The following is a 72,089-nucleotide window of genomic DNA, read 5'->3' on the forward strand; positions in this document are numbered from 1 at the left end:
TTTTCCGAATGCCAGGAAGTGCCTCGCTTCTGAAGCAAGTGACTTGGAAGACATGTGCTACCAAGCAAGCGTACTCGACATTGAGAAACACCCAGGAAGTAAACAATTAAGGGAACAGCAGAAGAAGACAGACAGGAAGTAAACACTAAAGGGAACAGCAGAAGACAGACAGGAAGTAAACACTAACAGGATCATATGGGCTCTGGCAGTGTCTAAAGACTGGTTAATGGAAAAGAAAATGTGAACAGACTTGGACAGTTACAGAAAACCTCCAGTGCTGCCGTAACTTTAAGTTACGGTGCTGTCGCCGCAGTTCAAGCCCTTGGCACTCCGTGAAACAGACCATTTGTATCTGAGTGAGAGCAATACAATCAATTTCAAATCAATAACATCTCTCTAATTTTCCCTTACTGACTATAATAATGTCATGCACAGTTAAAAGGACCGCCTATGTTAGTCTGTCAACCATGTATATTGGATGAATATAAATTAAATGCTTTAGTAATTAAGAAATCATGTTATAATAAAGTGAAAAACCCTCTGATTTCTTTAATCCTGCATTTATTGAATCAACACCACACATTATTGGTTTTATTTCCCAAGAAGTAATTAATAGTGTTTTGAATAGATTATTATTTTGATATTTTAATCAATTGACAGCACTTGTACACATATAGTATACCTTATGTGAGGTATATTTGAATAAATAATTTGTTTAGTACAGTATCCGGTATTTGTGGGTTATCTGTCGCCACTTTTTAATAGCGAGTAGCTGGCTCCTCCACATTAACTTTTTCATTTCTGAAAATAACAAACATTAATCCTAGGGGTTAGGGTTATTTAGAGTTTCTGAAAAAAACAAAAAAAGTGCGTATTCAGAGAGTCTGAAACAATAAAAAAAAAGTGGCGACAGATAACCCACAAGTGTCCAGTATCCCGTTCATAAAGTTTGATATCTACAAGCTGCACTTTTGCAGAAGAAGTCTGTCACCGTTCACCATCACCAGCGTCACTTAACTCAGTGTCAAGAATGCCTTTCCACACTTGAGCTTGGTAGAAATCATGTCCTATTCAAGGCTGCCTTGGTTTGAAGCACAATAGCTTTGAGTTTCCTGTGATGCAGAGGTCTGGAGGACTTCTTTTCTGCTCCCACTACTTGTCTTTACTATTTGGCCTCTTTCACGATCTCAGCATCCGCAGTACTGACTCCAACTCTAAAAACTCTGCTTTCATATCATCAATAACTGTGTACAAGTGGAGAATGACGTCAATGATCTTATATTAAACGTTTAAAGATTTCCCCAGCCTATCAGCATCGCCGCAGCATTGTGAGTCACTTTGTATATCTACTCGACGAGGTGACAATAAAGTCTTCCTCCACCAAGAAGGTTTATTTATGGTGGTGATGGCAGTTTTTCTCAACGGCTGCTATGGTTACCTTCACACCAGATAGTGTAGAGCTCAGGTTGGCGGTGTTGTTGTCACTTGTTCGCTCACCTCACTCTGATAGAGGCGTGTGATGATGATGGTGATGATGATGCATGGAAAAGCCTATGGAGGTTTACCAATCATACACTTTGTCAGCATCTCTGTCAAGGTGTGACGTGTGTTTCTAGACATACAGGAGCATGTGCTGATTGAGAGCAGGGAAATGGAAAAACAATGAGGACATTTATTATATCATGGCCATTGAACACAAGACAAACAATATGAGGTTATTATCTGTGTTTCTGAGTAATTGTGCTGTAAATCATCTCAAAAGGTTTATCTGTGTGTGTGTGTGTGTGTGTGTGTGTGTGTGTGTGTGTGTGTGTGTGTGTGTGTGTGTGTGTGTGTGTGTGTGTGTGTGCGTGCGTGCGTGTGTGCGTGCGTGCGTGCGTGCACTTGCGTGCGTGTCCAACAACATCTGGGAGTATTACGCTGGTGTTCTGTTGGAGATGCAGGTGTATCCAGGTTACTGGGGAATGTAAATGCAAACATGGCTACTCAAACAGGAAGGGGGAGCATTTATGAAACCCAGGGCGACACACTTCATTGAGTATTGTTTGAGTGTGTGTGTGTGTGTGTGTGTGTGTGTGTGTGTGTGTGTGTGTGTGTGTGTGTGTGTGTGTGTGTGTGTGTGTGTGTGTGTGTGTGTGTGTGTGTGTGTGTGTGTGTGTGTGTGTGTGGATGATACCTGTTGGAATGCTTTTTGTTCTATGTAAAATAACACCAATCTGCAATAATAGCAAAAAGCTAGCTAATATTATTATTACTACTGGCTGCTACTCTTAGATAGTCAATCCGTGTATGTAACTATGTCCAATAGTAATTATATACCACATTTCATTCTACATTGTAGACAATTTAACTCTCTTTTTTATTATTTATTTCCAAGCAACCAAACACATTTCCGTAATCTTGCACTTTATTCAAAGAGGACCTATTGTGCTTTTTGGGCTCCCCCTCTCCTGTAGTGTGTTCTATAGGTGTCTGTGCATGGATTGCAAAGGTTCAAATCCCTGAGTTCCCTCCAGAGGGAGTTTCTCTCCCACACACTGCCCCATCACAGCATCCAACTGTGGGCCCGGGGAACATTATTTAACCATTACTCCTCAATGATCTATGTAGAAAATATTTCCGGGGACCGATGAGGATGCCAAACTCAAACTATATGCTGCTGTTAATAAACATTATCAATGTGAGTTGTCCATCTGAACTGCAGGTGCCGCTGATCGCTGGGTGAGCGCTCTACCTCCTGAATCACTGCCCACCCTTTCACTTAAAGATGATTGACTCTAATAGACTATGCTTCTTTTTTTCTGGTGTACATCCTGCGATTTCCAACATAACTTTTCTCTTCAAAAATAATCATAACCCTAAAGTCATATTTAAGGCAATTAGCTTGGCTCACTACATCTCTCTTGTAGATGATGCTATGTCAAATTCACGGTATCCACGACACCCAATAATAACTATGTTCCCCTCATCCAGTTTCAATATCATACTATCTCATCATACTGTGTGTGTGTGTGTGTGTGTGTGTGTGTGTGTGTGTGTGTGTGTGTGTGTGTGTGTGTGTGTGTGTGTGTGTGTGTGTGTGTGTGTGTGTGTGTGTGTGTGTGTGTGTGTGTGTGAGACAGTGAGAGACTGAATGAGAGTGAGGGGGTGAGTGTATGTCAAAAGCCTGAGGAGTGGATTAATCATTTATCGGAGAAACAGCAGAAACAAACAGAGCCGTGTCCTTCAGGAGGAGAGCATCACAGTCTTCTTTGGTTTGCACGACCGTGAGCTGCTCAGAGATCCTCCTCTTCACTGACTCATCTGACTGTAACCCTAAAGTTAAACAACAGAGAACCTGAGTCTAAAACAGTATGAAAGGTGAATGTCTAAAAACAAGCCTAATATACGGGTTGGGAGGGTGACTTTAAAAATGTATTCTGTTATATTTACTAGTGACCTGTAAAAAAAAAGTAATCAGTAACCTAATCTGAGTGTCAAAATGTAAAAGTACAAAAGAAAAAACCAAGATATTTAGGATCAGAAATGATTTTATTGATAGGAAGAGCTGCGTTTCATGAAGCATATTCAGGCAGCAGCCGACACACCAACACTGAAACACATGTGCACATTCAACAGTTAGAGACTAACTGTAAGGGATTACTTTTTTTGTATCCAGATTACATGAAACCGTTACTCCCATACCATCTTTAAGGACTTTGATGTCATTTCTTTGACGTGGACTTCAGACGTCAGAGTTAACTGTGTCTCCACAGTTTGATTCATATTTGATGTCTTGCTGTACTTCCTGTGAACCTCACAGGTGTGAGTGTGGTGGATGACTCTTAGTCTTCATGTGATTTCAGGTGGTCTTCTTCACTGAAATGTTGTGTAGTGAGAGCAGTGGTGAAATAAAATGATGTACATTTACCCAATTATCATATTTAAATAAAATGTTGGGGTACTTGCACTTTACTATTTTCATTTAATGCAACTTTATATTTCTACTCCAATACATTTTGGAAGCTAATATTATACTTTTTATTGTACATTGATCTGGCAGCTTTACTTACTTTACAGATTTTGATTATAAGCTAATGGCAAATATATATCAAATAATACATGTAAATCAACTAATAAATAAACCAAAAAGCAGAAGAGGGCCCCTTAAAGTATAAACTCTAAGTACCGCTATCACCACTGAGTAAGAGAGATTACAAAGCCCCAGGTCCTCTGTTTGATCCAAAATCAGGCAAACCAAATCAAATCCATGTTCAATCGTCACACACGTACACAGGACCGCACACAGTCACATTTAGTCTCTGCATTTAACCCATCCTATTATTAGTAGCAGTGGGATGAATACATATATTTACTAAGAAAAGCAACAACACTAAACAACATATTTTGAAAATGTGCCTGTTGTTATTGTACATTTGTTCAGTATTATCCCAACATCCCATATAAAGACCAAAACCAGCAGTGTGCTGGTCTGCCACTCAATGCTCTATGACTCTCTGTCTCTGATTGGTTAGTTGACTGGCTCTGTAATGATTGGTTTACCACTTGGAGATGTCCTGCCCGTTAGCCAATCACGTACAATGTATTGGAGCACTGGCCAAATTAACGTGTTACATAGTGATGTCACTATGTTACAGAAGTAAACAAAGGAGTCCAATGGAGGTGTTTCAGGAAGTTTGTGGGAGAGAAACTCCCTCTGCAGGGAACACAGGGATGTTGTCCTTTGCAGACCATTTACATGCACAGAAACCTATAGAATAGAACACACTACAGGGAAGGGAAAACCCCAAAAAGCAGAATAGGGCAATTTTTAAGTCTTCTCTATCACATTACAGTAATTGATACTGACTGGATCCATGCATGATCAAAGACAGTATTGTCAGACAGAAAGAGCCAATAAATCAATACAGGAGCCACCACCATCTTACACTAAGCATCATATCAGGGCGGCTGAGGCTAAGTGGGTCGAGTGCTGGACTTCGAATCAGGGGGTAGCAAGTTCGAGTTCCACTGCAGTCAGCATGTCGTTGTGTCCCTGAGACACTTCACCCCAAATTGTTCCTGTGGGGATTGTCCACAGTATTGAGTATGTAAGTCGCTTTGGATAAAAGAGTCTAACAAATGACATGTAATGTAATGTAATATCAAAACATAGATGGAAGAAAAGAGGAGGACCACAAAAAGAAATCCCACTCCAGGTTGCTTAGGAACATATGGCGAAGTGACGGAGCCTCATTAGAAAAGGAGATAACGTGATGCTCAAACACTTACCAGTGGAGCCTTGGAGAGACGAGTAAAATAATTAAGTAAATCAGAGCTCCTTCATTATACGGAGCACTTTTTGTCACTGTGTATTCAATACGCTCTAAAGTCAGCAGCACCGATCTGAGGTAGCCTTCTTTCTTTCTTCATTCATTATGCTTTTTGGTTTTCCCTTCCCTGTAGTGTGTTACAGTTTTCATGCATGTAAATGGTCTGCAAAGGCTGAAATCCCTGGTTGCAGTCGAATAGTCCATTTAGCTTAGGAACCTTCCTAACGGAGTGAAATGACCCGGAAGTACCTCAGTGGCAGCCATGATAAGTGCCGTTCGAATTCTCTAGATCACATGTGTCAAACTAAAGGCCCGGGGGCCAAATCAGGCCCGTGGTGGATTTAATTTCGGCCCGCAGGATAATTTCTAATTACTATTAGATCTGGCCCGCCGGTATATTGCACGCACACCTTCACTCAATCCTGAGGGTCTCCTCAGCTCAGAGCCTGAGCCCAAACATTGATGACCTTGCACCCGAGATGAGATGCCAAGTATCTGAACTAGCATCACAGAGCAGCACACTGAGTTTACATGTTTCCTTCTGCACTTTGTTTCTCACGACAACAGGGCATGTTTGGTTTTCTCTTTGAGGGAAATTGTTTTGTTGAAGCTGTTTTGACTCCAGAAAAGCTGCAGATAGAGCCATAAGAAATGAATGCAACTGATTATTTAATGTTTAATGTTGTTTTTATAGGCAATAATTGAAGCTTTGTTAGTTCCAGGTTTAATATGTGCAATAAGTTCATTTCAATACGTTTTGGAATAAACATTGAACCAGTCCGGCCCTCGACTAGTACCGGTTTTTAAATTTTGGCCCACTGTGTATTTGAGTTTGACACCCCTGCTCTGGATGATAGGAAAGGAGGTTTCAAACTTCCTTTATAACCTCCTTTAGCTTAGGAACCACTGGACCTCCCTTTACGAAAGGAGAGGAGAAAATGCTGCCCCACAATGCCTTGCAGCCGCAGCATTTGCCGTCACACAACAGTCGGCCGTTCACGGAAACAACCGATTATGGCAGAGAAATGATATCATGAAAGTTACGGTGCTTATTAAGCATTTTAAAACGTATGTGGTAAGTTGCCAAAGTGCTTTGTTTTGAACATTCATCAGTATTATAATCAAAAAGAGAAATATGAACGTTAGTTTTTACTGAAATGATCAAATAAAGTCAACATTTCACAGTCTTTACTGAGCTGTGTGGGGTTTGTTCAACTTTTAAAAGATGTTTGAATGGTGATATACACAGTGATAGATGTTAAGGACTAACGTTTATAATAAATACATTTGTATTGATTTTAAGATCTTTTCATACAATCATACGTATTGGGATCATTTGTATTAATGTGGACCGGAGGGAGAGGGTGACGAGCATAAGTTTCACTTTCCTTTTTTATTTCAATTCCAACTTTGGTCATGAAGAATATGTTTCTCTGTTGTCCACGTTCATAAAGCATAAAACAACAGCATCAGAGCACAGTGCTGGTGCTTGGTTAGGGTGTCAAGATGACATGCTGGGTAAAATACCTGAATATATATTCCAGCTCTGACACAGCTTTGTTAGATTTTTCTTTTTTTAAAGCATAGAATGAAAATCCCGAAGTAGAACCAGGATTTTCTTTCTGTTAATGTAGGACAAATTAAGCCAAAAAATATATATATCATGGTAACCATAGTAACTACCATGTTCCACACAGTATAGTTCTGATACAGATCCATGAGCATTACTGTGAGATGAGAGTTGACCTTGAGCGCTGCATTCAGTGTGTTCAGGGTCGGCCTCTCACTGAGAAGTGTCACTGACTGGAGAAAAGAAGAGCTTCTCTGTTCAGAACATATATATCCGGCAACAGGAAGTGATGTCACACAACTTTGTCTAAATAGCTTCATCAAAACTTCCTGGCTGTCCATTGAAAAGTGAAGTCTGTATGGATATATAAGCAGTTTGTAAATGACTAAGTCAAAGTATATAAACGTGAATTAATCATGTACTGACAGTATAATCATAAAGTGTCATAGGGATGATGAATATCTTTTTATGGCCTTTTTTGCCAACTATTTTGTCAATTGTAAAAAAAAATTGAAAATACTGTGGAGATTTCCTGCTATTTATTCATAGACCAAACAATCAAATTGAGAAAAAGAATCAGCAAATGAATTAATAATAAGCAGACTATATGATAAGTAGAGTATTTTCTGAAATATGATCACTTTATTCTCATTGAATCACAACTTTATTCTAGGCCTTATATTTTTTGTCAAAAAGATCGCCCTTTGGTCAGTAGTTAATATTATGGTTATAATAATACTAATAATAATAATAGGTTGTGTGATGTGAGGAGACTGTACAGTTCTGGAACAATTTGCACATATTGTACAGAATCACATTTTAATTTAATAAAAACTACTTTTTAGATAGATTTCCACGGTAGAAAACAGTATATATATATATTGAATATTTTTTAATACTTTGAATTCATGTGTAATGACTGTTAACAATGCTGCTGTGACCAAACTATTTTCCAACTAAAGATAAATTAAGTGTATTAATATAAGTGAAGATACTTGTGGACCGTATAGTGTGTTGTGGTTGCTCTCAGTTACATGCCCTAGGTTTCTTTATTCCTCCAAAAACCGAGATGAAAAGCCCCACAGGGTAACCTTGGTCCATCGATGAACCCACTGTAACACACAGCACATCTGGCCTTGCTGCTCCTCTCACACACAAAGCAACCTGAAGGCACTTACTTCAACAGGAACCACATGAATGTAATGATGCTCTCCAGTAGATTTGCAGAGCGATGGGGGGGGTATAGTATAAATAACGGCTGGATGCCTGATACATGTACTGTATTATTGTCGCTGTTGGGTGAAAACCTAGCATTTGTATCAACCTTGAGGACATGTTGCTGTATGTGCAATTCAATTTTCCAAAAGTGGTAGATGACAATCTGTTTGTGCAACACACACACATGAAACTGTCCTTCAATCCTCACTACAATCAATGAGCTATGGAGTTGTCCTTCAGAAAAAAAATTAAGGTAGGGACAGAAGGACAGACATCTTGAGATCCAGGAATCGCCCCTTTGCTTCCATCCATCCATCCATCCATCCATCCATCCATCCATCCATTCATGAGTGTCACTTTGTTAGACGAAGTGGTGAGGACACTATTTTCCGATTTCAAAAAACACTACTGCATTAAAGGTAGGGTAGGTAATTCACTTCAGATACACTTTTTGTTATATCCCGATAGCAATGAATATATTAAATGCTTTGACAATAAATACATAAAAACATTTCATCTGTGGAAGCCGTAGCGCTGTAAAAAGCACGACCAATCATTTTAGCCGGCCCGGCTAAAATAACTGGATGGCCTACCTGCCTGTCAGCCTTCCATCTGTGCACAAACTTATCTCGTGCCCTCATTGGTCATGTGTGCGTTCGTGTGTGTTGGAGGACTGCACCAACTGTTACAGTCCTCGAGATTGAACATGTTCTCTTGTGAAAATAGAAGTCTCTCAAAGTGTACAATTCGAACACATTACTCTAATGCAGTGGTGGGGACAAACTTGATAATTTCCAAAAGTGGTGGGGACATGTGCCCAGAGTTCCCAAAAATGACGCCTTTGCATCCATGCATCCATTTTCAACCATGTATCCAGAGTCGTGCCGCAGAGGAAGCAGTTCCAGCAGAGGGCCCCAAACGTCCCTTTCCCTGTCCACATCGACCAGCTCTGACCAGGGGTTCCAAGGCGCTCCCAGGCCAGCGTGGAAATATGATCCTTCCACCTGGTCCTGGGTCTGCCCCTCTGTCTCCTCCCAGCTGGTCGTGCCTGGAACTCCTCCCAGTGAAGGTGACCAGGTGGAATCTTTACTAGGTTCCCGAACCACCTCAGCTGGCTCCTCTCAACATGAAGGAGCAGCGGTTCTACTCCGAGTCCCTCCCGGATGACTCAACTTCTCAGCCGTTTCTGTAACGAAGATCGGTAGATTGAGAGCTTTGCCTTCTGGCTCTCTTCCTCACAACGGTGCGGTAAAGTCAACCCGGTATCACGGCAAGACGTGAACATGTGACAATTTACCATGCTGGGAGACGTGAAGATGTCACGATTTCGTCCCTTCAAACGTGACAGTTACACGGTATTTTTAACATGGCCCAACCAGTGGAGAAATACCCGGAAGTGCCAAGCAAATGCTACCCCGACGGTCGGTTGTTATTGTCAATATTAATATAATAATGATTTATTTTTTAATAGTCACACTCGATTTCGCCGATTTTCTTGTTGCTCCAGCTGGTCGACACCTCTTTTAGCAGAAACAAAGGCTACATTAATGTATTAAATCGATGTTAATCCATGTGTGTGGATGTGGAATTAACGGATGTGACGTTGTGCGATGGCGTTACCAGGCAACAGCTTCGGTTCATGTTAATTTACAAACTCTTCAACTCGAACCGTAGTTATATTTAAAAACATTTTAGAAGGCCTCACGAAATACTTTAATGTAAATTTAAATTTAAATGTGAAGGAATGTGTGTATAACAAAATACATCCGTCAAAAACAATACTGGAAACAGACGTAGGCAAAATCCTCAGCTCGGTGATTCAATGGTTTAGCCGCAATGCACGTTGGGAAATGGTGTTTATGCGATGTGAAATCCGAAAACATTTTTAAAAAATAAAATAATACTTTATTCCGAGTGTGCTTGCTTTTCTCTTTGAAAGTCAAAGACTTCTAGACAAACAGGAAGAACTGCCGCCAAAACTGAAAACGTGACGTGGATCATAAATATATCAGCAATTAAACAACATCTTACATTTCTTTTCACACAATACGTCTCCTTGCAGTATCAATACTAATTCGGCTGACTTTTATATTTGATCCAATTGGTAGATAGACTGTATTTACACCATAACGGTGCACAGCTAGGGTTAAAAGGGACACCTAGTGGTTAAAGCACGTTATTGAATTTTATTATTATTATTAACTAACAGAATAAGAGACCTGACAGGTGATGGTCAGACCTGGCTGCACAGTCACAGAGGCTGGCAGTGTCAACTGTTCACACTTCACACCTGTACAAATAAAAAAAAAATTATATGACAGATTATCCTGTTAAACAGCAATATAATAAGTGTTGACTCGTGCAGAGAGAGACTCACTTCCAGCTGCCAGCAGCAGCAGCAGAGCTACAGAGAACATGATGATGATGATGATGATGATGATGACTCTGAGAAGACGTGAGCTCCTGATCCCCTTTAATCTCCACTGACAATATCCATTACTAAACAAAACAGCACACCTGAAATGTATATTTAAAGGAAACCTGTCATGCTATATTTAAATGATATATTGTAGGGCCATACCTATATAAGGTATATTTATACGTTTCTGTTTTCAAAATACCAAACAGATCATGCATTTTAGCCATGCCTCATTTCGCTCTATGTGCTGTTTGCTGTCTACGGGTCTGATTCTGCTGACCACGCCCCCCTGCAGGAGAGGGGAGACGTGCTCTGATCAGCTGCTGGGCTGTCAGAAGAGGGGGAGAAAAAGAGATCTCCGTCCTCCGTGTTTTATTATATAGAGTCGTTATTCATTTGTTTTAAAGCTCAATAAATAACAAAGAAGACCTTTGACCGGCACTTTTCTAATTTTGTCCGGAAGATTTAAACTTTAACGGACATCTTGACCGGCGAAACAAACTGAAACTGAAACTCTGCCGCACGGTCCCCTCGTTCCTTGGAAGAGGCGGAGAGGTGGGTGTTTGTCATCTGCTGGTGGACTAACCGGAGAGAATTACAGTGCTTTTTTGTAAGTCGCTTTTATCCAAAGCGACTTACAATTACCAATTACAGGGACATTCTCCCTGGAGTAACTAAGGACTAAGTGCCTTACTCAAGGGCACACTAGTGGTGGTGTTCCTGGCGGGATTTGAACTCACAACCTTGCGATCTTCAGCCCACCTCCACTATAGACAGTGTTACATTGCTATTATTATCCTTAAAATATATGTAAAACAAAACCACTTATGATCTTTTTATTTGAGTGGTTTACTAATGACAGTTAATTCTGTTTTTGCTATTGATGGTTTCATTTTTGTGAAAAATTATAAAATAATAAAATTCAATAACGTGCTTTAACCACTAGGCGTCCCTTTCTATCAGCTGTGCACCGTTATGGTGTAAATACAGCCTATCTACCAATTGGATCAAATATAAAAGTCAGCCGAATTAGTGTTGATACTGCAAGGAGACGTATTGTGTCACTTATTCAGTTTTGGCGGCAGTTCTTCCTGTTTGTCTAGAAGTCTTCTCATCAGGGCTCTATAAATAGAGAACTACGGCAGATATGTAATATTTAATGCAGCCGAACCGTGTATTACAATGCCGTTATGTGATGACTTCCAAAGAGAAAAGCAAGTACACTCGGATTAAAGTATTATTTATTTTTTTTTTTTTTAATTCGGATTTCACATCGCATAAACACCATTTCCCAACGTGCATTAAACCATTGAATCACCGAGCTGAGGATTTTGCCTACGTCTGTTTCCAGTATTGTTTTTGACGGATGTATTTTGTTATACACACATTCCTTCACATTTAAATTTTAATTTACATTAAAGTATTTCGTGAGGCCTTCTAAAATATTTTTAAATATAACTACGGTTCGAGTTGAAGAGTTTGTAAATTAACATGAACCGAAGCTGTTGCCTGGTAACGCAATCGCACAACGTCACATCCGTTAATTCCACATCCACACATATGGATTAACATCGATTTAATACATTAATGTAGCCTTTGTTTCTGCTAAAAGAGGTGTCGACCAGCTGGGGCAACAAGAAAATCGGCGAAATCGAGTGTGACTATTAAAAAATAAATCATTATATTAATAATTAATATTGACAATAACAACCGACCGTCGGCGTAGCATTTGCTTGGCATTTCCGGGTATTTCTCCACTGGTTGGGCCATGTTAACAATACCGTGTAACTGTCACGTTTGAAGGGACGAAATCGTGACATCTTCACGTCTCCCAGCATGGTAGATCGTCACATGTTCACGTCTTGCCGTGATACCGGGTTGGGTAAAGTTCCCGCTTCTCCGACCTATCTCACGCTCCATTGTCCCCGTCATTCGAGAACAACTACTACTTCACTTGGGGTAATTCCCTACTCATTATTATCTATTTAGGCTTATATCTCTTTTGTTTTTTCCCCTAAAGTACCAACTGGAATATACTTACTCTACGCTTTGTAAGAGCTTCAACGCTCAATCCGACAGCACTAGAGCGAGGAGGACCACACTGTGTACCGAGATGAAAGTGACCTGGTCACTGACCATCAACATTCAGTGTCTGCCCATCCGATCTGCTCCCACAAATGGTCTTTTCCATCATCGTTAAGATGACTGCCATATAAAGCTCAGGATATACAGACATGGCCTAAAACAAGCTTTTGCTCTATTTTCTAAAACAACGTCGCTCTGTGTCCTTTGACTGTACCTAAGAACTGTTAAAAATAATCAGATCTTTAGACAATGTAACATCTCTAGTACCTGCAAGTGCCATACGACCTCTGCGGATCCCCCAGAATGCAGCAGACTGACCAGTTTTCAACCTCTCTTAGTTCTCCCACACTACACAGCTCCTCCGCTCCCTTCACTGGCTGCACAAATCCACTTCAAGACCCTGGTACTGACCTACCGAAAATTGTGAAACAAGCTCCACATTGATATCAGGACAGCAGAAATTCTGCTAAACTCTCAGAGTGTACCTGCATTAAACATTACACATTCTTTCTGTGTCCCTGGGTATAAGCCGTCCTATGTGTGCACTGTGAATACTTGTACATGTTGGTTTGTACCTGTTCGTAGGGGGTGCAGGGTAAATAGGGGCCAAAAAGTAAGTCCTTGTAATTAATAAAATCTGCTCTATCACATTACAGTAATTGATACTGACTGGATCCATGCATGATCAAAGACAGTATTGTCAGACAGAAAGAGCCAATAAATCAATACAGGAGCCACCACCATCTTACACTAAGCATCATATCAGGGCGGCTGAGGCTAAGTGGGTCGAGTGCTGGACTTCGAATCAGGGGGTAGCAAGTTCGAGTTCCACTGCAGTCAGCATGTCGTTGTGTCCCTGAGACACTTCACCCCAAATTGTTCCTGTGGGGATTGTCCACAGTATTGAGTATGTAAGTCGCTTTGGATAAAAGAGTCTAACAAATGACATGTAATGTAATGTAATATCAAAACATAGATGGAAGAAAAGAGGAGGACCACAAAAAGAAATCCCACTCCAGGTTGCTTAGGAACATATGGCGAAGTGACGGAGCCTCATTAGAAAAGGAGATAACGTGATGCTCAAACACTTACCAGTGGAGCCTTGGAGAGACGATAGAAAAATGTGAGCTTCTTCATCATACGGAGCACTTCTTGTCATTGTGTATACAATACGCTCTAAAGTCAGCAGCACCGAGCTCTGCCAACATCATTTTCTGCTGCAGCTGCTTCCACTGACACAACTCTCTCCTTACGTGTTGTGTCATTGACTTGAATATTCAATGTTTATGTTATTTAAGGGTGACTCAAAGGAGTGATAAGTTCTCGCAGCAGAATCCTCATTGATGCACGGATTCTCTAAAGGACAGCTCAAGCGTTCAAGGTCAGGGTCTGACTGGGGTCCTTTGTTACATGGCATTTGACATTGTTAGTGTGAAAATAAAGCGATGAAAAGCAAATAGAAAACAGCAAACATGCTTTACAGAGGTGAAATATAGCCACTGGGAAAGTTTAAATAAGAAGCCTATGACATGTTTTTCCTGTTAACCCTTCTTCCAAATAATGTAAATTACATTAATTATGGGGTCTACAGGGGCCCGCAGCTCATATTGGAACCCTGCGCATATTAATCCAGCCATGGCCATTAGCAGGGTTGGGAAGGTTATTTTAAATATGTAATCCATTACAAATACTATTTGTAATCAGTAACCTCATCTGAGTATCAAAATATAAAAGTAATGTAACCTGATTACTTTCTTTTGTATTCTTTGGTTCTACTTCTGGAAACTTTAACTTCTTCCCTTGGGGGATGGACTCATTCCCTACTCATAATTATCTATTTTTGATTATATCTATTTGTGTTCTTTCCCCTCACGCACTAACCGGAGGATGCTTACTCACACCTTGTATGAGCTTCAACACTCAATCTGACAGCGTTAGAGCCAGGATACAAATGTGCCTGGAATAACTACTTTTGTGATAAAGGGATTTAAAATGTATCAAAAACAAAAGACTGAGGGTGGTTTTAACATTTACTACATGACAGTTCATTACTGATACATGCAACTGAGAGATTGAAAGAGAGAATGAGAGCTAACGCCAGCTAACTTACGTAGCTAGCTAGCTTGTGACAATTATAATATGAATTGATTACATTTGAGAACCTTTCTGAGCACTTCACAGTATTAGGGGAAGCTTCTCCATAGACAAAGTTAAAACAATTATTTTAAGTTCAGTGGATGAGACACAAGAGCTTGACCACATGTTCCCCACATTACTAGCTAACGGTATCAATGCTAACGAAAGCTAGTTGGCACATTTTAAGCTCCTAAATAGCATAGACCTTACTTGCTAAATATTTGTGAGCAATATATCAATGAAAGTATATCAATATACAGTGGCGGCGCCAGGGCCGGCCCATAGCACTGGCGTTATAGATGTTTGCCTAGGGCGCCAGATCTGGGGAGGCGCTGCGCTGGTAGCTCTGGGAGGGGAAAAAAAATGTTTGACCGTTGGTGCTCATCCTAATTTTCAGCTAAAATCTCGCCTAGGGCAGCAAATTGTCTAGAGCCGGCCCTGGGCGGTGCCAGGGTATGGCTAGGGTAGGCTACAGCCATACCAAGAAATGGCTTAGCCCCACCATGAAAAATGATGTTAAAGTAAGCAAATAATAAGCAAAATGCTAAATGTTGAGAACACGGCATGCGAAAATATACGGGTCCTGTCCACAACACACAAACTGATCCTGCTGTAACAACAAGTGCACGTTACTGATGCAATATGGTTGAGACCATTCGGGCTTATGCTAGAAGAGGGGTGCAAGGAATAGTCTAAGTAGTGGGGGAGTTTTATACACTAAAGGTGTGGAAATTCTCTGGCGTTATAATATCAGCGCGGCCGCGGTCAGATCAAAATGCCTCCGAATGCAATTTGAATAGACCTACAATCAATCAGAGCAACGAAACGTTGGGTCTGCGTCATGCCCAAGCGGCAAACTCTGGGGAAGAGCCGGGACGCCAATACGGAAGTGCCACAAACTGCAGTTCATATATTGGCCGATAGGCGATGACTGCAGAAAGGAGCAATTTCCATAGACCCCCATGTTAAAATGCCCAATTTTACAGCAGAAAAAAACATGTTTCTACGCCTGGATGCAATAAATATTATTATAGATATAGTTAGATTCCACCTTCATGATTATGAATCTGTGAGTGAATTGTTTTCTAACGCGACCCTTTTATTTATATTAGGTCTTAAAGTTTTTGCATAAATTAGGGCGTGGTCACTTTGATGGACAGGTACGTGCCTCACTGTCAGCTAACAGCAACTTGTCCACTCTGCTAGGCTACAACGTTAGTTAGTTGTAGTTACTGTACTTTACCCTTTAGCCGTGTTCGTGGTGATTGTGCCTTTTTAGGGAATATTGTTACAAATACCAGACAATTAAAATGTCGTGCTGTGCGCTTCAATGTACTAACAGAACTTCCAAGAAGTCTAAAATGATAATATTATACATGTTAACCCCGTTAGCAGGTGTTTGTGTGCTTGTTAGCTTAGCTTGTTATGTAGCTTATTAGCCAGCTAAGGACGTAACCCTGTATACATGTATACATATATATATACAGTTTAGTTTATGATTCAGCCTTGGGTAAGACTTTTATAGTATATGGCTATGACGCCCCAACACAGTCTCACGGCATTTCGTGTTATAGTCACGAAATTAATCTATTGATTCGTGTTCACCAACACGGTTTCGCCATTTTTTTCATGTCACACAGAACGATTTTAAAAGCAATGTAAATAATAACAAATTAGAAGGAAAAAGACATTTAAAAAAATACAGATTTAAGTATTCTGACACAGAACGATTTTAGAAGCAATGTATTTATATTGGTAATATGTTTCGTGCCTGCACCAAATAATAACAAATTAGAAGGAAAAAAAGATGACATAAAATACAGATTTCAGTATTCTGAGGCTCTGAGCCCCATTTATTTTCCTCACTGACGGCAAAAAAACTCAGACATTATACAATTTAAAATAAAAGGGATAGGGTTAGGCTTAGGGTAAGATATTGAGTAAGAACATGTTTTTATGAACCACACAGCTTCTGGTCTTCCAAGACCCGACCGGACAAAAAGACGTGTTGCAGGCACGAAACATACTACCAATAGAAATACATTGCATTTAAAATCGTTCTGTGGGACACGAAAAAAATGTGAAAATCGTGTTGGTGAACACGAATCAATAGATTAAATTAATTTCGTGACTACACGAAAATTAAAACACGAAATGCCGTGAGACTGGGTTGGACGCCCATAATGCTAAACGGGAGCAAATGTTAAAAGGGGACCCAATTATCCCAGTGGTGGCCGCCGGAGGGGCTAGCTCCAGCCGGCGTCCAGCTCCAGCCGGCGTCCCGGAGCCCCCTGCGGATCCGTTAGCTCCGGGCGGTGGAGTCCGGCGTTATAACTGGAGATCAAGGAATGCAGCGAAACGCGGACTTGGTTCGCCTGCAGCCCGCTGTAGTATTAGCTAAATAAATTATGTTGAACAAGGCTTATTAAGCTGAACATCGCCACAATTGTTCTGCTATGTATCGGTACTTCTTTTATTTTATTAACGTGATGACAAGCATTAAGAATAACAAAAAATAGCTAATTCTCTTGCAGAGTGTCTCGTTTGATTATGAATGTAACGTTTATATAGGGGAACTACACTGTTTTATCAAAACCAAAGTGCCACGCAGTAACTTGGTATGCATGTATTTCATGTTAGCTTAGCTTCTTAGCCTGAGCTAGCTCTGTTTACTTCCAGTTCGGAGGCAGCAGGTCCTGCCTCGGCTCCGCCTCTTTGCCCTTATTTGGAGCAGACGGCAGTTAGACTCTGACGTCGCTGTCGAGCCGTTAGTGGCCGACTCCGCCTACTAAGGGCTTCTCGGCAAGTCTGCAGATTCCTATGGGTGACGTCACGGACACTACGTCCATTTATATATAGTCTATGGTCATGCCTTACTGATTGAGATCAATCGGAACAGCCGTTCAGTATCCCCATTGGATCTTCAACGTGTACTATCATACGTCACGTTCACAGTGATCCCTTTTTATTTACTACAAGACAAATGTGCCGTTTTATTTCATACAGTTCCATTTTGATTGAGACAGGGAAATAATCTAAACCTCATGCGTGGCGTTTCACTGTCAAGGGGGGCGATATAGCGTGTATGTAATTACATTGCAAATACTGACTTGAGCCCCACCACTGTATGGGTTAGCCCTACCATAGATTACACAACAAAAATACTCTGGCGCCGCCACTGGCAATATATAATGAAAATGTCGAGGGCATGCGTGTTGTGTATGCGTGCAATTTCGTTTGCATATGTTTTTTCACCAGGGCTTCAGTGTTCGCTGCTGTGGCAAAAAACACAAAGAGAGAAAGGGAGGGTAATGGTACAGGGAATATATTGATTTGTAAAAAAAAAAAGTACATTTGAAAAACAGGAAGGAAAAAGGGCAGGTGCTCAAGCCCCCTTTGAGGTCTATCTGGCTGTTTAAATCTGGTTCCACTACACTCAAGTGGGCAGTGGCGGCCGGTCCATAGGGGCGCTAGGGGCGCCGCCCCACCTCTTCCCATATTAAAAAAAAAAAAAAAAATATATATATATATTTAAAAAAAAAAAAAAACATTTTTTTTTTTTTAATGAACAAGGTAAATATTATATAATTGGTATCAGTAAAATGTATAATCTACAATAAAATCTCGTTTAAAATTGTGTTACGATGTCTAAAGTTACTGATAAGTCACATGTTTCCTGCCTGGCCTTGCCCGTGTACCTTCTCTCGTCTGGGCGCTAAGAGAGGAGCCCTCAACCAGTGCAGCAGCAGCCACTAGCAGCTGACTGTTGCTATCTGTAACGTGTAAACTATGCCGCGAAAACATAATTTCAGCCAATCAGCGTCGTCAAATATGATGGTCACAGGGCTCCTACGTGAGCGCCCGGTGCAGTCTGTGAGTTGTTTGGACTCGTATCCAAGGAGACAAAACAGGAAGCTGTCATACACTCTGGAAGCTACAGCTAATGAAAACTCCGTTTTTGACATAAAAATGGAATTATGGATCATCAATCATTTTTCAAAGTGACAGACACATTGGATTAACCTTCAGCTGCGTTTTTCTCGTTTTTGATCAGAATTGTTATTCTGCAAAAGGTGAGCATATCTCCATGTGTTGCTACCTAAAGCTATGTCGTGTGATGTCTGTATTTGCTTCCCCTGTCGCGAGTTCTGATCGCTCAGTGATGATACTTATATTTCTAGAATCAGTGGCGGCTGGTGGAAAATATTTTAGGTGGGGCTGTGGAAATGGTGATCAAACAATACTAGAGGGGTCCGGGGGGATGCTCCCCCGGTAATTTTTTTTGAGAAAAGACCCCTTAAATCATGACTTCTGGTGATGTTAGAGGGGGGGAGGGGAGAAGGACAATTTGAGGCTTAAAAATATGAGAAGACTGATCAATACCTCCATAACTTCAGTGTGGTTAGCTATGAATCTTCCAAAACTTCCAAACACCTTGTCCTGGACATAGTTTCTACAGCATAAACTGTGCAACAGTACAGTAGGCCCACACAAACTGCAGAACACCGGGGCTTTGGGAACACTGATTTAATTCCCATTTAACCTGTTAAGGGGCTTTTTTCCCCCGTTTTTTTTCTCACGAAACTGTGTCTCAGGGCTTCTTAAAATGTAATAAACTATTCATGTGTCCTATTCAGAGGAAACGCATCTAACTGATGATATGAACCATGTTTACCGAAACAAAACACAAGTCTCACAAGAAGCGTCTAAATGAGCCCTGAGCGAAAAAATGCTAACGCACTCTAGGTATAAATCAATCGATATACTTATCGGATATGCACAAACAAGCTTACAAACTGAGATTCCACATATTCTAGAAATATAAGTATCATCACTGAGCGATCAGAACTCGCGACAGGGGAAGCAAATACAGACATCACACGATGTAGCTTTAGGTAGCAAAACACGGAGATATGCTCACCTTTTGCAGAATTCTGATCAAAAACGAGAAAAACGCAGCTGAAGGTTAATCCATAGGTTAATCCAATGTGTCTGTCACTTTGAAAAATGATTGATGATCCATAATTCCATTTTTATGTCAAAAACGGAGTTTTTAATAGCTGCTAATGGTAGCTTCCAGAGTGTATGACAGCTTCCTGTTTTGTCTCCTTGGATACGAGTCCAAACAACTCACAGACTGCACCGGGCGCTCACGTAGGAGCCCTGTGACCATCATATTTGACGACGCTGATTGGCTGAAATTATGTTTTCGCGGCATAGTTTACACGTTACAGATAGCAACAGTCAGCTGCTAGTGGCTGCTGCTGCACTGGTTGAGGGCTCCTCTCTTAGCGCCCAGACGAGAGAAGGTACACGGGCAAGGCCAGGCAGGAAACATGTGACTTATCAGTAACTTTAGACATCGTAACACAATTTTAAACGAGATTTTATTGTAGATTATACATTTTACTGATACCAATTATATAATATTTACCTTGTTCATTAAAAATAAAAATAAAAATATATATATTTTTTTTAATATATTTTTAATTTTAATTTTAATTTTTTAATATGGGAAGAGGTGGGGCGGCGCCCCTAGCGCCCCTATGGACCGGCCGCCACTGTCTAGAATATGTGGAATCTCAGCTTGTAAACTTGTTTGTGCATATCCGATAAGTATGTCGATTGATTTATACCTAGAGTGCGTTAGCATTTTTTCGCTCAGGGCTCATTTAGACGCTTCTTGTGAGACTTGTGTTTTGTTTCGGTAAACATGGTTCATATCATCAGTTAGATGCGTTTCCTCTGAGTAGGACACATGAATAGTTTATTACATTTTAAGAAGCCCTGAAACACAGTTTCGTGAGAAAAAAAACGAGGGAAAAAAGCCCCTTAACAGGTTAAATGGGAATTAAATCAGTGTTCCCAAAGCCCCGGTGTTCTGCAGTTTGTGTGGGCCTACTGTACTGTTGCACAGTTTATGCTGTAGAAACTATGTCCAGGACAAGGTGTTTGGAAGTTTTGGAAGATTCATAGCTAACCACACTGAAGTTATGGAGGTATTGATCAGTCTTCTCATATTTTTAAGCCTCAAATTGTCCTTCACCCCCCCCTCCCCCCCTCTAACATCACCAGAAGTCATGATTTAAGGGGTCTTTTCTCAAAAAAAATTACCGGGGGAGCATCCCCCCGGACCCCTCTAGTATTGTTTGATCACCATTTCCACAGCCCCACCTAAAATATTTTCCACCAGCCGCCACTGCAAGTGGGCATACAAAAACAATATTACTGCAGATATCAAAGCCATATCCAGTACTCTGTTCTTTTACTCAAGTAAAAGTACCTATAGAACATGTTTTGAATACTCTGCTACAAGTAAAAGTCCTGCATACAAAATCTTACTTAAGTAAAAGTATAAGCATCAAAATAATATTATAGTAACAAAATTACTTTCTGAAAATGGCCCATCAATTATCATATAATATTAAATTAATTAATTAAGATTATTAATATAGTAATGATTTCATTACAGCTGGTAAAGGTAGTGCTCATGTGTAATTACTTTAAATACCGCTGGCTGCATGATATTTTACCCCATGATTATATATAATTATGGGTTAAAAAGTTACATGCCAATGTTTAATTTGTAAGTTGATTTATATTTTGTATTATAAATCAGCATTAAAATACTCAAGGAAAGTACATTAAAATTGTATTTGAGTAGGCCTACAGTACTTGAGTAAATGTACTTCACTACATTCCACCATTGACCAGATCTAAATCCCTCATTACGCATCATGTCCATATTTGGATCAGTGTTCATGTCTCATGTCATAGCCTACTTACTATACTTGACTGAAAAAGAGGAAAAAGTTTGTTTATGGACCTCGGTGTGATTTACAGCCCCAGGTTTAATCGCGGCCCCAGAGACGGAGTGATGATGATGATGGTGATGCGCGGATGGGATGAGCTGCGCTGCTGCCCCTAAACCTTCCCTGTGTGGGCGTTAAGAACTCTTGAAGCGGTGAGGCGCTAGGACTATTCACGCAGTATATTTCCCTCCCATTGGTCCCTTAATAGAAGCTGCGCTGCTGTGACACAGCCAAGTCTCCGGCGATAAAAAGAAAAGGCGACGCGCCGCGCAGGAGAAACGCAGAGTTGGAGGGTGGACTTCTGATGGTGGATGCTCCTCTGCGAGACTTACAACGACTGGAAGTATCTATCCAACTCCTGAGGTACTGACTTCATTTATCATTTATTTTCTCTTTGCTTTAAATTAAGACTTTAAACTTTTTTCTCTGATTGGTGTTAAAATGATAAGAAAAAGACTCCAGTGTGCCATAACGCATTGCACACGGGTCTCCACGAATGGAGTTACTATAGAAACTGAGTCAATTAAGAGTGTTTTTTTTAAAGAAATTATTTCCACGATAAGTTATCTCATGAATTGTAGTACTCAAAACTGTGAAAACTGAACGACCTATGGTGTTTTTCCCTTTGTGTGTGTGTGTCAGGGATCTGGTGAAGAATGGAGTGGTATGTCCTGGTGCTGATGCTGAGCCTGCCGCCCTCCATCCACGCAGATTGCTCTTCCCAGTGTCACAAATGTGTGCAGCAGATCATCAGCCCCGGCGCCTTCAGCAGCATGGTGAGACACCTTCACACGGAGCTCACATCCGAGAGAAAGTAGCTTGAAAAAAATATTCTCTGTTTGGCAGCAAAAGCGTAAACTTAATTTGGGACGAATTCTCACTATTTGGAGACGATAGTCATTTAAAATGTCTCCATATATTTAATTTGTCTCTTCCAAGGTGTTATCGTTAGTTCAGCACAGGCAACACCTTTCCTGATTATTTTAACTTTAAGGACCGTTAAATAATATTAAGTGATATCACCACTTCCTTTATTGGCACTTAATAGCCTAGTAACAAAATAAAAACCTAATTGATTAACTTTACACAACCCGTATTATAGCCATCAAAACGTATACATTTACTCATTACAGACTCTGGCAAATAAGGATATAAGTGTTTTTTTGTATTATTATTTTGTATATGTTTTTCATTTCCTTAATCCTTAAATTACAAATGCCACATTTGTCAGGGTCAGTAAATATTATCGATTACATCTTAGTTTTTAATCTGTTACTCATGATGCACAAATGAAAAGATAATAGCACTTAAGGGGTTTTAAAGGTCCATAATGGGAATCAGGAAAGGTGTGTTTCGGGCTAACGGACAAACCTATGAAATGTATTAATCAAACCAAAAAGGTGTAAATGTGACACAGAGGGGTATACCATGTCTCACTGGGTACACGGACATGTGCACAGATTGTGGGTTTACTCTGTTTCTCTGTGCGTCCTGCAGTCGTGCGGTGCGGAGTGTGTGGGGGGGCTGCAGAGCTGCCAGCCGGCTCCCGCGCTGGCGGACTTCAGGCAGGATGAAGGCGCGGAGGAGGAGGAGAGCCAGCAGGCGGAACTGGTCAAGCGCTACGGAGGCTTCATCAAGAGGATCGACAAGAACAAGAAGAAGATGTTGGGCTCCCCGTGGCGCGACAATTACATCCTGGAAGCCGAAGCACTGCCCAAGAAATACGAGGACTTGTTGAAGAGGCTGGGGGAGAAGGATGCGGACGGGCCAGATGCGCCGGAGCACCAGATGCTCCATAAACGTTACGGCGGCTTTTTACGCAAATTCGGCCCCAAGTCAAAGAGGAGTAGCTCCGCGGAGCAGGAGAGCCAGGAGCCCGAGGAGGTGCAGAAGCGCTACGGGGGCTTCATGAGGAGGATCCGGCCAAAGTTGAACAACCTGAAGTGGGACAAGCGTTACGGAGGCTTTCTGCGCCGCCACTTCAAAATCTCTGCGCGCTCAGTGGAGGAGCCGTACTACTCCTATGATGACTTGAGCCTATAGATGCTGCAAACTATGAGAACTCGTGCAGGTTCACTTGAAACGCCACCATGTATCCAGAATGATCATATGCCTGCCCATGTTGCTTTACTCGGTTGCCTTCTGTGTAACTCATCTCCGTGTTATTGCCATCATCGTCTATCATTCAATAAAGGATGCTTGTTTATTAAACTATGAATACTACCATGTTCCTGTTTGACCAACAAGTTAGAAGGGAATCCTGATTTACCGAGTTCAGCCTCAGGGCGCAAAGCCCCATCCTGCCAAACTCCATCCAGAATTTGGTGATTTTATATGTTCTTATTTATCGACACGACACGCCTATAAAATGTCGCTGTTAAATGCGGCATGCACCATTCACTGATTGACACTTTTAATGCAACTTTAATTCAAGAATTGGTGACATTTAATTCAATATGTGTGTAATGGGTTACTTTGTTGCCATACAAATCCATTCGTCCATCCTCATAACTGACGAACACTTATTTCCTGATGCGAGTTTGAAGATAAAACGAATACAAATCTCTAGAAATTTGGGATATTCAAGTTGATCGATCACTTTCTTAGAGTGAGCCATTAGCTGGCAAAGCAAATAAATATGGAGTGCAAAATGATTCATATTTTACTATCCGACTGATTTAAACTAATATGGTTTTCCCTTTTCTGTATAGGATAACTTCTCAAAATTCTTCCAAAATGATCATGTGCCTTTTCTCTCTTGAGTTTGTAATTCTAAATCGTTCTACTAAAATGAAAACAATTATTTAAAAGATTAGCCTACTTGTTTTTCTGTGATCCAAAACAAATCAGATTTTTGTGCAAATATTCTAAGAGTTAGTTGTCAGAGGATCTAGATACCAGAAGCTCAAACCTGACCCATCTGAATCTTATACATCCATGATCTGAATCCACTGGAGAAACAGAAGCGCGTCACAGTGCTGACAGTGAGGCTGTGGCGCCATCTTGTGGGCGAAGGGAAGAAGTGTCAAGCGAAGTCCCACAGCTTCTACAAGATAAAAACTCACTCAATAAAAACGTAATACTCAGAAACACACAAATAAATACATTTGAAAAGTGTCAAGTCCCATGCTTCTACTGGATGAAACTCATTCAGAAAAGAATAATAATAATTACAATAATATTAATACATAAAATGTGTCAAGTGTCAGGTAAAGTCCTAATGCTTCTACAGGATAAAACCAACTCAGTAAAAAATAGAAACTCAGTGTGTAAACGTTTAGCACAATAACCTTCCAGCTGTGAGACTCACGGCTGCTGCTACTCACTCAGCCTGGACTGTGAGAGGATCTTTAGAACAAACACACGACATAAAGGGAACTGATAGAGGACTTATCATATCTCCTTATTGATTAGAATACCAGTGGTGGGATGTAACTAAGTACATTTACTCAAGTATCATTTTGCAGAACTAACATGAGTATTTAAATTGCTACTCCACTGCATTTATTTGACTTATACTTAGTTTATACATGAGTAACATGTTGTGTGAATGGTATATATTTACTACAAATGTTGTCATTACGATTTTAAATAAAATTATTAAAACATTAACATGTATTTTTCTAATAATGAAAACACAATAATATAATATCTTATAATAACACAGCACTTTTAAAAGAGCCATTCTTCACAATTAGGATGTTTCCTTTCGATACCTGAGTACATTTAGCTCATAAAACTTCTGTACTTTTCCTTATGTAACATTTTTAACTAAAGACTTGTACTTGTAATGGAGTAGGTTTAGTACTTTTACTTAAGCAGAGTAGCTGAATACCTTTTCCACCGTTGATGATCACCCATTATATTTCTATAATACTTTTATATATTTTTTAATTCATTACCGTTCTCACCAGAAGATATCAGTGCAGCTGAGGGCTGCTTCAATACAACAGGAAGAATACACTATAGCGCTACTCTGGTCAATTTATCTACATTGAAAATGTCTTTATTACTATTTGCTTTAAGGTAACTATCATTTGTCTCAATAGAAAATACCATACATGTATATGTTTGTGGAAAACAGCTCATTTACTCGTTTTTATCACCTCAACACATTTAAAATCTAGTACATTGTCATTTTAACTGAGCCAATGTCATTTGATAAAGACGCTGGAATCTGGAAGCGATCAACAATAAAATAAGAGTAAAAAAGTGAAAACACATTCATATTTACACTATGTAACAATACACGTTTTCCATTTGAAGACTGAGCATTTATTACTAACTCAACAACACTGCTTTTTTCGGCCTCATTGACATACGTCCCTACAGAAACACACGGCTGTATCAAATATATTAGTTACATATTTACAGTCAAATCATTGCTGACACACACATCAGACATACCTCCAATACTAATACCTACATGGTGAAATTGAAGGACATCTACAAATCGAGTGTTGTATTAAATTATCTGTAAAAGTGAACATGTGGACGAGGGGTGGGACAGGGGGGGGGGGGGGACATCTGTCTCTGTCTCACTGCTGCTCCTCTGACTGCCCCCCCCCTTCCTCTTTAACCTGCTCTGGCTGACCCTCTCCGTCCGCCTGGCATTCCTCTTGTGAGTCGTCCGCAGCGGTTGCCGTGGTTTCCAGCACACTGATGGTGCCGGCCTGCTGCTGGACGGAGGACAGGCTCTGCATCGTCACCAGCTGGAACTGAGGCCCCATCAGCTTCAGCAGGGACCCCCCGGCCCCCTCCTGGCCCCCTGCCGCCGCAGACAGCACGGTGAGGTTAGAGGCGTCGCCCGTCAGCTCGGACCCCGAGAGCGAGGAGGTCAGGAGGGTGTACCCCCCCAGGTTGGCGCCGGTTCCTCCTGCCATGGTCAGAAGCCCCCCCATCTGGTTCAGAGTGATCTGGGTGGGGGCGGCGTTGACGGAGGCGGGCCCGGAGACGGCTCGGGTCAGCCGGGGACGCTTGGGCGTGGGGGGGGCGGGCACCGGGGCGAGGGTCATCAGCACGTTGTTCAGGTGCTGGGATTTACTCTTCAGCTCCTTGGCGCGCTTCCTGTGCTCGTCACACTGCTGCTCCAAGGCTGAGGAACACACACCGTCAATACACACACACACACACCGTCAATACACACACACACACACCGTCAATACACACACACACACACCGTCAATACACACACACACACACACACACACACACACACACACACACACACACACACACACACACCACACACACACACACACACACACACACACACACACACACACCACACACACACACACACACACACACACACACACACACAACACACACCACACACACACACACACACACACACACACACACACACACACACACACACACACACACACACATCACACACACACACACACACACACACACACACACACACACACACACACACACACACACACACACACACACACACACACACACACACACACACACACACCTAATGTTCTGCCCGGTCCTTTAGGCAGTAGGAATGGGAGATAGCAAACAGTGAGACACTTTAGGAACTACCACTCTACAGAGGGGAATCACAGCGGCTCTGTGGGACAGCAGCTCTTTCGATGCTTTAGCTAAGTGTAGCTAACCCCTAATAACAAAGAACTGGAAGATGTGTATTAACCCCCCCTTCCTGGTCTGTGTGAACACAGTGCAGCGTGTACTGACCGGCCAGGCTGCGGGTGTACTGCTCTCTGTAGCGGTCCATCTGGCTCTTATGACTGGCCAGAACCTTCTTCACTAGGTCCAACATCCCAAAGTTCTGCACTATGTTGTTGAGCAAAACAGCATCTGTAAAGCACAGACAGGATGGTCAGAGTTCAACATTTACCAGGGATTCTACTGCAACCTTTATTGAAAAATTGCTCGACTAAGACTTTTTGTAGCCGACTCACGTTTGGTAGACTAATCATTTTCACTTTCTAGTCATGTTTAAGACATGAGTAATGTATGAACATGTTCAAAGACACATGCATTTATATGAAGTGTTTATTTCTGATGCTATAACTTATAACGTTTATATAAATATTTGTATTATTTTAGTTTTATTTTCCTTGTACATTTTATTTGTATGTTTATATTCTTCTGTTTAAATGCATTCATTATCATTTTATTTATTCCTTTTATTCTAAAATCGAGGAACAAAACACACTTTCCCCCAGACAGTCATTACAGTGGTGGGTGTAGTTGGATGTTTGGACCCTCCTTCTGACCTTTGACCTGCAGCGGGGGGTCACACACTCTCTCCTGCAGCCCCTTCAGCACCTCCTGCAGCTCCTTCTGGAAGTCCTCCACCACCTCCTCCATCAGACCAGCATCCTTCACTGAACGCCAGAACGTCACCGAGTCCTCTGGAGACACACACACACAATAAAGTATACACTCCATCGGTTCCCTCCACATTAAGGTGAGTGTGTGCGCAGGTTTGATCACCTCCGATGGCGGTGACCCACTCTGACGTCTCCTCCATCGCCTCAGGGAAAGAGACTGCTGCTCCATTCACTGCAACACAAACAGTACACAACACTCATCAAACCACACAACTCCATTCATTCTGGGTGATAACGCACATAGGAATATGGCTTACAAGCTTTTTAGCTGCTAGTGAACTGTCAACGGGGGGGGGGGGGGGGCGGTGCCGCTGCGGTTCTGTGATTCTCCAGATTCTACAGATGGCCAGTCCGCCACTGCTCACAAGCTTATTACGATCCGAAGCTTTAGTGCGTTTTGAATCAATGCTGAGTGCAGCCAAACTTGACAGTCTCTTCTCTGTCATTGTATGAATGCTTCTTGTTTTGCCCCGTCCCGTTCAAATGACAATCCCATTTCCATGCTCGCGCCAGGGCCGGGGGAGGGGTTACAAGGCTCGCGTCTTGTGCTGCATTCACTTGCACTCGGACATTAGGGATTTTCTCTCATAAATGTCCGATGAGCCAAATCCTTTCTTTCAAAACAAAGCTGCCAACTGGGGTGGCAGCATATGCACCACCACCCCTCGCCCTCCATGATCAAGCGGCTTCTCCGATTTTGTTGTCAATGTTTTTGACTGAACTTTGTTGCTGTTCACATATAAGTAAACATTACGTTTGAATGATTTAGTGAGCTGGTGTTATTTTTTTCAAACCACTATTGGCTATTTCAGCACCACGCGCTGTCCACCTACTTATTGATCCACTATCAGCGTCAGTGCACCCCGCTGCCAGATTGTGCCTGTGCTGTGTGTCATTCACTCTCAACATGGATAAAAGTACAATAAGCATTCTTCAGGTGTAGGTAGATTCTCTATTCGGACATTATAGCCTATATGTGCGACTGTCGGTCCGATAATGTAAAAAATAAAATATATATATATATATTTTATTTTTATTCTCAAAATAATTTTCCGGGCCAAATGTTATTGCTGGCGGGCCACCAATGGCCAAACAGGGCCGCCTGTTGCCGACCCATGCTGTAGAGCAGGGGTCACCAACCTTTTTTAGGGTGAGGGCTACTTTCAAAAAATAAAACAAGTCGGGGGCTACTTTTACCCCTTTTTTTGTTTTTGTTTTTTGCAGTGTATATATTTAGCACATTTGAACATTATGATATGCTTACCTTTAACCTTTGTGTGCTGTTTGGGTCTGTGGGACCCGTTTGCAGTGTTTACTAAAAGAACATGTATGCAATTTAATTATTTTAACCTGCTTTATTTGGGGGTGGACGGGCCTCACCTCCTCTAGGGGGGTCCTCACCTCCTAGGGGGGTCCGGGGGCCTGCACCCCCGTGAAGACGTTTTTTTAAATGTTGAAGTGAAATGCATCAATCTGGTGCACTTTAAGCACAACATGAATTGATGGATACAGCTCTCAACACTCATATGAAAGGGAGCTGTATACTTTTCAATACTCCAAAACTCTTTAGAATATGATCACAACCAATAACAAATCATTTAAACTGGTTTATTCTTATCTTATGTTAGCTTATTTTATTTATGCTTATTTTACTAATCACTCCCCTTTCAAACTGTTTTTATTTTTTTTTACTGTCCTATACACATTGGAATGATTTCTTACTTTATCTATATTAAATAGATAAAGGTGTGCTCTCCCTAGCTCTCTCGCTCGCTCTCTCTCTCCCCCCTCTCTCGCTCTCTCCCTCTCTCTCCCCCCCCCTCTCTCTCTCTCTCCCCCCCCCCTCTCTCTCTCTCCCTCTGTCTTGCTCGCTCACAGAGGCTGTGTGCTCCTCCGTGTCGATGACGGCTTGCGCTAAAAAATAATAATAAACATATTTGTAAAGTGGGGGGACACAAACGGAATTTCGAAAAGAGCGGGGGACATTTCCCCCCTGTCCCAGGTGGAAATTACGCCATGTGTGTGTGTGCGTCAAGTGCAATAAATATATATGCAAGTTGCAACACACAGAGTAAAACTCTGCCCCCCATGTGTTGTATAGGCTGGCATGATAGGCTGTTCAATGGGGCTGATGTGTTGTGTAGATTCTGCCAGAAGGAAAATCAGCGGTGAGCTGCCACTCCACAGTTGCTTTTCTTCCTGACTGCAACGCTGGTCCCGCAAATCAAGCAAGAACGTGATTGGTCGATATTCATTGTGGGGGTGGGGGGAGGAGGGGTATTAGATAGATCGATAGTTACGTCTGTAACTACGGTTCTATGAGTCCCGGATGACCGCCAGAGGCGGTGCTTTTAGCACTGGATATGTCCATCGTGCGCATGCGCAGTACGAGTACCAATATCAACAAAGTCACCTGTGACCCACGTGACACCGGCTATATCAGCCAGTGTCATCAGAGGATCTGTTCCCAGAATCTTCTCGCGAGCACACAAGAATTCTGAGTGACAGGAAACTCTGGCGGTCATCCGGGACTCATAGAACCGTAGTTACAGACGTAACTATCGTTCTATTTCGTCCCTACTGACCGCCAGATGCGATGCTTTTAGCACTGGATGACTTATACCAACCATGTCATGAAGAATCCAAGCCCTGGCTCACTACTGGAAGCAGCGGAGCTCGGCAAAAGGACCACGCCCAAAGAATGGGGAGTGGCGACATTAACCCGATAACTGGAGAATGTGCCAGAAGACGCCCACGACGCCGCGGCGCAGATGGTCTCCAGGGGCGCCCCTCTCGGGGCAGCCCAAGATGTTGAGATGCTCCTTGCAGTGGTATCTCAGCCCAGATGGCAGGGGGCGGCCACTGGCCCCATAGGCATGTGAGATGGTATCGACGACCCAGTGGGGCAGCCACTGGTAGAGGGCACACCTCCTTTAGTGCCGCTATGGCAAAAACAAGAGTTGCTCCGACTGCCGTATACAGGCAGTAGCCTCAATATTTGCCCTTTGGGCACCCACAGGGCACAGCAACTTCGACGTGCCGTTCTCCCGAATGTCAAAGCGTGCTAGTTGGGCAGGCTGATTGAAGTGGGTTTGTGGAAGCACCCTGGGCAGGAATGCCAAGGGCAACACCTGAGAGTCCCACCTCGGGCATGTATCGTTTATGGAGATGACATGTAACTCCCCGACTTGCCTCCCTGAGGCCATGGCAAGCAGAAATGCTGCCTTCGTGGGCAGCCACCAAAGCCCCACCTGGGCCAGGGGCTCGAAGGGAGGAGATGACAGGGCATCCGGCAGCAGGGGCAGGTCCCAAGCCGGAGCCCTCGGGGTGCTAGGGGGACGCTGCCGTAAAGCCCCTCTTCAGGAAGAGGGACACCGACCTGAGGCACCCCGCCGTGGCGCCGTCGACCCGAACATGTTGGGCAGAAATAGCAGCCACATAAATTCAGAGTGGAGTGAGAACGTCCACTATCTAGAAGGGACTACCGTCTGGGCAACAGTGTACCTGCTGTCCCAAGGAACATGCATATTCTTGCCCCTCAGTTGGGGTAGAAAGTACGTGAGTGCAAGCTGCACAGCCCGAAGCTCTAGCACGCTGACATGGCGTGCACCCTCCTGGGCAGACCACTGACCCTGAGCGGTCCTGCCCTGCCGCACTGCACCCCACCCTAAGAGACATGCACCTATGGTGACTGTCTCCTGGCGGGATGGGATGTCGCCCATGGGCACGCCCATCAGGAGATAGACCCTGCCCCTCTGGCGTGACAGAGAGTGGAGACAACGCTGCAACGCTCTGACTTTCCTGTGCCTGTGCCACTTGGCATCCAAGAGAAGGCTGATCAGCCACATCTGCATGGGGCACAACGACAGCGGGCCTAAGGGCCCAACGGCTGAGGCAGCCGTCAGTCTGCCCAAGGGCCGGAGGAACTGAATATCAGGCACCCTCTTGCCCGGCCCCCGAGGAAGTAGGCATCCCTAAAGTCCACGGTTGCGAACCACTCCCACTGTGCATGTGCTGCGGTCAGCATATGGAATGGCAGCACCTCCAGGAATCTGTCGATTCCTCTGAGGTCCAAGAGCAGGTGAAATCCGCCGACTTTCTTTGCCACGAGAAAGTACGCAGAGTAGAACCCCCTGGGCTAAGCAGAGGGTCTACTGGCTCGATTGCCTCCTTGGGCAGAAGGACGGACAACTCCTGGCTAGAGCTAGGGCATCTGCCGGATCGCTGACGACTGTCATTTTGGCCCGGCCGAAGGCTAGGGGCCGGAACTGCGGTTCGTACCCCTGGGTTAAGGTGAAAACCACCCAAGGGCCGGAAGTACAGACAGCCCAGTAGCTGAGCTGCTGCTGGGGGGAGGCCGGTAAGGCTCTGAGGCACGAGGCCGCCTAGAAGGCCGGCAGCCGGGGGCACAACGGATGAGTGGGCCGCTGGGACCTGCGCAGACCACCACTGTAAGCTGGTGGCTGAGTGCGGCTGCTAGAGGGGCCCCTGGGCCTGCTGGGAGTGGGCACAGGCCTATAAAGACCCGAGAGCTGCTGCCTGGTCTGCCTAGCTTGGGCAGCACGCTCCAATGCCTACAGGGCAGCTGCCCCAAACAGCTCCCCTGACTCGACTGGCACACTACGGAGGACATGTCTCCGACAGTGGTGACTAAGCAGGCCAAACCTGGCGACGAGTCTGCACCAAAAGGACATGACTCGTCGCAATTCCCTAGCATTAGGGCAAAGGCTTGCAGTGATGCATTACTGAGGCCCAGCAAAGAAGGCTCAGCCGGAGCCTGCTGCAGAGAGGTAGAGACAGCCAGTATCAGATGGGAGAGGGAGTTCCCGTGCCGCTGTGTCGTAGGCCTTACAGAGCAGCTCGTTTGTGACCCTGCACTGAGGCCGAGGGCACCTGGCATCCGGGGCCAGAATCGGGGAGGCGATGGCAGGCTCAATGGATGGCAAGCAACCCAGCCCCACCCTCGCCGGATCCTGCATGGCAGCAGAGTGGGAGAGGGCCCTGGTGTGTCTCTAGCATGCATGGAGCTCCCTCAGGTACTCCTCTAAAGGAGGAACAGTGGGAATGAAAGGGGCAGGGTTATGCCTGAAGAAGGCGCTAGCCTGGGTCGGCCTGCGGAACCTGAAGCTGCAAGCGTACCAGGGCCGCACGAATAATGGCCGCCATGGAGCCGTCCTCCGTGCCCTGCAAAGAGCTCTGAGCAGAGGAGTGGGGAGCCTCTTCGGGGGTGAGCGGGGCCCCGCCCCCCCTTTTTCAAGAAGCGGTTCAGCCGGAGCCGCTAGCGACATGGCATCCTCAAGCAGAGGTGTGGCAACCGAAGGCGGGCCAGGCGGCAAGCTAGTAGCCCCCACACCGGCCCCTGGCTGAAGGGCCAACAGGAGCGGCTTTGTCTGCTCCATGATGGCAGCTAACCAATCCACCTTAGGGGACAGCCCACATGAATGAGCCATTCTGTGGGTAGCCAGATGCAGCGTAGCCGGGAGCGGGTGCGGGAACACAGCCTGCACCAGCTACCCGTTTAACGGAAAGAGTAGAGCGGTGCTGCTACTCGCCGAACAGAAAGAGGGATGTAATTACACCCACGTTACCGGCAGAGGGCGAGAGCGCTGCCTTCGCCTAGCTGGATAATAAACAAGGCAGTTTTAGCGTCTACCAGGAGCGGGGGCGAGAGCACTGCCTTCACTGGTTAAGTTTGAGACGAATGCCAGATGCAGCGTAACCGGGAGCGGGGTGCGAGAACACAGCCTTCACCAGTTACCTGCTGAACGGAAAGAGTAGAGCAATGCTCCTACTCGCCGAACACGAGAGGGGTGTAATGTCCTACACCCACGTTACTAGCAGAGGGAGCGGGGAGCTAGAGCACTGCCTTCACCTAGCTGAGTAAATGAAAGTGCAAGGCTACTAGCAGAGGGAGCGGGGAGCGAGAGCACTGCCTTCACCTAGCTGAGTAAACGAAGCATGGAGCTACCAGCAGAGGGAGCGGGAGCGAGAGCACTGCCTTCACCTAGCTGGATTAAATAAAGAAGTTCAACAGGACAGCTTAGCCGGGCGGCTGCTGCTAGAATCAAGTACACGTCTACCAGGAGCGGGGGCGAGAACACTGCCTTCACTGGTTGAGTCAGAGACAAATGGCAGATGCAGCGTAACCGGGAGCGGGTGCGGTAACACAGCCTTCACCGGCTACCTGCTGAACGGAAAGAGTAGAGCACTGCTCCTACTCGCCGAACACAGAGGGGGATGTGAATGACCTACACCCACGCTACTAGCAGAGGGAGCGGGAGCGAGAGCACTGCCTACACCTGGCTAGATTAAACGAAGAAGCTTAACAGGGCAGCTTAGCCAGGCAGCTGCTGCTAAGAATCAAGCAGCACGCCGAACACGCCAGATGTTAGCCAAGTGGCCGCTGCTAATAGCCAGAGTGATACGTTACAGGGCAACGTTACCGGGAGCGGGAGCGAGAGCACTGCCTTCACCAGCTGAGTTAAATAATGAAGCTAAACGGTCCATGCAAGGTGTTAGTCAAGCGGCTGCTGCTAACAATCAAGCGAAATCAAGTCAAAAAACACAATATTTAAGACCAGATAACTAGCTTCCAAAGAAGAGAACAGCACAGAGCTGTAGTTACAGTAGTAACCATGGCCAGCCTACACGGCCTAGAACCGTAGTTACAGTAGTAACTATGGACAGTACTTGCACGGCTTAGAACCGTAGTTACAGTAGTAACTATGGCCAGTACTTACACGGCTTAGACCCGTAGTTACAGTAGTAACTATGGCCAGTATTTACGCGGCGTAGAACCGTAGTTACAGTAGTAACCATGGCCAGTACCTACGCGGCTTAGAACCGTAGTTACAGTAGTAACTATGGCCAGTACCTACGCGGCTTAGAACCGTAGTTACAGTAGTAACTATGGCCAGTACTTACGCGGCTTAGAACCGTAGTTACAGTAGTAACTATGGCCAGTACTTACGCGGCTTAGAACCGTAGTTACAGTAGTAACTATGGCCAGTACTTACGCGGCTTAGAACCGTAGTTACAGTAGTAACTATGGCCAGTATTTACACGGCGTAGACCCGTAGTTACAGTAGTAACTATGGCCAGTACTTACGCGGCTTAGAACCGTAGTTACAGTAGTAACTATGGCCAGTACTTACGCGGCTTAGAACCGTAGTTACAGTAGTAACTACGGCCAGTATTTACAAGGCGTAGACCCGTAGTTACAGTAGTAACTATGGCCAATACTTAAACGGCTTAGAACCGTAGCTACAGTAGTAACTATGGCAAAAGTAACCGTGGCCGGTGAATGGCCACACATGCGGAGCACACAGCACACACAGTGAAGATTGTTCTCCGCATCTACCCATCCTAGTGCTAGGAGACTAGCACTAGGAGTGGCAAATACAACAATATAGCGCTATTGCAGTCGCTGAAAATGAAGCTAATTAGCTTCTAAGGAATAGAACAGCCCGCAAGAACCATAGGCCATGGTTACAGCAGTAACCATGCCGTAGTTGCATGGCCTAGGACCGTAGTTACAGTAGTAACTCTGGCCAGAACTTACCTTACTCTCTGCACCTAACAAAAAACAGGCAAATTATGGCACTGTGGGCTTTCCATACAAATTAAATGAGAGACGCAGCGAAAGCTGGGAACTCAAATGCTAAAGATAGCTCGGGCACAACGCCACAAGCAGAACTTTCGAAACAGCATCATAAGGGCAACTTTATGGGAGAGGAGGCGAGAACACTGTCGTCACCAGAAAGTAGCCCGACAATAACAAGACAGCAATCAGGACAACTTAGCTGGGAGAGGGTGCGGGAACACAGCCATCACCACAAGTTGACACGAACCTGTCCGTCGAGGCTCTGCACGGCGCACAGCCGGCCACAGCTCCTGGAGGACGCGTTAACAACCCGTAGCTCCGACTATCAGTCGCGAAGCTGCACGCGGCCAGCTGTATGCAGAGAAAACCCTCAGATCAAACGTTCAAACCTGAACGCTGTAGGCTGCAAGAATGCAGCCACGGTACTCTCGCGCAGCGAGAAGATGAAAGGAACAGATCCTCTGATGACACTGGCTGATATAGCCGGTGTCACGTGGGTCACAGGTGACTTTGTTGATATTGGTACTCGTACTGCGCATGCGCACGATGGACATATCCAGTGCTAAAAGCACCGCCTCTGGCGGTCAGTAGGGACGAAATAGAAATAGAGTTGTAGTAAGTAGATAGAGTTCGCTATGATTTAGGTTTCGTTTATGCATAGGGTAGATTCTTTTATTTAAATTTCCTTTTTTGTTTTGTGTATTTTATACATTTTGGATTTGCTTGGCGAGCTATTTTTAGAACATACCCCGCGGGCGACTCACGTTGCCCCTGCGGGCGACTAAGTGCCCGCGGGCACCGTGTTGGCTACCCCTGCTGTAGAGGATCCAGCTCTGAGATCATCATGAGCCCTGAACCAGCACAATGTCTGACGCTTTGAAACTTACAGTCAGCTGATGAGGGGGGGGGCAGGGACCAGGTCAGCAGACTGATCAGTGCTGACGGACACTTTGGCTCCCACCAGGTCTATCTTAGTGCTGCGGCACGTGTTGGAGCAGACCTTGGAGTGTTGGTAGAAGTCCAGCTCACCGGAGTCCATGATCTTCCTGTGGAGTGAAATAAGATCAAAGGCTTAGAGCAAGACACACAACAGGGAAAAAAACAATGTATACAATCTGTAACATTTTTGTTTTTACTCCAAAACCACCCTGCAACACCCAGTGGCGCTGCAAGACACTCTGGGGGCCCCAGGCAGAAGAGACATGCTCCCCAACACATCCAGCACAACCGCCACGCCCTAACACTATTAACATTACTTTTATTTTGTACTTAGTGTTGAGGGACAATATCAGATTCGTCTAAAAAATATAGAAATTGTTTGAGTAAAGAGCCATTAGTGGGTCTATAAACTTAAGAGTCATGGCGTTATGGAAATGCTGTATAATTAAATTGGTAATTTTTCAATTACCAGGTTGGGGGTTTTGTATCCAATAATATCAAACCATGTAACACATTCTGCTCATTTACAGGTTCCTATCAGTATTTAGAGTCTCTACTGGGACATGTCTCCATGCTGTTCAGAAAGCTCTTTATTTTTCTCATACTGCCTGTGCTGCAGCACCTCTTTTCACCCTCTGTCTGAAACCAGAGCTCAGTCTGCTCTGATTGTTTAGCTAGCCGGCTCTGTTGTGAATGGTCCACCGCTATGTCACTACGTTACGGAAGTAAACAAAGGAGTCCAATGGAGTTGTCTCAGGTGGGGGGGGAGTGTGTGGGAGAGAAACGTATATAACACACTACAGGAAAGGGAGAATTGGGCCTCTATTTAATGCATTCCATGAGTACAGACCTGAGCATGGTGCCATTGAGGCGGATGGCTCTCTTCCAGTCCTTCAGAGTGGATTTCCCTGCTAAACACACAAACTCCTTGGGGCTGATGAGCTGCCCATTGAACTGATGGGAGGGGCAGGAAAAGAACCAGATGAGATGATCCAATTAATCATAAACTCAAGAGTCAACATTTCCTAAAATGCATTTGAAATGAGATTTAGCAGAGCTGTTTGTAGAAGACAAGTGCGTACCTGGACACATTTCACGTTGATCCCCGGGCAGACAAACTTCTTCCAAACCAGCGTGGCTTTGGTGTCTCCACAGGTGATGTTGTAGAATTCATCAGCTTCTACATCCACCTCCTCAGATAACTTCACTGCAGGGACCAGAACACGGTCAATTCTTACATCTGATCATGCAACATCTTTTATAACATTATAAATATCATTAAGTGTATTTGAAACACATTTGGATAGCCCCAGCAGGATGTATTGCTCAGTTACAGAGGTACCTGAGAGCTGTTTCTAGAATGAAATACAAGCTTTGGGACAATTCCTATTAGAATAACTTCTAATCACAGACTCTTCTGTTTTTGAGGCATATACCAGAGTTCCCGTTAGAATATTATTTTGCCGGTCAAAATGTCCGTTAAAGTTGAAATCTTCCGGACAAATGAGAAAAGTGCCGGTCAAAGGTCTTCTTTGTTATTTATTGAGCTTTTACACACATTGATATGATTTGATATTAAACAAACTAATTCTAGTAGATTAACTACATTATTCAAAAGTGTACAGTAACTTATAACACGGGAATAATAAACGGAGCGCTCTCTCCTTCTCCTGACAGCCCGTCAGTATCATGCAGCTCGCGGATCCAGTAATGAGTGACCCGACAGTAAAACTAAACATATCTATAACTATAGGTAGTTTGAGAGGTCATTAAAATAGCTACGTGTGATTTTCTAACCTGAAGTGTGTTTTGCTCACCGCTGCATGTGATCATGCAGAGATGCGTGTCGACTCGTCAGCAGCAGCCGATCTCTCTCTCGTCAGATTAGACTTCACTCACGTTTATGTCCATATCGATCAGATCTAGCTAGTTCTAGCTAATGATATGACTACCTGCTTATTAAAAGACACCTAAACAATAAGCGTCGCTATGCAACCGGGTGAGGCCACAAAGTATAGCGCAGCATTATGCATTTGTTTACATGCCCACCGGAACCCAGAGGCATTACCAACAGATCAACGCACAATCAACCCATACAGGACATCTCTTTCTCCACATTAAGTGTTAGACATTAGAATTGACTATTCTTGTCTGTCACATACTCTTTTGTCTGTCACATACTATTCTTGTCTATCACATAAGTGGCGCAACTGATGCGGTATTGCGCTAAGGGAAAATTATTTTTGACCGGACTTTTTGACCGGACATTTTGACCGGACATTTTGACCGGACATTTTGACCGGAGAGATTTAGATTTGCCGGTCTTCAGCATATTTTACCGGTCATAGTCCGGTAATTACTGGTCATAGTCCGGTAATTACCGGCTAACGGGAACTCTGGCATATACACATATTAAAAGTTAATCAATTGTCTTGAAAAATTGTAATAGTGTATTTGAATCACATGGATTAGCAATGTTGATTCTGGATGCTGATACAGCAGCAAAACGCTGGAAAATAATGCTGAGTCACATGATCCAGTGTATTTGTGCGGGTCACATTACCTATGACTGCCTCTTCCCTGGACATTGAATCTGTTCTGTTGGCCTCAGCTTCTGCGTCCACCGATGCTTCTGTGAGGATTTCCTCCCTGAAAAAACAACACAGTGTTTAATCTATCAAACTGAACCACAGGACCATGAAAGCTCACGCTGTGTTCCTGAGCAGAGTGTGTACATTACCCCGTCTGAGCGCTGAGCTCTGCGCTCACCAGCACGGCCTTCTCCTCCTCCTCCTCCCCCACAGACGAGAGCTCCTCACCCACATTGTCCGGTATGGTGACGATCACTATCTCCCTCATGTCCTGCATGCTGACCTCTGAAGAAGCCATGGAGGATAGATGGAGCTTCACAACAGACAGGATGACAGCAGAGATGAAACACTGATGTTGATTATATCCCTTTAAATAATATAGAAAATAAAAAGTTGAGTGATCGTAAGTAATCGCACTTATTCGTCTTTATTGTTTCTATTACTAATGTGTGCTTTTTGTCTCTATTTAAGATGGCTGACTCTTTGTTATTGCTTGCCTTTTTTACCTGCTATGCCAATTTTGCTGTAACACTGTAAAAAATGTTAAAAAAAACAAGAGGCAATAGAATACTAGAAAAGAAAATTAGGGCCACATGTTTTTTTTTTATAGATCTGACCAAAAAGGAATTTCTCAAAATACAGATTTATTTCTCAATTCTCACTTTTCTCTCAGAATTATGTATTTTTTCTCAGAATTCTGACTTTTATCTCAGAACCACAGAAACAAATCCCTTTCGGTCGGGTCTCACATTTGTTGCCGCAGTTAGAATACCCTCAGAAATCGGTGCACTATTTAATAACAAGTAATAATACCTTTCGGTAATAATAATGACATGTTTTTCTTATGTACTTTGTGTGCTTGTGAGTTTTAAAATAAAGTGAAGATGCATTCTGTGTTTTTCATGTGTAACGTACGGAAGTGGTGTAATGGTACAAAGTACATTTACTTCATTACTAAAGTATAAAATGTAGGTACTTGTACTTTAGTTGACTATTTTCACATCCTGCTACTTTATGCTTTACTCCACTACATTCTGGCGGCAAATGTTGTACTTTTTACTCACTACTTTAGTTACTTTTCAGATATAGGTTATTAATACACTTTATTTATATACGTTATTAATATAAACCGACACACATTATTATAGGTCAAGCTACCCACTAGTGTATAAAATAGTTAAAATAAACCCCACCTTTACCAATTGCAACATTGAAGTGATGAACACATAAATGCACCATATAAAAAAATATATTTGGCTTAAAATTGCCATTTTGCATAACGAGTAGTATTTGTAATGCTTATACTTTTACTGAAGTTCAATTTCTAATGCAGGACTTTAACTTGTAACAGAGTAGGTTTACTCTGTAGTATTGCTACTTTTACTTAAGTAAATTATCTGAGTACTTTTCCCACCTCATCCGTAAGGCTTGTTTAGAGATACCCTATTTGACATATTTTAAATGCTGGTGCCTTTAAATATTAACTTGTAGTTTTCAATGCAGTTTGGTATGCCCTTTTATTAAGCTAAGACTGAAAGAGACAGCATAAGGCATTCAGGATAATAGATCATCTTACCTTCAGTCGTCAGTAGAGTAATGTTGTCTTTGGGTGAAACAGAGACAGTCTGTAACACCAGAATGGATGGATGCTAGCTAATGTTAGCTTTGGATGCAAGCTAGCTAAACACTGCAGTTCATATTTCCATTGAGCTGCCAGGGGTCTCCTATTTCAAACACAACGCAGACCTACTTCTTTAATATGTTGTAGGGACTTCTTGAGAAGTACATTTAAACGAATATCTACAGGACTAAATGAGTGTAATTCACGGATATATTTTTTGTTGCGGATTCTTCTTCTCTTGAGAATTAACGGTAGCTTACATTCTTCTTCTTTGAGGTTTTACGGCAGCCAGCATCCGCTGAGTTGCAATTCTGCCACCTAGTGGGAGTAGTTAATACTGTGACATCTCAATGTAGATGTTTTTCCCAGGACAGTGTCGGTCAAGAAGTCAAACAATCAGTTTAGTACTTTCCTTGTCTTTCCATACTCTTCTGTTAAACTAATGCTTTGTTCAGAATAAAGGCTACAACTAAACTCTGAAATGTCCTATTATCGAAGCTGATGTGAATGATGATTCTCAGTCTTATTTCTGACTCAGACAGCACTGATTTGGTTGCTGACCCACATGCCATGATGCTTCCATATTAGAGTCTTGACCAGATCAGAGAAACATAAATATGCATTAGTTATCTGCTCCCAACGATAACCCTTAATATTTGATTGCCTTTTTTGCATACTTTCTTGACATCTTTAAAATGTGAATCCTCCATGTTAAATCTGAAATCAAATTAAACCCCAAGAAACTGAAAATCTTTAACTTTCATCCAACTATTGCCAACAAGTTTGAACTCATCATCCCCCAAATTAAATTGTAATTTTCCTAAAAATGCCTGTTTGTCCTTTGCTAAAGGTATTTTTTCCCTTTTGTAAATGTCTTCTCTGTAGAGAATCTCCCCACTTGGTTTATCCCTTGATGAGCTCTTTTTTCATTCAAATGCATATTTTTCTTTCTTTTTCACAGAACCTGAATATTTTTAAATACATTCATCATAACTGAGAATAGGGAAATGAATCTCCCTAATTTGGGACTTCCATTCCCCATCACATCTTACTTGGGAATTCTGATTCTGTTTTAACTTGAATATTTCTTCCATTCTGAACATCCATTATTCAGTTATTTCCTCCCATATTCCCATTATATTCACCTCATCAGAAGACCGTGGATCTTATGTACATCTTCCATTTGTAAAACCACTACAGTCAGACACCTTGCCCATTTCTTCCAACAGCTGCATTGGTCTTTTATTTTCAGTGTTGCATTACTGCCATCGTCTGGAGTAATGAAACCTTGCAGTGTCCGGTACGTCAGGCTTTCCTCAGCATTCCTGTTTCCCAGCCACTGTTAGCCCTTAAACTTGTATTTCTAAAATGATTTCCTATTTTTCTATATATTTCTTGCAACTACAATTACACGGAATATAAGCAACACGATATAACCTCAGTGAACTTATTCCTCTTGCCTTTTTATGGTTTCGTAAAGTAAATACTTAATGAACCTGACTAGAGCATTTATTCACTATATGATGACCTATTCCTTCAACCCATTTTAAAGCCATCAAAATGGCTACAGCTCCACAGTATACATTTATATTTGAAGCTTGTAAGCATATCTCAACTTCTGTGACTGCAGAACCTGTTATCTGTGGTGGGTCCTTTAGATCCATCAGTAAAACCTGCCCATAGTCTGCCTGTTTACATTCCTTTTAATGCACTTGTAGTTTTTACCTTAAATTGAATTGTTTCCAAATCCACAACCAGAGTTTTAGGAGCCACAGAGGGATTAAAGGCAGGGGCGGACTCTCCCTCTTCCAGCAGGCTTGTAGCATTTTATGGTTGACAATGACATGACATCTTAAATTCATCCAATAGTTCCTCTAGCCTTACTACGTTATACAGTCTATGGTCTAATTAGAGCTACTCATAAGATACATTTTGGATGTCAAATATATAACATCAGCTCTCCAGTAAAAAACCTACAAGGTATCTCGTCACATTTATAACCTTTTTTTTTTTTTAGATATTTCTAAACGTACATTTCGATGTATTCTTAAATCCAAAATGACAAAATATGGTAGGCCTACTACAGGATTTTTCTTAGAAGTGTATGAAAAGAATCATGCTATGGGAAATAACTAAAGCCGTCAGACAAATGGAGAAAAGGGTACGTTGCCAGGCAATCGCTTCAGGGAGAAATCACTGTGAGTAGCAAAAAAACAGTTGAATCAAGCACAGAGAAGAAGAGGCAGGTTCTGGGGAAGTTGAAGTGGAAAATTGAATGAACAGAGTGTGTTTGAGTGTTACAAAGAGAATCACATTGCTGTTCATGCAGGTTTACAGATGTATGTTCTTAAACATACAGTATATGTGCACATGTGTTGATATGAATTCCTACTGTTAATGTATCAGTTATTTTATGACTTTAGTCTTACACTAACATAAAACATTTTTGAATCAGATTTCATGTTTTTTTAATATTTGGATTACAAGCACGATTAAAGTTCACAATACATTTGTTATGGTCAACCCATATAAAATATATTAAAACAAAGATCAGTATATTATTATAGATATATATATACGTACTGCCCACATTTTGTTTTTTTATTACGGCTACTTTTGGTATTCTTTACTTTAAATATATTGTATTTAATGCAGTGATGCAGATTTATGAAAAAGAAATACCGGGTTTGCTTAAAAAAACGTTAAACTGAAACTGCATTTAAAAAATATACTTCTTATGATTTAAGAGGACACATTTGTTATCCTAAATGTCTTGGTTTCTTCTTTTCTAAGGTCACATGCTTCTGTTGTCTTACATAATAGACTTCAGTTAAAAACATCTTATTGATATACATTTTTTCTTGTATTTACATTGCATTTGATATCGTAATCCAGAAGTAACGGAAAGTAATCATCAGGATACATTACTTTTGATTGTGATACCTAGATTAGGTAACTAATTACAATTTCTAACATGTAACTAGTAATTTTAACGGTAACCAATATTGGACAGTAAAGGATTGCATGTTGCAATTTGAAGAACAGTAACGATAGAGGGAACTAATACGCATTTGCAGCGTCCAATCGGCCAAATCCAGCGAAGAAGAAAGAAACTGACAGACAGGCATGCGTGTTGGCCACTGTTATGAAAACACGGCGGTAACTTGGTTCGGCCAGAGATGCTAGTTTTAACCAGTTCTATGTAATCACAATATTAGTAACCTCGCACATTTCCTCCCGCGGTACCTCAGGGCTACGTTTGAGTGGCGTTTTCCTGACATTCTTGAAAAATGTCTCACTCTCAGTGGTCGCAAAAGATAGTCCAGCTGCTCCGCCGAATGAATAACTTTTATTCACCAGGTAAGTTACACCAGAGACACCGAGTTAAACATGCAGTGGACGGTATGAACGGGTTTTAAAGTCGCCCCTTCCACCTCCCCGCAGGCTCCTGTCGTGCTAGCTGCTTTCGGTTTGAGATAAATGGAGCTCAGGTTGGCTGGATTCCTCCTCAGGTCGCCCCGCTGTTGAGCCGGTTTCCGGATGTGTTCAGTCCGCCGCAAGGGGGCGCTGTGTCCCTGCGACCCAGCCTGGACTCCCCCGGGAGGAGGACTGAGGCTGTGGACGCTGTCCTGCGGACCCTGAGACAAGAGGGCACCTTCAGCTGCCTCAAGGGATGGAGAGACGAGGTGAGACCATACAGTCTATGGGTGAGACACACACTGTTATGATAGGTCCATCACTTAGAGATGTCTCGTGTACATGTATGTGTTTGCCGCGCTAGCCAATAGAAGCGCGAGTGTTACATATTGATGTCACTATGTTACGGAAGCAAACAAAGGAGCCCCGTTGGTGGTGGTAGCACAGGGATTTTAGCCTTTGCAGACCATTTACATGCACACAAACATATATAACACACTACACGAAAGGGAAAAACCCCAAAAAGCAGAATACGGCCTCTTTAATGACTTCCATGAGATATAATGTGGACATTCATGGATAAAAGGGATGGCGGTTTCTTCCGTCTTATACACTGGACTTGACCACGGACTGTATAAGTAAAAAAAAACTGTAAAAGCATGTGAATACCTACAATTAGCCTAGAAGTTGTCAATAACTTCCTATGCATCACTGTAATTCTGAAGCATTCCTGTCTTTCAGAAATACAGTGTGATGTCAAAATTCTCTGAGGCTCCTCTGATGTTGATGGAGAGATCAGCTACAAGTCAGTTTTGGCACACACAGCGCCATGTTACATCAGTGTTCGTGTTGTATGAGCTTATTGTGATGCTTCACACGCAGGCCTGTTTGGTGTGAAGAGGAGTGGAGTCCACATCAATGGCTACACTGTCAGTGACGGGGGGGAAGTCAGCATGTGGCTGGCACGTCGCTCCCCTACTAAGCAGACGTACCCTGGACTGCTGGACCATGTGGTGAGTGAAGACTGTCTGACACTGTCTACATACTGCCATAGTAGATACTTGATGTACACAAAGGATAAGTCTTAAAGGGCCCATGTCATGGCCATTTCCACTGATCATAATTCCATTGTTGAGGTCTACTAAAATAGATTTATATTGTGCATTTTTCCAAACTCACATTGGTTTCTCATACAGCATCTCTGTAAACTACGTGTATTCACTGAATTTCACTCTCTGCCTTTAACGGCTCGTTGTAGCTCCAATAGCTCCAGCCCCCCCCCTCCCTGTGAGCACAGTGTGCTCTGATTGGTCGGGACGTTGTGAATCGCGCTGAGCTCACATAGCCAAACTCATCCTGAGCACACACAAAGTCACAGCGTAAGTAAAAACAATAAGTGTGGCTTGATATTGAGTAAGAAAAAGGTTGATAAACGCTGTGAGAATGGGTCTGCAGAGAGAATGGGTCTGCAGAGAGAATGGGTCTGCAGAGAGAATGGGTCTGCAGAGAGAATGGGTCTGCGGAGAGAATTTCGCCGCGATCCCAACTGTCTGTTATCAGCCTGCAGCCAGGGAGGAGAAATCAGCTGAGCTGCCTGTGTGTGAGGAAGTCCGTGGATTAGTCAATTTGGACCAATCAGCGGAGGCTTAACGTAACGGCTCCGCCAACGTAACGTAACGGCTCCACGGATTGGTCCATTTCGTAGAAGAATCAAATGGACAATGACGTATCTCCAACGAGGCGTTTTGGGGAGGTATTTTCTGTGTTAGAGTTTTACTCGCTACAGGGTGTACTTTGAGGGTTTTGACTCTGCACACCGTTTACATGCATACAAACCTTCATAACACACAAGGGGACGGGTAATAACCGGAAAAGCATGACATGGGCCCTTTAAATACAGAGTTCTTCCAATTCAGATTTCCACAAATGAATGAATGAGTCGATGTTATGTCTCCGAAGGCAGCAGGTGGTCTGGCTGCTGGGTTTGACATCAAACAAACTGTGGTCAAAGAATGTGAGGAGGAAGCATATATCCCAGCAGCCATTGCCGAGAAGGCTCGTCCTGTTAGTACAGTAAGGTAAGCTTGATATTTCTTCCTTTAACTTAACATGATAAACAATCTTATGATCTATTATCAGTCAAACCAACAAGTCAGTAGTGTGTGTGTGTGTGTATATATATGGGTGTGTGTGTATGTGTGTTGTTGGTTAAATGCGTATTAATGAGCCACACTGTTGCACTGGGTGAAATGATCCTTCATTAACATGAACAAACACACACCGGCATAAATTAATCCGCTGCCGAAAATAGTTCCCAACTGAAATAAAGAATAATCGACATTTATGAGGTGTTTATGTAATATTTATGTCTTCAGTAGGAACCACAGACAAAAAGTAAAACAAAACATTTGTGACCAAGCTACATGTTGGGTCTGCACATGGAATTAGTTGATAAAATGGGTAACACCAGATTTAGGTGAGGACACAATTTAGTCATTAACAAAAGGAAAGACTTTAATATAACAAAAAACAATTTCATAACTCACTACTCCTGTGCATTTATAGCTACACCTATGAGGATGAAGACGGGGTATATCCAGAGAATCAGTTTGTCTTTGATTTAGAACTTCCTGTGGGGTTCAAGCCTAAAGTAGGGGATGGAGAGGTGCAAGAGTTCTACCTCCTGCCCATGGAGAAGGTCAGTACTGCTGTTCTGAATATGAATCCTGTGAGATAACAACAATCTGAGGGGAGACAGAAATACCACAGGGGTGTTTGGTTATTGTCTTGGTTTCAGGTGAAGGAACTCATGGCCACTGATGACTTCAAACCCAACTGTGCCATGGTGGTCTTGGACTTCCTCATTAGACACTCGTTCATTGATCCAGACACAGGTTTGTGACACGCATAGACCACTACACATTTGAATAATTGATTTAAAGGGGGACTGTGCATTTTGGGGTGTTTCCCTTCTTGTAGTCTTATGGCGCATTTCCACTACACGGTCGGCCTCGGCCACACTCGGTACGGCTCGGTACGGCTTGGCCGCGTTGGGCCTTAACAGGGCCGACTCACTTCATGCTGCGCTTCCATTACAGTTTAGGAACTGGGGTAGTTACTATAGTAACGCAGTGTAGGCGGAGCCGTGACGTCATCTTCAATGAGAAATCCAGAAACACAACACAGCCGTTAGCTGTGAGCACTCAGAGCTCACAGCTCCTTATATATGTTCAGAAACTCGACAAAAGTTAAACAAGTACACACCACAGACTGCCTGTGTCATGGTGAATACAGTCGCTGCTGTATTTATGTCTGTATAGGCCGTTGTTGTGAGTGTGGACGGTCGGGGCATATACTGCGTTAGCTTAGCCAATCTCCATCTAGAAAAACACGAATTTTAAAAGGTTTTTCGCCTGCCGTCTGTCTGCAGACTTGACAAAGCATTAATTCATGGTTTTTACTAACCGGTATCAGTATGTTGTTACTTCGGCATCATTTTGAAACGTGTATTACAATTAAATCACGGTCAAATATGTCCATCTTGTTGTAGTTCTAGCCCTCTTGCCAGCGCTCCTCTCTCTAGTTTAGCATACTCAGCCCTGTTTGTTGGCCCCGATAGAACCACAATTTTCTAGGGCCAGAAAAGAGGGGAAAAAGTGGCCCCGCGCCGTGCCGCGCCGGAACGAGGCCTAGTGGAAGCACAACCAAAAAAGGGGACGGCACGACACGGCACGCTTAAAGCGAGCTACGCGCTGCAATGGAAATGCGCCATTAGATAGTTTGCAAATGCTAAAATCCCTGTGTTCCCTCCATAGGGAGTTTTTCTCCAACACTTCCCCCTGCCTGAAACTCCTCCTTTGGACTCCTTAATTTACGTCCGTAACATAATGACATCACTATGTAACACATGCTCTGCCTAGCCCTCCAACACATTGTTTCAATAGGCTAGGAGGCGGGACATCGCTAAGCTGTTGACAAATCACGGCCAGCTAACCACTCAGAGCAGACTGTCCTCTGGTTTCAGGCAGGCACTAAGCCAGTCCTGTCCCTTCGGAGATTCAGGAGAATATGCAGGTGTCGAAGGAAATGCTGCTGTTGATAGGGGCCTGTAAAGAAGCATGCTACAACTACCATTAAACTGTACGGCTGGAGCCACACGAGAACGGTAACGCAAACTAACTGAAATCGTTATCAAAAAAGTATTCCGTCCACACGCAATAGGCACCAGAAACGTGTCCTTCCACACGAGACTGCTGGAGACGCTGTAGTACATATGCCGGGCCTGTAAGTGGCACAAAATACACCAAAAGCAGCGAAGAAGACTTCCGAGCATGGTTTCCATGGTTGCCCTTCTGTTTATTCTCCGCGGTGGAGTTAGCAGCAGAGGTGGGGAAAGGCAGGACTCTTTTTCTCCGTCAGCAGCAGCTGATCTCTGATCCCTCTCTCCTGTCCGATTAGACTTCACTCGCGTTTATGTCCATATCGATCAGATCTAGCTAGTTCTAGCTAATGATATGACTGCCTGAGTGTCAAAGGACACCTAAACAATAAGCGACATTTTGACCGGAGAATTTTAGATTTCGGCTAACGGAAACTCTGCCGTGCGGGGGGGTCTGCTGGAGGCACCTGCTGGGTGCACTGTCCTGCGAGATACCGGGACCTGGCTCGAAACAATCGGAAAACTATTGTTGTTGTTGGCGAAACACATCAGCAATGACGCGGGCGACACGGGGGTGAGCAGAATAGGTGGGGAGAGGCGGGGCTATTGCGTCATCGTTAGGGATGGGTATCGTTTGAAATGTATCGATTCCGATTCCGATTCCGGTTCTGCTTATCGATTCCGGTTCTTATCGATTCCCCGTTTCGATTCCAAAATTGTGAAAGAAAGAGGTCAAACGTTTAGATAACAAAAATATCTTTATTCTTTTAAGCTTTAACTGACATTTTTACAAATAAGAAATATACATGCAATACAAATGTATTGCACAATAGCTGCGGGGCAACTGTGGACCTCTGTCGCCGCAACTTACATGATGCCGTTTAAAAAAATGGACCCGCGGCACAGACGGACCCGGTGGAATACAGGGTCTACCGCGTTTAGGAACCGTTAAGCAGAACCGAAATTGTGTATTTTGTATGGGTACCCGGCATTTTCTTATCGGTTCTCATCTGGAACCGAGTTTCGGTTCCCAACCCTAGTCATCGTTATCAGAAAATGATCTTATAGGGCGTACACACGGAGCCGTTTGGCCCCCCCAGAGCGTTTCGTCCGCAGATCTGCCCACCTTAGGACCCGTTATCGTTATCTGCGTTTCCCTGTCGGCCTCGTGTGGCCGAACCGTCTATATGATAGAGAACTGTAGCAGATACGACCGTTACCGTTCTCGTGTGGCTCCAGCCTAAATCATCTCCTTTAAATAGCTTTGGGAAAGACTGCACATCAAAGTACTTACTTTCTGTTGAGCTCATGGCCTTCGCCTTGTCCGTCCATTTTGACCAAATTTATGGAACTAAGAAAATAAAAAAGTTATGTTTTGATACAAATAACAATAGTGTCCATCCTACCTCAAATATTTCATTTATTATTGAATAATTATCTCGAAGATGTTCCCCTATAATGTGATCTTGCAAACAGATAAGGTCCCTCCCATGTCTAGTCCACAAACATTTCTGGAAATTCACTACAACACGATAAATGCAAATCTAAAGTAGTCTGAATAAAACCGTAAAAATTTCTTTTGTTGATTGTAAACCTTTCATTTCAGAGACATGCTATCAGGAATTTGGGGCAGGACTCCATCAGACACTGGAGTGAAGCTGAGGACTGAGGCAGAGATACATTACCATGGTGATAACGTCTCCTCTGTGGTTTGTACGGACCATACACCCTCTCTTCAGCCGCCTGAGGGTCCTCCATCAACTCTTCCAGTAGGAGGGCCAGGGGCCTCGTTCATAAACGTTGCGTACGCTCAAAACATGGCCTATGAAAAATGTTCTAAGCAGTGTTTGCGATTTATGAAAAGCAAACTTGACGGGAAAATGTGCGGTCCTCCACAGACACTTTGACCCATATCTACGCACAAAAACGGGAGAGATGAGAAACTGCGACACCATTGGCATAAGGAAGAATGGAGAGAAACATGTATAATAATACCATACATCTAAATATGACCTCCCATGTATGAAGTTAATTAGCAAAAATGGATAAGAGACAAGTGCACACAAAAACATAATTTGGAGAAATAAATAAATGCGGATGTTATTAAAAAACCACCCCTTGAATATGTTCTTTAATTATTACAGGCTATAATGCTTGCATGGCATACAATGTATTCTTATAAGTTATGTGCTAAACAGAAGGACAGAATTACGCTTAAACTGACACTGTTTTCTATTGGCTGTATAGACACGAGTGCATGGTTTTAGATATTATATACAGTAATAATCTTTTTTAATGTTTAAATTGTTAAGCATTTTAGAACTTTGTTTCTAAACGGTCTTTTACAAATACAGACTTGATGCGTTGCTCGTAAAAACACAGGAGGTATGGAAACGAAGAACACCATGTATTTGGTCATTTGTACAGCTGACACACACAACACATTTGTTTTATTTCCTTTCACTGGTGGATAGATTTGCTGCTGGAGGGTTGAGACGCGCAGGCTGCAGTGGAGACACTTCTCACCGCTGATTGACAGCCGGAACACAAACCACCAAATAAATATAATTTTTTTTGTAAACAAAGCCCCAACTGTTTGTACATACATGTGCAAACCCAGCTTGATTGCACTTTGTAAAAACATTACATTACATCGGAGTTATCCTGTGCGTCTGGCACACCTGCGCCATCTTTTCATGTGAATCCCACGCAAAGCTTTATAGATGAGGCCCCTGTGGTTCTGTTTGTGTGTTGTCTTCCCAATTGCTGCTAGCAGGGGAAACCTCTGTGTCCTGCAAGTAGCTTATACTGCATCACGGCCTGGTACGGCAGCTGCACCGCCCTCAACCGTAAGGCTTTACAGAGGGTGGTGAAAACTGCACAGAACATCACCAGGACGGAGCTGCCATCCATGGAGGACCTTTACTCTCAGCGGCTCAGGAAGAAAGCCCTCAGGATTATAAAAGACCCCCATCACCCCAGCCACAAACTGTCCTGTCTGCTGCCGTCTGGCAGACGCTACCGCAGCATCCGGACTAAAACCACCAGACTCAGGGACAGTTTCATCCCACAGGCCATAAGACTGTTAAACACCTGAGCTCTGTTAAGTGCCTCCATAAGCATTCATCTGGTTGCATCTTACAATTTATATACTGTATCTTACTTAATGTTAATCACTACAATAAACAGTATTTTATTTTACTGTACAATATTTAATTTTACATTCTGTTCTTGTATATCTTATTGTACTTACATGTATATAGACTCTCGCATTTACTTGGTCACTTACAACATTCTCTGCATTATTTATCTTGTTTATTTTTCTGAAATGTATATAGTTGACTTCATCTGCATCACTTACACATTGGTCTTGCAACAACATCTGCACTATTTTATTCTTATCTATTCTACTCTGTTTCTTCTTGCACTATTTTTATTTTATAATTGTTTTATTTCCTATATAACTATGTTGCATTGTTGAAGGAGCTCGGGACTTACGTCTTTCATCTAAACTGTGGCTACTAAGGTATGCACCCTTTAAATCTTTGAATCTTATAAAACCAGGCGTTGGTTGCTGTTACCTCAGATGTAGGGAGCACTTTTTCTAATGCTGCAAACTCCTAGCATGTCAACCTCAAGCCTCTGTTGGCTCGCCTTGCTCTGGGATGGTCTCTGAGTGAAAAAGTACAGCTAACCAGTATCAGCATTACCTTCAATATGAGGAGTAAAAAGGTCACACTTGATATCATGACAGATATATTAACAGTATTCACAAAGCAAGATGAGAGGCTGGTTTAATTGAGTTACCTCATGGGTATAGACTCTACCCTCGGTAGTAAGGAAGACAATTGCTTAGCAAAGAATGAGGATAAAGAACACATGTTCCTACAATGTGGACCATTCCAATGCACTCAAATCACAAACAAGTCAGCAAATAAATGTGGCAAAAAACATGGGGAACAGAGAATGAGGTAATGCCTTAGTTTGTAATTCAGGAAACAGCCCAAATTATTATAAAATGTGCCTGGTTTGCCAACCTGAAGTTTTTGTAGGTTCTTTTTTTTTTGTAGATTGTTTATAAACTAAGCTAATATGTATTCAAATGTTAGAACAATTAAAAACTATTATATAATTTGGCAACACTGCATAACCTAGTAAATACAGACCCAATGGTGAATGGTAGACAAAGCATGACTCATCATTATTAACTGACAAAGCTTGACTCAGAATTTGGTCATTCTCAGTTACAATTTATTTCCTTTAGAATACATTACAAAAAGACAACTGGAGAAATGCGAGGATACGTTACAAAACAATATTCCTCTAACAAATAACCAGAGGTTGCTTGCGTTTAGCATTTCATAATTTGACTTTTTTTTTTTCAAAGTGTGTATACCACACACTGAGGTTTTGTTTTAAGCGGTGTGCAAATAATACAACATAAGCCAGTGGAATATCATGTAGTTAAAATAACATACAAAAGAATAAGAAGCAGAACAAAGAAGAGTTGCAAACACACTTCCAATAAGGCCCTGGAAGACAGGTACACCAAACACTTCCAATAAGGCCCTGGAAGACAGGTACACCAAACACTTCCAATAAGGCCCTGGAAGACAGGTACACCAAACACTTCCAAATAAAAACCAATGCTTTCAAAATGGGAGTGTCGAACAACTGAACAACAAATGATGGCTGAGTTAAAAACAGGCTGCTATTACTTGAGATCATTTCTCTCTAACGTCAGTATAATGTACATTTCCACAGCAGCCTCACTGAAACTGGGAAAATCGAATGACCTGCGGCAAGTTTGAAATATAAACTCAGTAGTGTGTGCATGTCCTTGATGGTAGCTTAACAGCAATACAATAAAAAATAGACTTTTAAAAAAGCTGTTAAAAAGAAATGGACATGGCTGTGAACCTAAATAATGCTGTGGAAATGCACATTATACAGAATGTTTCTAGAGACCTGTAACGTGGAGGACGAGTTGAGCTTGCATTAACAAATTAAAAAGATAAGAAAACATGGAGGCGCATTACTAAAATATGATATAAAATATACTCATGGGAAATTAAAATAAAGGCGTTCCTCTAATATAAACCTGTTTTACATCAATGTGTGGCCCTCTCTGTAGAGGAGGGACATTAAGGCCCCAATACTCTTTGAAAAATGACAGCTTCTTTCATTTTGTTAACCTTTTAATACTCAACTGTTGACAGTGTTTGACAATCCTGATCCATTGAATCACAAACAGTATTCTGACTTGAAAGCCAAGTTAAGCTTGGCTTAATCTTTGTTAATGTTGCATTCATTAACAGGCTTGTATAAAACACTCAAATAAGTTGGTCTCATACCATCACATATTTATGCTCGAATGCCAATAATCAGCGTAATGGAACAGAAAGGCCATATACAGTTTATATTGCCCCTGGGTAATATAGGAGAAAGAAAGAAGAGAACAGTCACACAGCAGGCCATGGAACTCTCCCAACACTTAGAAAGGCAGGCATACATCGGGGGGGCACTGAAGCAGTGAATTCAGGACAGAGGAGACCAGAAAAAACTACAAACCCTCCACACTAAAAAGGCATGAGTGATTCATGCTCTCTCCATGATTTCATGTATCCTAATCATAAGATCATAGCAGTTTTATTTGAAAGCTTTAACCATGTACTACAATCTATACACTGACTTTGTCTATAGAGCGGTGCAGTGATGATGTGATCTTGTAGGCAGACCCGGAAGTAAGCACAAGGGCTCCCTCGGCTAAAAGCAATGGGATTATTTGTATTGGATTTTGGAACAGACGTTTATGATACGTGCACGTTTTGCTCAGCAGGATAATCTCCACATATTAACACCACTTTTATGATACTTAAATGCAACTGCCAGAAGTAAAAAGCCAACATAATGATCTAAACAAAAAAACATGTCAACATCGCTAAGCTAAAGGTGGCTAATATTTTGCGTGTTGGCGTTATGTAGTCAAATGTTGTAACTTTTAAGCAACTGCTGTTAGTGGGGTATTTACTTACATATTTCCTGTCGTAGAACTAAAACGTGAAAATCTCAAAAGCTTGCATTAACCAAATACTTTATTTCTGGAAGAAAAAAAACATTCGAGATGAGGGAGCCAGGAAGTGTCTAAATGCTAACTCATTTCCGGGTTAAGGACTCATTCCTGCACCACTCTACTGCATTCGATCTTTCTTTGTTACCCCTTTAGCCATGTTGGACTTTCTTAGCTTCTCCCTATAATGCCCCAATCAATTGTGCCCAGCTTGGTGCCCCAGAGGACACAGAGAGGGGGTGTTACTTGGCCTGGTCTGTCCCCCCCCTCCCCACCCAGCCCTGTGTGCCCTGACGCTCTATAGCACAGTGCAGCCGCCCTTCTTGCCTCGCCTCTTGGCCTGCAGCGCCGCCCTGGTGGCCATCTCGAACACCTCCCTCACTCCGTCCTTGGTCTTGGCCGAGCACTCCAGGTATCCGAAGGCGTTGATGCGGTTCGCCATGTCCCTCGCCTCTTCTGACTTCACCGGCTCCTGTAGAGATGAACCATAGTCATAAAGAAAAATCATGAAGTCATAGAAAAGATGAAAAACTATTTTAAATACTTAGTGACTCAAATCTGATTTTCTTTTGTGCATGTGTGATTGAGATCTTTTGTTTTCCCATAACTAAACAGCACAAATCAAAATGTCGGATTTGGGCCAATATCATTTAGTCCACTTTCTATTACGTTCATAATATAGATCCAGGTCAGATTTTTTGCAATGCCACCTATATCTGAGTGTAGCTTTGGGGGGGGGTTAACCTGCTGCATTCACTTGCTCACTTGTGGTTTTGGGGGTTAGTCGGGAGTCGAAGATTTCTGTTGACCGCATCTTTCATCTACATTTTCCACCGTATCACACTTGCACTAGCAATCACACTCTTACTTACTTGTATTGGGATGTATTGTATGTTTGCCTTTTTCTATTTGAATGTAATAAATGATCAAACGAACAGAGTTTATTAGACTTTTCTCTCAATCTGTTCAGGAGTAGCAGCGATTGCTCCAAAAAAAAGCTACAAAGAAAAAGTTAGTTTACTTTTCCTCCTCTCCATTATCATCTGCTTCCAAACCCACTGGCTTCCAACTGACAGTGGCGTTTTTATATGTACAAAAGTGGTGGGGCACAAAAAACTTAGATGTCTATATATAAGCTTCTGCAGTGACGTGCAGTGAGGTTCATGGCTGGTGAGGCACTGGCACTGACTCTTCAGGTTTACAAATATTATATTTTGACCTAAATACAAATATTCTATTATTTTCAAAAGCTTTTTTTGTCTGATGCTTCGATTAATTTTAAACAGACAGTTCAACAAAAGGATACCCAAAAAATGTAATTTTATCATTTAAATATTGAATTGTTCTCTCTTAGTAAGATCCCATTTTCAATAAAATTGCGGTCTTACCTTGACTTGAAGATGAAGTCCATTTGCCTATCCTTCTGGACAAACATTTCTATAACTTTTTTGTAAAAGTCCTCCTTATCTTCTTGTAGTTTCAAAAGTCTATCATAAATCTAATCGATAGATTTATGATAAAAATGATAAAAGTAGGGTAGACATGTGGATATTATCCGGCTGAACAAAACGTGCATTTATCTAACAGGTACGTTTCCCACAGATCTTATTTTGAGCTATTTTCTAAAATCCTATGGAGAAACCTCATTGCTTTTTTGTCGAGGGAAGCCATGCGCAGCTTACTTCCTGGTTTTAGGACACGTCACTGCAGCTCTCTCGTCTCCTCTTCACACACCACACTTTTCGCGGCACACGTACTTACAGCCAATCAGCTCTGAATGATGTGAGATGACGTATGGTGGGGATGGCAGCTCAGTGCCCCTATGGTCATTATTTTTTTGCCACACACATTAAATAGGAAAATACTCTGAGCATGCGCAGTGTAGTTTTTACAGCACCCATTCACTTTGACAGTGAGAGACAGGGGCTAGATCGGGGCTTGACCCACATCACTCAAAACGGCTCAATAGGCACACTGTAGACACTAATTAGAAGAACACAGACTAAAACAGCAATGTACAGACGAATCAGATGATTAAACATGATCGTAAAATATATTTTAAGAATAATTTTTTCAGTTCAGGACTACGACCGGTTCACACAGAAATCTGATATTGGGCACATTTATAAAGAAGTTTGATCTGACAGTAACGTTACTGTACATGCAGGATAGCTTGTAGTTCATACTTAGGTAGATATTATTGATGTATACAGAACTCCAGAGGCATGGGAATGAGCTCCATACAGGACTGACCTGTTTCATCTTAGCCAGCTCTCGGCGTGTGTGATCGTCATTACGCAGGTCTTTCTTGTTCCCCACCAGAATGATGGGCACGTTGGGACAGAAGTGCTTCACCTCAGGAGTCCACTTCTCCGGGATGTTCTCTGCAACGAGCACAAGAGGTACAAGTTGAACATGGAGCAGATGCAAACAGAATGTGTGTGAAACTAAGGAGGAGAGGAGGAAGTCTCACCCAAGCTGTCGGGGCTGTCCACGGAGAAACACATGAGGATAACATCAGTGTCGGGGTAGGAGAGGGGCCTCAGCCGGTCGTAGTCCTCCTGACCCGCCGTGTCCCAGAGGGCCAGTTCCACCTGCAACACCACTGCATTACTGCCAGGGAAATCACTGCGAGGGGCGGGGCCAAGGAATATATCAATCTACAAAAGCAGCTTTAGTAGTTGATATACTTATTTGCTGTGCTGTTTAATTTAAATAGTGTTGAGTTATTTCTACATTCTTATGCTTATAGTTATGATGTTTAAGATGAATGCCTTTGCTGGTATATCTGAATTCAAACTATTATGTGTAAACTCATTAGATTTTGTTATGTTTTACCTCTAAAAATAAAAGATAAAAGATTGATCTGGAACTCCTGCTTGTGATAATCTGTAAAAACAGTGCATTGACTTTATCCTTAAGCTCCTTAACCTCCTTACACACCAAACTGACACCAAAGAACACCAAAGAACACGTCCCGACGGAACGTCGCCTCACGTCGCCTCACGTCTCCTGCGTCTTGGCCATGTGTCGCACTGGAACACACCGCAAAGACTTCAGCCGACGGCCAAGTTGCACGTACTAACTGCGCATGCGTGATTGGCAATAACTCTCCTTACCAGCAGGCGGCGGTAGTGTGTATTCGTCATTCAAAAGAGGCAACAACCGGAAGACAGACTGCGTGATACACAGAGAGAAGAAGAACAGACTGCGTGATATAAACAAACAACAAATAGCGTGTGCGTTCCATTTTCACTCAACAACGAGAAGCTCATGGGGCTTTCCCCAACCTGTGTCGAGAGCTGGAGTTAAATGAAATCTCAGATTTGCCTTCTTAATAGTTTGTTTGGGTCCCTCACTTCCATTTCGCTTCTCATGCACTGATTCGCTAAGCTGAACAGCCAATCAGAGTGATTTCTTTGGCCGACAGCCTACCGATTTAGCATGTCGAATCGGCGGCGGAAGGTGTCGGCACGGCCGAAAAGACACGACGGTGCAGTACACACCAATCTGAGTAGGGCGACACGACGCTCATCGACATCTATCGACGCCGAAAATCGGCTCGGTGTGTAAGGACCTTTACACACCAAGCCGATTTTCGGCGTCGATAGAAGTGAGGGAGCCAAACAAACTATTAAGGCAAATCTGAGATTTCATTTAACTCCAGCTCTCGACACAGGTTGGGGAAAGCCCCATGAGCTTCTCGCTGTAGAGTGAACATGGGACGCACACGCTATTTGTTGTTTGTTTATATCACGCAGTCTGTTCTTCTTCTCTCGGTGTATCACGCAGTCTGTCTTCCGGTTGTTGCCTCTTTTGAATGACGAATACACACTACCGCCGCCTGCTGGTAAGGAGAGTTATTGCCACTCACGCATGTGCAGTTCGTACGTGCTACTTGGCCGTCGGCTGAAGTCTTTGCGGTGTGTTCCAGTGCGACACATGGCCAAGACGCAGGAGACGTGAGGCGACGTTCCGTCGGGACGTGTTCTTTGGTGTTCTTTGGTGTCAGTTTGGTGTGTAAGAGGCTTTAAACCTTACCATTCTCACAAGACAACATAATCCCAAACGTAATATTCTTTATATCTTAATTTAAATCAAATGACATGAGCTCAGAAGCATGCAGAGAATACGATTTAGATTTTATTCCCTAGATTTTTACTGTGATTTACATTAAGAGATCTCTCTATTATATATGCATCATGTAAGGAAAACAAATTCAAAACCTGGTTCTATGTGATTGTTATGTGCTTGTAAAACTGTCATTAACTCTAAATTGGCCATTTTATGAATGATTAGAAAAGATTGACCCATTTAGAATGACAAATTGAATGTCTTTCACAGAGCGATGACTCTTTAAATGTTGGGTTCATATAATAAAAGTGGTGTGTGTGTGTGTGTGTGTGTGTGTGTGTGTGTGTGTGTGTGTGTGTGTGTGTGTGTGTGTGTGTGTGTGTGTGTGTGTGTGTGTGTGTGTTTTCCTAAGTAGCCTAGCTTAGCATAAAGACTGGCAACAGGGGAAGACAGTTAGCCTGACTCTGTCCATAGTATGATATTCAAAATCTCTAATTTGGGATTTAAAAGACATGCTGGAACTTGACTGAGGCCAGATTTGTGACTTCTCAAAGTCTCGAGATTCGCTGGTTTCCAGGCAACCACGTGACATGAAAAGGCCTGCATTCAGCTGTCATTATCCAGATGACCAATCAGATGGCGATGGGGTGAGGGAGAGACTTTGAGTTAAGGACATGACGATATATCGCCAAATATAACCTTTGTGTGTAAATGAATTGCTCTTCATATAACATGTCCCTGATCAATTTGATTACTATAAACTGAAGTACACTTTGCCCCCCAGACAGCACTGAGAAGTTTTTTTTAGCAATTTATGATACTTACACCTTTTGCTCAGCAGGATTATCTCTGCATATTAACAACACTGTTGTGATATTTAAAGCATAAATGCAATTGCCAGAAGTGAAAAGCTAACATTATGATATAAACAAATTACATATTGGTCACATGACTTCACGTTAACACCGCTATGCTATCGGCAGCTAATATTTGACGTGATGGTGTTTAGCAGTCTCATTTGGTTACTTGATAGCAACCGCTATAATTATGAGACGTCAAAGCTTATGGCATTCACCAGTCGGGTATTTACTGACTTTTTATGGCATTAACAAAACCCCTTACATTTTAGAATCTAACCAAAAATGAATTAAAAAAAAACATTGACTTCGTGATGAGGGAGCCCCGAAGTGCCCACATGCCAACTCATTTCCATGTAAAGGACTTATTGCTGCACCACTATACTGCCTTACCCCTTTAGCCTGGTTTGAATTGTCTCACTTCTCCCTATAATGCCCCAATCATTGTAACCAACTTGGTGACCCAGAAGACACAGATAACGGTTCAAATGTAAAAAAAGATAACAAGTCTGTAATAAACAGCTTACCTGTTTCCCATCCACCTCGATGTCTGCCACATAGTTTTCAAACACCGTGGGCACATACACTTCAGGGAACTGGTCTTTGCTGAACACTATGAGGAGGCAGGTCTTCCCACAGGCTCCATCACCCACGATCACCAGCTTCTTTCTGATTGCAGCCATCTGAAATGAAAATGAAAGAAAGAAGATATTTTTATCAGCATACAAGATCGGGAAGTCTAAAGGCAAGTAGAGACATGTCATTCAAATGAGACGGTGATGACACGGGCTGAATGATTTGGAAAATACGTACATCACTGCACTTTTTTGACTGATATAGCAATGGCAGTATGACATTGAAGGGAAAACAAGGTATAATTCTTTGCAAGGAACAAATATTTTTTTCATAAATCTGTAAACCCACATTTTTGCAGGCTAGTACATTTCTAAAGCACCCCAATACTTCATGCAGAATGTTATTTTGACACATTGTATCCTTTTACAAATATTGCACCTCCTGCGTCGACTTCCCTTCCCCAGAGTAACACCTCTCAGTGTGGCAACAGAAAGCCTTACTGACTCGACACTAGTGGTTAAGCAATGTGGTTTTATTAAATGGCCGATGCCCATATTTAGAGAGTGGGCGGCCGTTAATGATAATGTTGACAGATTGTTGCTGTTCTCTTTGTTACATCTGAGAAAATACAGCAATTAAATAACAAGTGAGGTACTAACTTGCTGAATTTGAGTCTATTAACCTCTAGTAATTCTCACATTGACTCTGTTCGCTTGAGCCGATTTGCACTCTGTCTGCAGTGCACTTCTTCTAAATAAACAGAAATGTATCAACTAAATAAAGGATCCAAGGTCACCAAATATCTTAGGTTATCAGTATATAGCAGCACCTCCTTTTGCTGATAGACAACTATCATTTTTAAACCTATATAAGGTTCAAGGTTCTTTAATTGTCAAACGAACATAGCTACAGTGTAGTTATGTCGATGAAAATCTTGTGTCACAGGCTTCTCCAACAGAGCAACACAAAACACAGATAAACAGACAAATATAGTACAAGAAGAAAATAGTTTAAAAAAGTGAAATAGTGCAATAAGAGTCTATATGCAAGTCATTGAAATATGATATATTAGGTAAATAGATTAATATTTTTGAAGTAGAAGCCAGATGAATATTGTGGATGTTGTTTCAACAGTTCAGGTGTTTAACAGTCTTATTGCCTGTGGGATGAAACTGTCCCTGAGTCTGGTGGTTTAAATAAGAATAAATAAATAATGTCAATAGTGTAGTGGTATTCCCTGGTGTTGGTTAAGTGAAAAAGTACAATTAAAAAAGAAGTAATACAAATTGGCAGGTTGATTATCTCAAAATGGCCTTGATCTGCCCCATTAACCAGTCAATAGTCAACAACTACAGGCACTATCTGTTCGCATCTCACAAATGTATATATTTCTACAATAATCAGTATTTATTCCACTGTAAAGTATTTAAATATAAATTATGTTCTTGCAACATAATCTTGCACTATTTTATTTCTGCTCAGTTTCTTCTTGCACTATTTTTTATAAATGTGTTTTATGTCTTATATGCATTGTTGGAGGAGCCTGGGATTTAAGTTGTTCATTTCCATAACAACACTGTAGCTACTGTGCATAAGACAATAACGCCTTTAAATATTGAATCTATTAACTACACAGAACCAGCAAAAATACTAACCATCTCCTTCCCATCTTGCTTGAGAGCAAACATATGGGGCATTATTCTGTTTAATTTGGGTTATTACAAATAGTAACAGAACATTATAATAGAGACAATCATTCTTATTCCAAAAATGACCTTATCAACAGTCTAAATTATTATTGTGGCCGTTGATCCAAAACAGCTATATGTCATATCGGTATGGTCCTCAACACGAGAATAGTGCCTGATTTAAATTCAGCCAACCCTAATATACATTTTAGTGGATGGATCTAGTACTAAAACGCATTCAGATTAAATGATATACAGCCTGCCTTATAACCCCTTGCTATAAATGAAATACTACATGCTTAAGAGAATGACATCGAGTGGATAACGTTAACACACCTTCGGCAAATGTTATCGTTATAATATCCTAATACGGCGTTAACTTGAAGTGGATTTGGCAAGTTTACGTTGCATTATTACTTCACTTCCTCACTGCTATTTGCCTCAAATGTAAGGAGAACATGTATCTGCCAATTTAACCTCGGATTAATCTCGTCGCATTACAGATGATTTACAATCCCAATGACACATAATCGTCAATAATATCATTTTTGGCCTATGTTTATCTGAATCCGTTACAGTGTCAGCTAACTTCTAGCTACCAGCAGTTTCCATTGCAGCTATAAAGCTAACTACTAGCATGCTAACTTTGCTTAGTTTTTCGAGACAGCTGGTAGCTTGTTAAGATGGATACATGAGATTTGATACCGCACTATTGATTTTAGCACACATCGTGACATATAAAGCAAGTAAAAGTAGACATATTATTAGTAACGTGAGTCAGGTTAACGTAATTGTACCGTTTTATTGGAGATCCTCGCCTTTCTTCAGTTTTCCTGTCGGACCTTACAGTCCCGCCCCCAGTGCCACGATGATTGGGTCCGCCCACATTACATACTTTCTGCCAATGGGACATGCCGGACTCATGATTGAGAAGTAAGGGAGCCAATCAATGTAGCTATTGCGTGTACGAATCTCCCAGTTCTGTCTTCGGTAGAAAAAAGTTATAAGCACTGTTTAGCCTGGGGTCAAGCCTCCAAGGGCTTTTTTGTCGTCTCTGTGGATTCAGTCCCCGCTGCTGCTGGTGTTTTAAAGATGCATTATTTCCTTAATTCCTATCTCTGAGACCATGTTAAGAAAGTGCTGTTAATAGCATGTCAAGCGGCAGATAGCATGCTGTTCTGGTACAATTGAAATTAAGGGCCAAAGCAGATAAAATGTAGGGATTAAATCCGTGTATCTACCGTCCAATTGTTTTTCTTTATTAAACACGTAAACGGAAGAGCGTCTGAAAGGCCTTTTTGCTTTTTGCTTTTTACCTTACTAAATGGTCGTTGGAGCGAGGGGCGGGGCGAAACTCACGGAAGTGATTTCAAAACAAAAGCACTCGTGTGCTTGGAATTTATTATACATCCATGGCTTGGAACGGTGATAATTTTTAAACAAGGGGAAACTAGGTGAATTTAGCGATCACAACGAAAACGGCCAAGACACATATTGAGCCCAGAAAATGAATGTTATTAAGGGCTGTAAATATAATAAGTCTGTGTCTAAAATTGACAACTTTTACGGTGTACTTTGTGAATAATCCTCTGTCAGAGTCCCCTCCAAAGTACATAATGCATGTTTTCTGCTATCTTTGATGAATGATAAAAAGACAATGTTACCATTAGTTCTTAATTATATTCATACTGTTTGACTGTGTATTAGTTAGCCTGCTACTAACAATACATTGAAGTACTTTTACTGTGTATTCTTTTAGTAATCCTCTGTCAGTGTCCCCTCCATAGTACATAATGCATGTTTTCTGCTGATGATGACTGCTGGACTCAGTAGTCTTACACTTACTACCACAATACAATGAAGTACTTCTAGTGTGTTGTTTAAAAAATCCTCTGTCAATGTCCCCTCCTGAGAACAAAGTTTGATGAGGTAAAAAAAGATTGTTGCCATTAGTTCTTCGTGAGATTGACACTGTTGGACTCAGTACTAGTGGAACTACTCCCACAAGTACTATGAAGTACTTTTACTGTGTACTTTTTGAGTAATCCTCTGTCAATGTCCCCTCCTGAGTACAAGAATGCATGTTTCTCTGCTATTTTGAATCAGCGTTTTATTCATGAGACTTATATTGTTGGACAGAGTATTTTAAGAGGATATGACATGATATCAGCACTACTTCCAGTCAGTACTCCCGCAGCAGCATTTTTACACCTTGGAAAGTCTTTAGAGACTGGCCTTCAGCAAAGTGACAAACCCTTGCTGTCTTGCTGTCTTTTAAATAGGACTATTTCTCTACTCCTAGACTAGTTAATTCCTCGCAGATTCTTCCATCAGTCCCAGTCATTGCATGTCAGTCAATAGAGCTTCGAAAAATGTGTCCAATTCAACAAAATGTTTTTTTGTGAGTGAAGGCCAGAGCTAAACTAGAAAATGCATTTCCTGCAGAAAATGCGTGCGAATGCTGTAAACTGTGAATTAATTTAGCTGAAAATGCAGAAAAAGCTGAATATGTTATTAGCTGAATGGTAGCTGCTTTTAGCAAAAAAAATGGAGAAAAAGCTTAATATTTAAAAGAAAAGGTTTAAAAAAACATGTATAGCCTTGATGTCCTGAAATAGCCGAATAATGTAATAGTTGAATGGTTTCTGCAGCTGAAAATAGGCTGAAGGAGTTAAATATCAGATGTAAGTAGTAGTAAATGAATTTGTATTAAGATGAGAAAAGAAAGTAAAAAGGCTTGGGAAAGCATCAGAATATTTGAACTACAAACTTTTGAACTAACTTGATGGTCAATTATCTGTCGCCATGGCAACGGCATTTGATGACACCCCATAATACGCTTAGATGTGTTGATGGCTGCATCGTTACCAAACCTGTGAAGTTTTGGGCCATTTCGAGCATTTTCACTGAAGTTATGAGAAAACCGTGTTTCATGGTGAGCATTGTGTTGCCATGGCAACGGCATTTGAAGAAATCTCAAAACTGTCCCGTAGATGTCTTCACGGCTGGACTGTTAGCACACGTGAAGTTTGAGCACTTTTTGAACATTTTCATAGTAGTTATACATTACATTAGGAGGTTACATTACTCTCTCTCTTCTCTTGATCGCCCTCTCTCTTCTCTTGATCACCCTCTCAATCTTCTATCGCCCTCTCTCTCTTCTCTTGATCGCCCTCTCTCTCTTCTCTCTCTCTTCTCTTGCTCGCCCTCTCTCTCTTGATCGCCCTCTCTCTCCTCTTGATCGCCCTCTCTCTCTCCTCTTGATCGCCCTCTCTCTCTCCTCTTGATCGCCCTCTCTCTCTCCTCTTGATCGCCCTCTCTCTTTCCTCTTGATCGCCCTCTCTCTCTCCTCTTAATCGCCCTCTCTCTCTCCTCTTGATCGCCCACTCTCTCTCCTCTTGATCGCCCACTCTCTCTCCTCTTGATCGCCCTCTCTCTCTCCTCTTGATCGCCCTCTCTCTCTCCTCTTGATTGCCCTCTCTCTCTCCTCTTGATCACCCTCTCTCTCTTCTCTTGATCGCCCTCTCTCTCTTCTATTGATCGCCCTCTCTCTTCTCTTGATCACCCTCTCTCTCTCTTCTCTTGATCGCCCTCTCTCTCTTCTCTTGATCGCCCTCTTCTCTTGATCGCCCTCTCTCTCTTCTCTTGATCGCCCTCTCTCTCTCCTCTTGATCGCCCTCTCTCTCTCTTCTCTTGATCGCCCTCTCTTTTCTCTTGATCGCCCTCTCTCTCTCCTCTTGATCGCCCTCTCTCTCTCCTCTTGATCGCCCCCTCTCTCTCTCCTCTTGATCGCCCTCTCTCTCTCCTCTTGATCACCCTCTCTCTCTTCTCTTGATCGCCCTCTCTCTCTTCTATTGATCGCCCTCTCTCTTCTCTTGATCGCCCCTCTCTCTCTCTTCTCTTGATCGCACTCTCTCTCTTCTCTTGATCGCCCTCTTCTCTTGATCGCCCTCTCTCTCTTCTCTTGATCGCCCTCTCTCTCTCCTCTTGATCGCCCTCTCTCTCTTCTCTTGATCGCCCTCTCTTTTCTCTTGATCGCCCTCTCTCTCTCCTCTTGATCGCCCTCTCTCTCTCCTCTTGATCGCCCTCTCTCTCTCCTCTTGATCGCCCTCTCTCTTTCCTCTTGATCGCCCTCCTCTCTCTCCTCTTGATCGCCCTCTCTCTCTCCTCTTGATCGCCCACTCTCTCTCCTCTTGATCGCCCACTCTCTCTCCTCTTGATCGCCCTCTCTCTCTCCTCTTGATCGCCCTCTCTCTCTCCTCTTGATCGCCCTCTCTCTCTCCTCTTGATCACCCTCTCTCTCTTCTCTTGATCGCCCTCTCTCTCTTCTATTGATCGCCCTCTCTCTTCTCTTGATCGCCCTCTCTCTCTTCTCTTGATCGCCCTCTCTCTCTTCTCTTGATCGCCCTCTTCTCTTGATCGCCCTCTCTCTCTTCTCTTGATCGCCCTCTCTCTCTCCTCTTGATCGCCCTCTCTCTCTCTTCTCTTGATCGCCCTCTCTTTTCTCTTGATCGCCCTCTCTCTCTCCTCTTGATCGCCCTCTCTCTCTCCTCTTGATCGCCCCCTCTCTCTCTCCTCTTGATCGCCCTCTCTCTCTCCTCTTGATCACCCTCTCTCTCTTCTCTTGATCGCCCTCTCTCTCTTCTATTGATCGCCCTCTCTCTTCTCTTGATCGCCCTCTCTCTCTCTTCTCTTGATCGCCCTCTCTCTCTTCTCTTGATCGCCCTCTTCTCTTGATCGCCCTCTCTCTCTTCTCTTGATCGCCCTCTCTCTCTCCTCTTGATCGCCCTCTCTCTTCTCTTGATCGCCCGCTCTCTCTTCTCTTGATCGCCCCTCTCTCTCCTCTTGATCGCCCTCTCTCTCTCCTCTTGATCGCCCTCTCTCTCTCTCCTCTTGATCGCCCTCTCTCTCTCCTCTTGATCGCCCACTCTCTCTCTTCTTGATCGCCCACTCTCTCTCCTCTTGATTGCCCTCTCTCTCTCCTCTTGATCGCCCCTCTCTCTCTCCTCTTGATCACCCTCTCTCTCTTCTCTTGATCGCCCTCTCTCTCTCTTCTCTTGATCACCCTATCACTCTTCAATCACCCTCTCTCACTTCTCTTGATGTGTCTGTGAGAGAGAGGGAGAGTGTGTGTGTGAGAGAGAGGGAGAGTGTGTGTGTGTGTGAGAGAGAGAGAGAGAGAGAGAGAGAGAGAGAGAGAGACTGTCTGTCTGTCTGTCTGTCTGTCTGTCTGTCTGTCTGTCTGTCTGTCTGTCTGTCTGTCTGTCTGTCTGTCTGAGAGAATTGTTACAGCTCAAATGCATTGCAATGACTTCCATGTTAAAAAAAGACTTTAAAAAGCTGAATATTTTAAAAAGTATAACATATTTTGAAAAAGTTGAAAATTTCCCATCATGTGCTGAAAAGGCTGAATAGTTTGATATTTGAATGGTTCCTGCAGCTGAAATTAGGCTGAAGGAGTTAAATAAAGACATTAAATGTAAGTAGTAGTGAATGAATGTTTACAAACACCTGTGTGTGTAAACCCAGAGATGAAAGGTTACCATGGTGACGACTTATGACGATTTTCCAACTGCAGCACTGAGTCCCATTAAGAATGCATTGAGGATTATATCTGACAATTTTGCCACCTGCTCAAAAACTATGGCTCCTATAAAAAGAATACCAGACCGTGAGCATCAGGGAACCCCAATGAACTGATATATGTTGTTTTTTTTGGTTTTGTGTGTAAAATGTGGAGATGGGAGCAGTTTGTCTAAAGTGTACTTCTCTCCGTTCTGAAGAAAGTTCCGGAAAGATTTAACATGGGAATCAATTGGGAGCTAGCTGGACTTTTTGTCTCTTCATGCCCTCAAGAGGCATTTTGTTTAATATTTCTTCTTAATTTTTTTTAATTTTCCAACCTAGGAGAGGTTTTCCTACGTTTTTCATGAAAAAATATGTCTGAGGAGTGTAGGGTTTGGGAATTATGGCAAGTTTAAAACATTTTTGGGGGAGAATTTGAAGCACCCCTCCACTCTGTTTTGAGATCAAAGCACTCTAGACTTAACGAGCTGCTCCATCCACACTAATGTTAAAATCTGAAGAAAGCCTCTTTACCAAGCTCCAAACAAAGTTAATTATCTCAAAAAGTGTAAAAGATATCAAAAATAAAAGTCAAGTTTGAATAGCTGAAGGTGTTGTGATCATTTGAAAGTTGGAATGAAGTGTCTAGCTGAAAGTATGTGGAAGGAGTAGCATTTGGCGCAAAGTGTAGGAAAAGAGGATTTGAAGGCATCTCCCATTGACTTCAATGTTAAAAAAAAGAGTTTAAAAAGCTGAATATTTCAAAAAGTATAAAATATTTTTTAAAAGTTGAAGGTTTCCCATCGATTCCTGAACAGGCTGAATAGTTTGATATTTGAATGGTTTCTGTAGCTGAAAGTAAGCTGAAGTTATGGAGAGCCAAAGTATTGGCTGAAATAACTAGAAAATGCATTTCCTGCAGAAAATGCGTGCGAATGCTGTAAACTGTGAACATTTGTCGCTGAATTTAGCTGAAAATGCAGAAAAAGCTGAATATGTTATTAGCTGAATGGTAGCTGCTTTTAGCTACAGAGACCAAGTCAGTGTGTTGCTGAACTTAGCAGAGAAATGCAGAAAAGATAAATTATTTGAATCAAATTGTTACAGCTCAAATGCATTGCAATGACTTCCATGTTAAAAAAAAGACTTTAAAAAGCTGAATATTACATATTTTGAAAAAGTTGAAAGTTTCCCATCATGTGCTGAAAAGTGTGATATTTGAATGGTTCCTGCAGCTGGAATTAGGCTGAAGGAGTTAAATAAAGATATTACATGTAAGTAGTAGTGAAGGAATGTTTACAAACACCTGTGTGTGTAAGCCCAGAGATCAAAGGTTACCATGGTGACGACATTATCAAAATACCTGTTTACGTCTGTCTGTCTGTCTGTCTGTCTGTCCCCCACGGGAACGCATACGGCAAAACGCATAGGATTAACGCAAACGCAATCGCCAAAAAGCTTCCGTCCACACGCAATATACACCGGATAGTGTCTGCCCACACGAGACAGCTCCATTTAGATCCAACCACTGGAAAAGCTGCAGTACATATGCCGAGCCTGTACGTGGCGCTGTAACTTCCTCCACAAAAGCAGCAACTTCCTCCACAAAAGCAGCGAAGAAGAATGGTTGTCATGGCTGCACTTCTGTTTATTCTCCGCGGTGGGGGCCGAGGGAACCGGGCAGAGTTTTTCGCCGGTCAACGTGTGTTAAAGTTGAAATGTTCCGGACAAAATTATGAAAGTGCCGGTCAAAGGTCTTCTTTGTTATTTATTGAGCTTTAAAACAAATGAATAACGACTCTATATAATGATATATAATAATAAAATATACGGAGCCTCTCTTTTTCCTCTATTCTGACAGTGTCAGTGTCTGTCTCATGCAGCAGCTGATCCAGTAATGATGACTCGACAGTCAAAATAAACATATTTATAACTAGTTTAGGTAGTTTGAGAGGTAATTAAAATAGCTAAGGGTGATGATCTGACTTGAAGTGTGTGTTTTGCTCCCGCTGCATCACAGCGGGAAGAGCTGCGTGTCTCCGTCCTGTCAGATTAGACTTCACTCGCGTTTATGTCCATATCGAGATAAAGATAAATAATCTGAATTCAGTGTGCAGTGTACTTTTGCGGGGGTGAGCAGCAGAGGGGGGGGGGAGGCAGGGCTATTGCGTCATCATTATCACAAAATGATCGTATAGAGGCGATCACACGGAGCCGTTGGACCCCCCCAGAGCGCTCCGTTCCCAGATCTATCCACCTTTGGACCCGTTGTCGTTTGCGGGGTCCGTTTCTATCGTTTTGTTACGGCCTCGTTTGGCAAAAAGGGCTATACGCAAGAGAAATATGCGGATACAACCCGTTTTCGTTCCCGTGGGGCCGGGGCCTGTGTCTTTGTCTGTCTGTGGGCATGTCTGCTCTGATTAGATGCTGCTTGTAGCTACAAAAACCAAGTATGTGTGTTGCTGAACTTAGCGGAGAAATGCAGAAAAGTGAAATGATTTGAATAAAAATTGTTACAGCTCAAATGCATTGCAGAGTAGGAAAAATAGTGAAGAAGCTTAATATTTAAAAGAAAAGGTTTCAAAAAGGTATAAACCACAACATTGTCCTGAAATAGCTGAATAAGTTAATAGTTGAATGGTTTCTGCAGCTGAAATTAGGCTGAAGGAGTTAAATATCAGATGTAAGTAGTATGAAGTCTCCATCAGACAGAAAATAATAGGCTGAGACAGTCTGTTAAAGTCCAGTCTGTCAGTGTTGTTTCTGTTCCTGAGCACCTACTCATAACACCCAATCATAACACCTATGTGTGTGTCCAGAGATCAAAGACAGCCAACTGCAGCACTGAGTCCCATAATAATGCATTGAGGAGTATATCTGACAATTTTGCCACCTGTGAGAGAGAGAGAGAGAGAGAGAGAGAGAGAGAAAGAGAGAGAGAGAGAGAGAGAGAGAGAGAGAGAGAGACTCTGTGTGTAAACAGCATTCGCTAATGAACAGTTAGAACTGACTGAGCATGTCAGTTGGAGTGATGACATCATCGTGTTTATAGTTGAGCTAACGAGCTGCCTAGAGATCAGAGGTTTCATTGTTCTGAATGAGAGATAAACCTCTTACTTGTGAACGTTTTGTCGAAGAACCGTAACAGATATCTGTGAAATTTCAAAACGTGAAGCATGTCAAGGATGTTGAGTATCTGAAGTGTAATTTTTGTGTACTTTCGGGTTAATAATGTGGCCTTTTTGGCAGTTTAAGAAAGGTGTGCGGCTGCTGCTGTGAGGAAATATCTGCCTGAAATTACAATGGGCTTTAATGGAGACATGTTGAACGTTTTTGTCACTTCATGCCCTCAAGAGGCATTTTGTTTAATATTTGTTCTTAATTTTTTTTCATTTTCCAACCTAGGAGAGGTTTTCCTACGTCTTTCATGAAAAAATATGTCTGAGGAGTGTAGGGTTTGGGAATTATGGCAAGTTTAAAACATTTTTGGGGGAGAATTTGAAGAACTGCTGCACTCTGTTTTGAGATCAAAGCACTCTAGACTTAACGAGCTGCTCCATCCACACTAATGTTAAAATCTGAAGAAAGCCTCTTTACCAAGCTCCAAACAAAGTTAATTATCTCAAAAAGTGTAAAAGATATCAAAGATAAAAGTCAAGTTTGAATAGCTGAAGGTGTTGTGATCATTTGAAAGTTGGAATGAAGTGTCTAGCTGAAAGTATGTGGAAGGAGTAGCATTTGGCGCAAAGTGTAGGAAAAGAGGATTTGAAGGCATCTCCCATTGACTTCAATGTTAAAAAAAAGAGTTTAAAAAGCTGAATATTTCAAAAAGTATCAAATATTTTTAAAACGTTGAAGGTTTCCCATCGATTCCTGAACAGGCTGAATAGTTTGATATTTGAATGGTTTCTGTAGCTGAAAATAAGCTGAAGTTATGGAGAGCCAAAGTATTGGTGAAATAAGGGGAAGAACTAGAAAATGCATTTCCTGCAGAAAATGCGTGCGAATGCTGTAAACTGTGAACATTTGTGGCTGAATTTAGCTGAAAAAGCTGAATATGTTATTAGCTGAATGGTAGCTGATTTTAGCTACAAAAATGCAGAAAAAGCTTAATATTTAAAAGAAAAGGTTTAAAAAAACATGTATAGCCTTGATGTAATGAAATAGCTGAATAATGTAATAGTTGAATGGTTTCTGCAGCTGAAAATAGGCTGAAGGAGTTAAATATCAGATGTAAGTAGTAGTGAATGAATTTGCATTAAGATGAGAAAAGAAAGTAAAAAGGCTTGGGAAAGCAGCAGAATATTTGAACTGCAAACTTTTGAACTAACTTGATGGTGAATTATCTGTCGTCATGGCAACGGCATTTGATGACACCCCATAATACGCTTAGATGTGTTGATGGCTGCATCGTTACCAAACCTGTGAAGTTTTGGGCCATTTCGATCATTTTCACTGAAGTTATGAGAAAACCGTGTTTCATGGTGAGCATTGTGTTGCCATGGCAACGGCATTTGAAGAAATCTCAAAACTGTACCGTAAATGTCTTCACGGCTGGACTGTTAGCACACATGTGAAGTTTGAGCACTTTTTGAACATTTTCATAGGAGTAATACATTACATTAGGAGGTTACATTACTCTCTCTCTTCTCTTGATCACCCTCTCAATCTTCTATCGCCCTCTCTCTCTTCTCTTGATCGCCCTCTCTCTCTTCTCTCTCTCTTCTCTTGCTCGCCCTCTCTCTCTTCTCTTGATCGCCCTCTCGCTCTTCTCTTGATCGCCCTCTCTCTCTTCTCTCTCTCTTCTCTTGCTCGCCCTCTCTCTCTCCTCTTGATCGCCCTCTCTCTCTCTTCTCTTGATCGCCCTCTCTCTCTCCTCTTGATCGCCCTCTCTCTCTCTTCTCTTGATCGCCCTCTCTCTCTCCTCTTGATCGCCCTCTCTCTCTCCTCTTGATCGCCCACTCTCTCTCCTCTTGATCGCCCTCTCTCTCTCCTCTTGA

The 72,089-nt window shown here is 42.5% G+C and overlaps 4 protein-coding genes across 5 annotated transcripts; 2 read left to right on the plus strand and 2 right to left on the minus strand.

The window, feature by feature from the left end:
- The first annotated feature begins 21,829 nt into the window (after positions 1-21,829).
- On the plus strand, positions 21,830-23,758 carry pdyn (prodynorphin). Its single transcript, XM_034132048.1, has 3 exons — positions 21,830-21,915; positions 22,195-22,328; positions 23,050-23,758. The coding sequence occupies exons 2-3, from the start codon at positions 22,209-22,211 to the stop codon at positions 23,593-23,595; spliced, it is 666 nt and encodes a 221-aa protein (XP_033987939.1). The 5' UTR covers positions 21,830-21,915; positions 22,195-22,208; the 3' UTR covers positions 23,596-23,758.
- A 1,774-nt stretch (positions 23,759-25,532) lies between these two features.
- Positions 25,533-41,217, minus strand: gmeb2 (glucocorticoid modulatory element binding protein 2). The gene is given in 11 exon segments (XM_034132050.1): positions 25,533-26,647; positions 27,268-27,390; positions 27,813-27,950; positions 28,033-28,101; positions 36,420-36,438; positions 36,440-36,578; positions 37,322-37,425; positions 37,554-37,678; positions 39,035-39,120; positions 39,212-39,375; positions 40,639-41,217. Coding segments are annotated over 10 exon segments (1,509 nt in total). The 5' UTR covers positions 39,361-39,375; positions 40,639-41,217; the 3' UTR covers positions 25,533-26,090.
- A 2,093-nt stretch (positions 41,218-43,310) lies between these two features.
- Positions 43,311-50,373, plus strand: tpk2 (thiamin pyrophosphokinase 2). Of its 2 annotated transcripts, none has more exons than XM_034132053.1 (8): positions 43,311-44,043; positions 44,128-44,390; positions 44,842-44,905; positions 44,983-45,113; positions 46,060-46,178; positions 46,666-46,798; positions 46,898-46,994; positions 49,866-50,373. In XM_034132053.1, exons 1-8 carry the CDS (start codon positions 43,974-43,976, stop codon positions 49,913-49,915), a joined length of 927 nt encoding a protein of 308 aa, XP_033987944.1. In that variant the 5' UTR covers positions 43,311-43,973; the 3' UTR covers positions 49,916-50,373. The 2 variants fall into 2 exon arrangements, with proteins under 2 accessions (XP_033987944.1, XP_033987945.1); XM_034132054.1 differs by having other exon boundaries at positions 43,315-44,043; positions 44,128-44,369.
- A 2,115-nt stretch (positions 50,374-52,488) lies between these two features.
- Positions 52,489-62,355, minus strand: LOC117483687 (rho-related GTP-binding protein RhoA-C; the record flags this gene model as incomplete). The annotated part of the gene is given in 5 exon segments (XM_034132046.1): positions 52,489-54,801; positions 56,583-56,713; positions 56,803-56,923; positions 59,788-59,943; positions 62,322-62,355. Coding segments are annotated over 4 exon segments (582 nt in total). The 3' UTR covers positions 52,489-54,627.
- Between the last annotated feature and the right edge of the window lie 9,734 nt (positions 62,356-72,089).

Source organism: Trematomus bernacchii, unplaced genomic scaffold (genome assembly GCF_902827165.1).
Source record: "Trematomus bernacchii unplaced genomic scaffold, fTreBer1.1, whole genome shotgun sequence".
Taxonomy (NCBI): Eukaryota; Metazoa; Chordata; class Actinopteri; order Perciformes; family Nototheniidae; genus Trematomus; species Trematomus bernacchii.

Bases quoted from the DNA above. Each gene is read 5' to 3' on its own strand.
- pdyn (XM_034132048.1), top strand. From the start codon at position 22,209: ATGGAGTGGTATGTCCTGGTGCTGATGCTGAGCCTGCCGCCCTCCATC. The intron at 22,329-23,049 runs GTGAGACACCTT...TGCGTCCTGCAG, and splicing joins CCGGCGCCTTCAGCAGCATG to TCGTGCGGTGCGGAGTGTGT.
- tpk2 (XM_034132053.1), top strand. From the start codon at position 43,974: ATGTCTCACTCTCAGTGGTCGCAAAAGATAGTCCAGCTGCTCCGCCGA. The intron at 45,114-46,059 runs GTGAGTGAAGAC...ATGTCTCCGAAG, and splicing joins CTGGACTGCTGGACCATGTG to GCAGCAGGTGGTCTGGCTGC. The intron at 46,799-46,897 runs GTCAGTACTGCT...TCTTGGTTTCAG, and splicing joins ACCTCCTGCCCATGGAGAAG to GTGAAGGAACTCATGGCCAC.